We start from the raw sequence: 72,089 nt of genomic DNA, 5'->3' as shown, positions 1-72,089 counted from the left end.
TAAGTTGCCATATTCACACCCTTCTGCCATGTGGCAGAGATTATTCATGAAGGGATCGACAGGTTTCCCAGGCTGCTGGACCCTCCTGTAAATTTGCCATGTTCCAAGATTTTATTGGATCTCGGGTTGAATAAAGGTCAAAAAATTTTAAGACATCATCAAATTTAGCAGATGGCTCATCTGCCATTGGCCCAATGGAATAACGTAGTGTGCTAACTTGTTCTGCCTCTGATTTTTTTACTTTAATCCTGTGGCAGTGCTATACCTCAAGAATCTTTTTCTCTAATAGCTCCAATTCTGGGACTGATCAGGGCCATAGGTGAAGCCCATTGGAGGTGGGAGCGAAAAACTGTGATCGGTCTTTAAAATTCTTAAAGTGTAGGCGTAGCTTTAAAAGAGAAGAGGTTTTCAAAGATTTTCACGTGCTTCCCGGGTTTTGGCATGAATTTCAACATGGCAGTGGCGCTCTGATGTAGGAAGAGAACCCACGATGGCTGCAGAGTCGGAGGGCTGTTGAGGGATGTCTCGCTCCCCAATGGCGTGCTGTGGGTCGGGAACGCATCTGGAGGTTGTAATTCTCTCTGGCTGGGAGACCAAAGAATCACTAGGCACTTGACTTTATGAAAAGAAATTTCTCCATTGAGAAACTTCATCAGGAATATGTCAGCAAAAGCGCACAAACCTTCAAACAACTCGTCTACCCAACCCTTCAAGCACCACATGACCCACATGCGGCAGAGTTCACAGATCGCGCATTGGATTTATCAGCCATCTCAGAACCCAGAGTGGAAGCGAGTCATCCTCAATCCCAGGGGACTATCTGAGAAGGAGAGAAGATTTACAGGCTCTTGATGAATGCAAATTAATTGCCACGTTTCCTACATTGCAACAGAGACAATACCCAATTGGCTGCAAAGCATTTTGGAATGTCCTGGGGTCACGCAAGGCCTCAGGCCAACTCCTGCCTCTATTTCTTATGTTCTTATGTCTACACTACAGAAGTGATTTGTTATTGTAAGGAGTTTTGGAATGCCCTGAGGCCATTAAAGGCACTATATAAATACAACTCCGTTCTCATACGACAGCAGCCTTCCTTGAGGCTCCTGTGTCACTAGGACCATCGCTTCCCTCTTTCTGTGCAGCTTTAAGAATCACAGAATCACACAGTGCAGAAGAGGCCCTTCGACCCATCAAGTCTGCACCGACATGTGAGAAACACCTGACCTACCTACCTAATCCCATTTACCAGCACTTGGCCCATAGCCTTGAATGTTATGACGTGACCTCGGCTTTAGCCATTGTTACATCCAACCAATATTTAGGGTGGGATTTTCCACCCCTGCCGGCCGCTGGGATCATCTGCCAAATCTCCCGTGGTGGGGCCAGAAAATCCAGTCTTAGTCTCTCTGTGCTTAGCAACAGAACTCAGTCACCTCCAGCTTTACCTCATCGTTCAAGGTCTAATTTGCACTTGCTGATTGACTCATACTCTATTGCATTCTGCATCTTATCACTAGCTCAATTTTCAGGTTGCACAGAAACTCCTCCATGGTTTAAACACCCTTTAGACAATTATAATCCTTTATTTGACTTCTTTGTATTTAAATCTATATCGATAAACAACTTAATCTGCACACTCAATTCCACATTGTTCAATCTCAGATCATTTTTCTGCCAGCTCCTCTCTTTTCAGATTAAGTGCTGATTTGGTCAATGTATTTTCGATCCATTCATTTATCTCCTCAAATATCACCTGCAAATTGTATCTGTTGTCAGCTCTGGATCAGCATCCCTTCCCTTATTGATCTCCCAGGAAGCTTGAGACCAGCTCCTAAAGTCAATCCATGGGTCTGTCATCATGAACTCAGAATTCAATTTGAGAGGACTGGATGGTTTAACTTAAATCTCTTCTAATCTCTGTCCATTTTATTAGTTCATTGTCAGCTTCTGTCATTCCAAATTAAGGTCCCAATAGATCTCTTACCTCAAGGAACTTGAAATGCTAACTCTGTTTCTCCCTCCACAGATGCTGTCAGACCTGCTGAGTTTTTTCCAGCACTTTCTGTTTTTATTTCAGATCTCTTGCCTTTCCCATCAACTGTTTGAAGGGCATATCCTGTTCTTGATCCTGCTGAGAGTTCTCCCCTAATCTGGCCAATCATTTCTCTCCTTCCCTCTCCACCTACCACCTGATCATATGCCATTCTTCAAGATTCCCTCAGATGCTCCTTCCTGTAATTCTGAGGCCCAACGGTTCAAGACCCAACCCTTCCTAAACTATTTTTTAAATTAGTCACTGCCCATTCCTTAGATACCTTGTGGACAATCACACAGAACATCCCTGTCTGGCTTTGCAGGTGAAGGTAAAAGGTCCCATGACACTTTTCGAGGAAGAGTGAAGGTGTTCTCCCTCCATGTCCCTGTCAATATTTATCCTTCAACCAACATCACTAAAAACAGCTGATTTGCTTATTATTAGAGTCTTGTTTGCGGAACCTTGCAGTGTACAAAACTGGCTGCCGCATTTCCTGCATTACAACAGTGACTATATACAAGCAATTAGGAAGGCAAATAGTATGTGAGTCTTTATTGCAAGGGAGAATGGAGTCTAAGAGTAGGGAAGAATTGGCTCTGGGGAGATTACAGCTGGGGTCAGGTTTGGTCTCTGTACCCAAGGAAGGTTACATTTATTATAGAGTTGGTGCAATGAAGGTTCACTAGATTGATTTCTGGGATGAGAAGCTGGTCCTAAGAGGACGAATTGAGCAGAAGGGGCCCATATTCACTGGAGTTTAGGAGAATGAGAGGTGATCTCATTGAAATGTATAAAATTCAGGGAGGCTGTTTTCCACTTGCTGGAGACTCTAGCACCAGGGGTCACAATCTCAGGTCAGGATAAGGGGTTGGCCATTTAGGGCTAAGTAGAGGAGAAATTTCTTCACTTAGAAAGTTGTGGACCTTTGGAGTTCTCTACCCCTCACAGGGCTGGGGATGGTCAGTCGATGAGTATATTCAAGACTGAGATCAAGGGCTGAATTTTCCCCCCCTGTTGGGAGGGTTGTACGGGGGCTGGCGGGAGTGAGCGCGGACCTGATCGGTGCCCTGGATCGAGCGCGCACCGCCATTTTACATGGGCAGGCCAATTAAGGCCCGCCCAGCGTGACGCACAGTTGGAAGCACTGTGTGCTCCCTGTGTGGGCGGGGGGGTGGGGTGGGATTTTCTGAGTCGGGGCCTGCATTCTTTCACACACACGTGCGAAAGAGCGCAGAAATCTCCCTGAGGCACCTCCGTGCCTAGATTAGTTTAGGTCTGGAAAAATGTAATAAAGGTCAAAAATAATTTTAAGGACATGTCCTCTCATGTGAAACTGTCACATGAGCTGGGACATGTCCATTAATTTTTTCAAAAATTTTTATTTAATTAATGAACCCTTCATGAAACCTCATCCCACCTGTGGATGAGGTTTCATGAAAAACGCGAAGGCCGCATGAGTTCTTCGCCTGCTCCCCCCGCCAACCTTAAGGTCGGACAGGCAGCATTCTTAACAGCTTCAATGACTTTGTTAATTGCCTTAATAGGCCTTTCTTTGACAGTTCGGTGGGTGCGCAGCTGATGTGGCTACGCGCCCGCCGAACTGACAATCTAGATGACGCCTGGTGACGTCGGGACGTCCGCTCGCCGACGGGAAAATTCTTCCCCAATAGATTTTTGGGCTCTAAGGGAATCGAGGGATATGGAGATCGAGGAGGAAAGGGGTGTTGGGGTGGACGATCAGCCATGATATTATTGAATGGTGGAGCAGACATGAGGGGCTGTGGATGGCCGACTCCTGCTGCTATTTCTTATGCTCTTAAGTCTTCACTGCAGAAGTGATTCATTGTACTGTAGTAGGAGCTTTGGGATGTTCTGAGGTTGTGAAAGACAGTGCAGGTCGAGTATCCTTTACCCGAAACCCTTGGGGCCGATTGCATTTCAGATCTCAGATAGTTTCGTTTTTCAGATACCGCATATAAGCTTACATTACAATAGCCTAAGCCTAGGCCAGCTGTGGTCTAAAGTAAATAACATGGCTAGAAAAGTAAGATGTATCACTGAATAATAAATACAGGGTCCCTGTAATAAGTTTCTTTTTGACATGTTCACCGCAGAAATCGCAAGGTAAACAGTGCAGACAAACAACTAGGCTTGCCACGCTAAAGGTCAAAGGGGTTCAAAAAAGGTATGGTTTTTGGATGTGTTTGCTTTTCGGATTTACAGATAAAGGATACTCGACCTGTGTAGAAATGCAAGTCTGCCTTTCACTATTGTTAGACAATAAAGACCCAGGTCCATCTAGTTCATCTTCTACCATCCTGGTAGTGACATGATACAATGGAGTTGCTAACTAACAATAGCTTATCAATTTCTATCAATGAATCTCCAACAGAGCCAGACATGAGGCAAAACTGCCAGTGGTTGAGAGATTTGGGAACTATACAAGGTCACCTGATGCTCCCAAACTTGCTGCACTCACCACATGTCATGGCCCTCGTGCGGGACTGCAGTTACCTATGGGCCAGACACGGGAGGTAGTAGCCAGATTCCTTCACTTGGGGGACATGAATGAACCTATTGGATTTTTGCAACAATCATCTTTCAGGTTTACTGAATCCAATTTCTTGACCTGTTGAGGTGTGAGTTGAACACATGAGCTGTAACATCGATAGTCCTGCGTGTCAATGTTGACACTGATGCTCTGTTAACCCATCATTGGACAGATTAGAAATTATTTTCATTTCAAGGATCTAGGAAGGACCTGAAGGCAGAAGAGATTTATAAGAATGGTTCCAGGGAGGAGGGATTTCTGTTCCCTATATATTAGGGAAGCTAAGGCTATTCTTCTTAGCGAAGGGAAGGTTGAGAGGAGAATAGATGGAGGTGTTCAAAATCATTAGGGGCTCTGAAAAGAGAAGATAGAGAGAAACTGATCCCATTGGTGGAAAGATCAAGAGTTAGAGGACAGAGATTTAAGGTGATTGACAAAAGAAGCAACCATGACACGAGAAAAAAACTTTTTTGCACAGCGAGTGGCTACGATCAAGAATGCGCCGCCTGAGTGTGTAGTAGAGGCAGATTCAATTAAGGCCTTCAAAAGGGAATTGGATAATCAGCTGAAGAGAAAAGATTTGCAGGACTACGGGGAAAAGGCGGGGGAGTAGGATTGGCTGAGTTGCTCTTGCAGACAGCCAGCATGGGTACGATGGGCTGAATGGCCTCCTCCTGTGCTGTGGCCATTCTGTAATTCTGCAAATATCTTTGACCCTCAGAGGACCTCCCAGTGGCTCTTCTCCTGGGCCTGGCCAAGGTGACCACACAGACATCCAGACAGGGCCCAATCAATGGAAGTTAACATTTAACACAGAAAATTTACAGCACAGAAGGCCATTCAGCCTATCATGCCAATGCTGACTGAAAAAGAGTTATCCAGCCGAATCCCACTTTCCTGTTTTTGTAAGTTACTGGAAGTGCTTATCCCAAGTGTTTTTTTGAATGCAATGAATGTTTCTGCCTCTACCACTCTTTCAGGCAGTGAGTTCCAGACCCCTGCCACCCTCTGTGTGAAAACATTACTCCCCTATTCCCCTCCAACCTTCCACCAGTTACTTAAATCTATGGCCCTTGGTTATTGATTTCTCTGCTGAGAGAAATAGATCCTTCCCACACACTCTATCCAGGCACCTTATAATTTTATGCACCATTTTTTAATTCTTTCATGGGATGTGGTCGTCACTGGCAAGGCTGGCATTTGTTGCCCATCCCATTAAATCGCCCCTCAGCCTCCTCTGTACCAAAGAAAACACCTCCAGCCTATCTGATCTCTCCTCATTTCAGGCAACATCCTCATAAATCTCCTCTGTACCCTCTGTCAAGTGATCACTTCCTTCCTGTAATGTGGTGGCCAGAACTGTACGCAGTACTCCAGCTGTGATCTAACTAGTGTTTTGTGCAGTTCTCTGCTTTTATATTCCTTATCTCAGCTATAAAAGGAAAGTATTTTCTTCCCAAAAATATACTTTATTCATAAAATTTTTAAAACTACATGATATGACTGTTCAAATTTGACATTACATAAGGTGAAAACCAAATCAGTTCCTTACAGCACTGTATGTTACTCTCTACATTTACAATTACAGTTAATATTTTAAAAATTCATTACATGTCAAACATACAGCCCAAGGCATTTTACCCAATTCCCAGCCCCTCGGAGTACTATGGCTGAAAGGTCTTAGACAGCGACCTTCCCCATTGCACCCCTGCAGTGGCTGCCCCAAACTTTAGTGTGTCCCTCAGCACGTAGTCCTGGACCTTGGAATGTGCCAGTCTGCAACACTCGGTCGGGGACAACTCTGCGCTGGGAGGCCAGCAAGTTTCGGGGATAACAAAGGGCGTATTTCACCGAGTTGATGATCCTCCAGCAGCAGTTGATGTTTATCTCAGTGTGTGTCCCTGGGAACAGCCCGATAGAGTCCTGAGTCACGGAGCAGCTCAGGACAAACCTCAACAAAAACCACTGCACACTCCAGAAGGAGATGGATAACAAAAGTATCCCGTATGCCTTCTTCAACCACCTGTCCTGCTACCTTCTGTTCCTCTTCTCAATATCCATCCGCCTAAGGCTCTCTGGGATTGGTGGAACTGGAGAAAGAGGAACACAAACACTTCATTATAATTTGGAATCCATTGCTTAAACAAAACACAACAAAGTTTGCTGAAATGGAGGAGTTTCCGGGAGACCCATGACGACTGGAGAGGACAACAGGTTGTCTTGTGTCTGAAGTGACAGATGACAGCCTGTCCTTCGTTAAAAGTTTGAAAAGAAAACTCCAGCTCTATAATGAAGGAAAAGTGAAGCCTCCGCAGAATGACCTAATGGAAAACTCATTTTAATGAAATCTTTTGTGCCTGAGATTAAACACAACACTCGTTTACTAAAAGACACAAGAGGAGAAGCATCAGAAATCAGACCCACTGCCACCTTGTGGTATTTACATCAAACTGCAGAGGAGCTCTGACCCCTGGGATGACAGAGACACCTGGCGTTTCATAGCTTACCTAACAGAACAGAACTTCCAGCATAAAACATGATGTAGATTCGACCTGTTACACAACTGATACAGCAGCTGTGACCCACCTAAGAGTGCTTAATCCGAGTGAAAAAAAAAGGCCCATTCCCCAGTGGACATATCCTCTCACTGTACACTTCAAAAAATAGTAATTGAATTTCAGCTAAAAATGCTGCTTCCGCAGATTGATAAATTATAATAATAATGCTGCTTCTGCATTCACATAGTGCTTTGCACATCTCAAAGCTCTTTACAGCCAATGATGTAATTTTGAAATGTAGTCACTGTTGTAATGTAGGAAACGTGGCAGCCAATTTGCACACAGCAAGCTCCCACAAACAGCAATGTGATAATAACCAGATAAGAAGTTTTTGTGATGCTGGTTGATGGATAAATATTGTATAGACCAGGAGACCAGGGATAACTTCCTCAAAATTGTTGCACCTAATCTTTTAGGGGAAGATCGAGCCTCAGTTTAATGTCTCATCCAAAAGCTGGCACCTCCAATAATGTAGCACTCCTTCAGTGCCGCACTGAGTGTGCCAGCTTTGATTTGGAATATAATGTGAATAAATGTGAATTTACCCACTTTGATAGAAAAAAACAGAAAGGCAGAGTATTTCTTAAATGGTGAGAGGTTGGGAAGTGTTTTGATGTCCAAAGGGACCTGGGTGTCCTTGTTCATGAATCATGGAAAGCTAACATGCAGATACAGCAAGCAATTAGGAAGGCAAATGGTATGTTGGCCTTCATTTCAAGGGGATTTGAGTACAGGAGTAAAGATGTCTTGCTGCAATTGTATAGAGCCTTGGCGAGTATTGTGTACAGTTTTGGTCTCCTTATCTGAGGCAGGATGTACTTGCCACTGAGGGAGTGCAACGGAGGTTCACCAGACTAATCCCTGGGATGGCGGGATTGTTTTATGAGGAGAGATTGGGGAAAGTGGGTCAGTATTCACTAGAGTTTCGAAGAATGAGAGGTGATCTCATTGAAACTTACAAAATCCTCACAGGGTGTGACAGGGTAGATGTGGATAGGATGTTTCCCTTGGCTGAGGAGCCCAGAACCAGGGGACACAGTCTCAGAATAAGGCTGAGATTTAGGGCTGAGGTGAGGAGGAATTTTTTCACTCAGAGGGTAGTGTATCTATGGAATTCTCTACTGTGGAAGGTCATCATTGAGCATGTTCAAGACAGAAATCAATAGATTTCTGGGTACTAATGACATTAAGGGATATGGTGATAGTGCGGGAAAATGGTGTTGAGGTAGATGATCAGCCATGATCCAGTTGAATAGTGGAGATGAATGGCTTACTCCTGTTCCAATGTTTCTATTTTTTGTCATGCTGAGAAGGCGTGAAGTAAAAAAAATCTTTAAAATTTGTTTCTCTTCCATAGTCTCTTGTTTAAATTCTGTTTTTAAAAATGGGCGATGGCTAACTCATCAGCCTCCTGGAATGTGACACCCCTTCTTTTTATTCATTCATGGGATGTGGGCTTCGCTGGCTGGGCCAGCATTTATTGCCCATCCCTAGTTGCCCTTGAGAAGGTGGTGGTGAACGGCCTTCTTGAACTGCTACAGTGTGAACATTCTAACACAAGTCAACACAAAGGACTAGTAGATGAGACGTCTGCACCAGCCAGCTCTGGTTCCACACTTATCTGCTCAAAATACAACGGGTTTTAACGAGGATCCTTAAAGTACATTGTTAGCTGAATGGCTCGACCCAAAACCACCCCGTCACACGACCGAGACTCAAGCTGTTCGACTTGCTTTAATTATACAGCTTTTGGATTCTGTCTTCAGTTGCGGTTTAACCTCAGAGGAGAAAATTGGACTCCAGGCTAGCAGCCTGCCTCTGACCTCCATCTCTCTCAAAGTCGAATCTCCAGAAAGAATCATGTATTTCACCTACAGAGTGAACTAATTCCCGGGATACAAGAATACTTTGTTTCATCTTCAACCGCCTCAACCGAGTTTCCAGGACAAAGACGAGGAACTCTGCCAGATAAAGCTACCTGAAAGAACCTTCAATGGACATTAACCTACTGGACTCTATACACGTGAATTAATGCCAAAAGCTTTTGGGTTTTTTCGAAAGTAACTCGCAATTTGTAACTTCTTTCCCTTTCTTTCTCTGCCTTTCTACCTTGTACGCTCGTGAGTGTGAATGGGTATCGCGATCCAGTCCTCAGGGTTTGAATGTGTTAATAAATCCTAGTTTTGTTTCACCTTAAAGAATTTGCTGTGGGATTATTGTTAACATTGGACCTAATAAGCCGGGGATTTAGGAAACATACCACAGCCCATTTCAACAAGGGAAAGGATACTAAGGGAAACAATTATATTAGAAATTAAAACTACAGCTGTCACAGGCAGAAGAGGGGACCAGTAATAATAATTCAATTCACCTGGATGGTGTCAAGCTTCTTGAGTGTGCTGGACAAGCTTTGGGGAGTCAGGAGTAGAGTCATTCTCCGCAGAATTCCCAGCCTCTGACCTTCTCTTGCAGCCACAGTATTTATATGGCTGGTCCAATTTAGTTTCTGGTCAATGGTAACCACCAGGGTGTTGATGGTGGGGAATTCAACGATGGTAATGCTGTTAAATGTCTGGAAAAAATTGGTAAATTCTCTCTTGTAGGTGATGGTTATTCCCTGGCATTTAAGTGGTGCGAATGTTACTTGCCACTTATCAGTCCAAGCCTGAACGCTGTCCAGGTCTTGCTGCATATGGATGCGGACTCTTTTGGTATTTGAAGAGTTGCAAGTGGAACTGAACACTGTGCAATCATCAGTGAACATTCCAACTTTTGACTTTATGACGGAGGGAAGGTCTTTGATGAAGCAGCTGAAATTTCCTCAGTAACAATAAACATACAAATGTACCAGTCACTGGTTAGGGGTTTGGCACTTCCCATGTTGGTCACAAGGTGGTGACATTAACCACAAAACAATCAAAAGTGTATCTATAGTGTATACTATATGTACATGTATACATGCACTTTTTATCCCCATAAAACAATTTAAACAGCTCTACATTTAGCATTCTGTAGCAGAAGAACTACTTGCACAGATAAAGCTCCTTTCACAACCTCAGGGTGTCCCTAAGTGTTTTACAACCAGGGAAGTACTTATAATTATAGTGAAGTACTTGTCATTATAGAATAATACCTCACAGAAGGAAGCCTTTCAGTCCACTATGCTGGCTGTTAGTAGAGCTATCCAATTAATCCCAATTCCACTGCTCATTCCCCTAGTAATTATTCAAAACTCCTTTTAAAGTTACTATTGGATCTGCTTCCACTGTCCTTTCAGGCAGTGCATTCCTGATCGCAACAGCTCGCTGCGTTAAGAGTCCTCATGTCTCCTCTGGTTCTATAGCCAATCACCTTAAGTCTGTGTTCCTATGGTTACCGACCCTGCGCCAACTGCAAATAGTTTCTCCTTACTTACTCTATCAAAACTGTTCATGATTTTGAACGTCTCCGTCTCTATTAAATTTCCTCTGAATCTCCTCCACTATATAGGGAACAACCCCAGCTTCTCCAGTCTCTCCACATAACTGAAGTCCCACATCCCTGGTACGATTCTTGTAAATCCCTTCTGCAGGCTCTCCAAGGCCCTAACATCCTCCCTAATGCATGGCACAGAGAATTGAATACAACACTCTGAGCCCCAAAAATGTTGTATAAAGGTTTAACATCACTTTCTTGCTTTTGTACTGTATTCCTCTATTAGTAGAGCCAAGGATCCCTGTGCTTTCTTAACAGCCTTTCTTCATCTGCTCCCTCAATGTTGGCCTTCTTTCAAATTGGCTGTTCACAGAGAAGGGCAAATCAATAATCCTAACCACTAAACCTCAGCTACTCCCTCGGGCGATAACAGTTGAGTGAAGAAAGCATCCTTGCAGATGCTGTTAAGAGTCTCTTCTGCAGAAGTGGAGGGAGGGGGAAGGAGAGATAGAGCGGCCGTGAAGACTTTACAATGACACAGACAGGCTGGCGAAGCTGAGGTTATTCTAAGAGGGCGATTTAATAGAGGTGTTTGACATCATGAATGGTTTAAATGGAGGAGAGAAACTGTAGGAGGTCTTGTGGTCCAATGGTAATGCCCCTACTTCTGGGCCTGAAACTGTGGGTTCAAGTCCCATTTCAAGACTTGATAGCCATGGAAGGGCCAAACACCAGGCTGATTACCAGCCTGTAAATCCTACCACAACACTTGGTGGCAGGCACTAAGAGTGGGAGCATATCCTGGTCAGCCATACTGCAGAAGGCAACAGCAAACCACTGCAGTACTTTGCCAAGCATGATCATGGATGAAGTCCAAAGGTGTCAACATCTTCTTAGGGCCTGGTACCTGGAGGAGGAGCCCCCATCTGAGGGTTGGCAGGGCCAAGATTTAATGAAGCTGTTGCAAGAGCCAGAGGTGACAAGAGGATAAAGTTTTTAACTTAGCTGGCCGGAATTTGGAGTGCATTGATAGGGTGGTGGATACAGATTCAATAGAGGCTTCAAAAGGGAATTGCATAAATGTCAAAGGAGAAAAAATGGCGAGGGAGAGAAGGATGAACTGGATTGTTCTTCAGAAGAAATGCTGCAGGCTCAGAAGAATCCATCATCTGTCTCTCCCACTGGTGACATTAGTACCACCTACTGACAACTCGCTGTTACCACAGCTGTTGGAAAAAAGGATCAAGACCAACGTTAAAAACAAAAAACTGCAAATGCTGGAAATCCAAAACAAAAAATAAAAAATACCTGGAAAAACTCAGCAGGCCTGGCAGCATCGGCGGAGAAGAGTACAGTTGACGTTTCGAGTCCTCATGACCCTTCAAGTTCTGTTGAAGGGTCATGAGGACTCGAAACGTCAACTGTACTCTTCTCCGCCGATGCTGCTGAGTTTTTCCAGGTATTTTTTGTTCAAGACCAATGTTACTGCTGCTTAATCTTATACCAACAATAATTATAAAATCACTGTGAGGTGAGGGCCTAGTACTTTGCTTTTTATACGGGACACTCACTGCTGATGCTAGTTTGGAGGGGTAAAGGATTGCATTTGCATAGCATCTTTCACAACCTCAGGTCATCTCAAAGCATTTTACAGCCAATGAAGTACTTCTTGAAGTGTCGTCACTGTTGTGGTCTAGGGAATGCAGCAGCCAATTTGCACACAGCAAGCTCCCACAAAACAGCAATGGGCTAATGAGCAGATGCAACTTGGCTGGTGGCGAGAAGGGCCCTCCCTGTCAGATCCTTCTCACACACCCGGAGTCTCGTGCCGTCCGCCCTCATGGCAGCTGTAGTGGCTAAAGAGGTTGTTGTCCACCACCTTGTGGAATGTGTCTTGCAAGGAAGGTGTGGAGAAGTTCATCCCGCGCGGCTCTGTGACACAGAACCCTGTGTTCTATGGGCTGCTCTAAAGGACGCACATCCAGATGAACATCAACTGCAGCTGGAAGACTATCAACTTGGTGAAAGATGCTCTTTGGTCTGCCCGAAACCTTTTGATCTTCCAGTGCAAAGAGTTGTCCCCAACTGAGTGTTGCAGACTGGCACATTCCCAGATCCAGAACTACGTGCTGATGGATACACTAAAGCTTGGGGCCGCTGCAGAAGTGCAATTTGTTAAAGCCACTAAGGCCTTTCAGCCAAAGTACACCAAGGGGTTGGAACCCAAATAAAACCCTTTGGGCTGTAGGCTTAATATGTAATGAACATTGTAAATTTTATCTTTAATTGTAAATGTAACATACGCTATTGGAAGAAACTGATTTGGCTTGCACTTTATGTCACCTTTCCACAGTTCTGTAATGTACTTTTATAAACTTATGAATAAAGTAAATTCTTGGAAAAAACCCTCTCCTCACTGGAGGTGAATATATTTCTGCAGGTGTCGGTTACATACCAGCTGACCAATCTGTTAGTGCCTTCCAAACAGATATAACTGCTGGAGTTAATAACAAACAAAATTTAAAATTACATTGCACAGGGTTCGGTTAAGTCATCTTGGCGTCGTTCTAATATCAAGGGCAGATTGATAAAGGCTGAGGGGTACTGGGATTGGAGAGGGGTGGACTATGAAGTTTGGGATGGGGTCTTGCCTTTTAAGATTCTCCTCGCAAATGTCAGTCCATTCACTTCTCCGTGTTCCCCTGTCTGAGCTGCTGTGGGATAATAGGGGTAAGAGAGAGGGGAGCAAGGGTCATTAAACTACCTGCATCTTCTACCAGCTGATACACAGTGCCATCTAAAAGGATACAACATCTGGAGCTTAGAGTTTCTAGTGTGGGCCCAATCGTCTGTTCAGCTCCCGCTTCAAGACTCCACTAAAATTAATTTACATAATCATGAGCATACAGCCTTCCATGCCAGCACAATCGGGCAATAGAATATCATTTTCTCATTTCTCTGTCTCCATTTAAAAGCATTCCTTAATGTATGCGTGGGTGCAGTTTTATTAATACAACTGGAAATGGGTTTAGCACCAAAAATAAAGCATTGCTAATAACGGTCAAAGTCCTGGAACTCTCTCCCTAACAGCATTGCGGGGGTACCTACACAATATGGACTGCAGCTGTTCAAGGCAGCTCACCACCACCTTCTCAAGGGCAATAAGGGATGATTAATAAATGCTGGACTAGCCAGTAACGCCCACATCCCATGAATGAATAAAAAAAAACAAGGAAAACACCTGATTTAAAATAATTGTAAATTACTTATAAAAAAAGTTTTGAACCATTTAAGTTTTATTTTCTTTAAGTCCTAACCATGGCTTTATTTAATTTGAAATATTATTCATTCATTTACAATGGAATGCTGGTCCAACACAGGGTAGATTTCAGACATTACATCCAATCAGGCTTCTTCGGCCATTGACCACGTCACAATTTCCGTGGCCACAAAGCGTGTTCCCCAGGCCATCCTTCACAGTTATTCGTTTGTAACTCCCGGCCTTAAATGGTGCCACGAGGCCCTTGAAGCTTTCAACAGCCACTGGGGTTTCTCCAGGAGCTTTCCAGAAGGTAGCCAAACGAGGTTTGGAGTAATTAGCAGCAGCAGCAGCAGCCAGGGTGAGCTTGGGGTCGCCGTTCTACCTCTGCCATCTTCACAACATCAGCTCCGGGAAAGACACCCCCCCCCCCCCCAACCAAGTTGGTGCACAACAGTCCGTTTCTTAGCAAATTAATTTAGTTGCCAATAGGAACAATTTTTAAAACATGCCGGCAAGTGCCTCAGAGAATGAACGCAGTTTGCAGAGACTTGCTGGAAGAGTGCAAATTGGTGGAATCCCATAATGGTCAACTGGAGGGGGGAGAGATGCTTTCTGGGCAGGACCCAATCCAGGTAAACAGAATCTTAAACCAATGGAAAAGGCCATGTAAAATCTTGAGGGCAAAGGGTTTGGGGCATAGCTCACTTGCATTTAGAAGTCTTTGGCTAGTAATCCAGAGGCCCAGGGTAATGCCCACGGCAGATGGTGGAATTTGAATTCAATAAAAATCTGGATTTAAAAGTCTGATGATGACCATGAAACCATTGTCAACTGTTGTAAAAACCCATCTGGTTCACTAATGTCCTTTAGAGAAGGAAATCTGCCATCCTTACCCGGTCTGACCTATGTGCGACTCCAGACCCATAGGAATATGGTTGACTCCTTAATGCCCTCTGAAATGGCCAAGCAAGTCACTCAGTTGTATCAAGCCGCTACAAAGTCTCAAAAAAGGAATGAAATCGGACGACCACCCAGCATCAACCTAGGCACCGGAAACGACAATGGCAAATTCCGCTCTGTCCTTCTTACTAATGGTCTGGGGGATAGTGCCAAAATTGGGAGAGCTGTCTCATGGACAAGTCAAGCAATAGCCTGACATTGTCTGTAAGATATGATTGCATGAGGATGATTATGCCCCAGGCACCACTGTCACCATCCCTGGGTGCATCCTGTCCCAGCGGCAGGACAGACCCAGAAGGTGGTGGCACAGTGGTATACAGTCAGGAGGGAGTGGCCCTGGGAGTCCTCAACATCGACTCCAGACCCCATGAAGACTCTTGGCATCAGTTCAAACATTGACCTCATCCTCACTAACCTGCCTGGCGCAGATGCATCTGTCCATGACAGTATCGGTAGGATTAACTGCCACACGGTCATCGTGGAGACGAAGTCCTGCCTTCACATTGAGGATACCCTCCCTCGTGTTGTGTAACACTACCAGTGTGCTAAATGGGATTGATTTCGAACAGATCTAACAACTCAAGACTGGGCATCCATGAGGTGCTGTGGGCCGTCAGCAGCAGCAGGGTTGTACTAGAACAAAATTTGTAACCTCACAGCCCAGCGTATCCCCCACACTATCATAATCATCAAGCCAGGGGATCAACCCTGGTTCAATGAAGAGTGCAGGAGGGCATGCCAGGAGCAGCACCAGGCATATCTAAAAATGAGGTGTCAACCTGGTGAAGTTATAACACAGGACTACTTGCACACCAAACAGCATAAGCAGCAAGTGATAGATAGAGCTAAGCGATCCCACAACCAACAGGTCAGATCTAAGCTCTGCAGTCCTGCCACCTCCAGTAATGACTGGTGGTGGATAATTAAATAACTCACTGGAGAAGGAGGTTCCACAACTATCCCCATCCTCAATGATGGAGGAGCCCAGCACATCGGTGCAAAAGATAAGGCTGAAGCATTTGCTATAATCTTCAGCCAGATGTGCCGAGTGGGTGATCCATCTTGGCCCCCTCCAGAGGGCCCCAGCATCACAGAATCCAGTCTTCAGCCAATTTGATTCACTCCACATGATATCAAGAAATGGCTGAAGTCACTGGATAGTGCAAAGGCTATGGGCCCTGACAATGTTCCAGAAATGGTACTAAAGACTTATGCTCCAGAACTTGCCATGCCCCTAGCCAAGCTGTTCCAGTACAGTTACAACACTGGCATCTACCTGGCTATGTGGAAAATTGCCCAGGTATGTCCTGTCCACAAAAAGCAGGGCAAATCCAACCAGGCCAATTACTGCCCCATCAGTCTGCTCTCAATCATCAGTAAAGTAATGGAAGGGGCCATCAGCAGTGCTATCAAGCAGCACTTGCTTAGCAATAACCTGCTCACTGGCACCCAGTTTGGGTTCCACCAAGGCCACTCAGCTCCTGACCTCTTTACAGCCTTGGGTCAAACATGGACAAAAGAGCTGAACTCCAGAGGTGAAGTGAGAGTGACTGCCCTTGACATCAAGGCAGCATTTGACCAAGTGTGGCATCAAGGAACCCTAGCAAAACTGGAGTCAATGGGAAACAGGGGGTAAACTCTCTGCTGGTTAGCGTCATACCTAGCACAGAGGAAGATGGTTGTGGTTGCAGGAGGTCAGTCATCTCAGCTCCAGGACATCGCTGCAGGAGTTCCTCAGGGTAATGTCCTCGGCCCAACCATCTTCAGCTGCTTCATCAATGACCTTCTTTCCATCATAAGGTCAGAAGTGGGGATGTTCGCTGATGATTGCACAATGTTCAGCACCATTCATGATTCCTCAGATACTGAAACAGTCCATGTCCAAATGCAGCAAGACCTGGACAATACCCAGGCTTGGGCTGATAAGTGGTAAGTAACATTCATGCCACATAAGTGTCAGGCAATGACCATCTCCAGAAGGAGAGTATCTAACCATCGTCCCTTGACATTCAATGGCATTACCATCACTGAATCCCTCACTATCAGCATTCTGGGGGTTACCATTAACTGAACTGGACTAGCCATATAAATACAGTGGCTACAAGAGGAGGTCAGAGACTAGGAATCCTGCAACGAGTATCCTACCTCCTGACTCCCCAAAGCCTGTCCACCATCTACATGGCACAAGTCAGGAGTGTGTTGGAATACTTACCACTTGCCTGGATGAGTGCAGCTCCCACAACACTCAAGGAGCTTGACACCATCCAGGACAAAGCAGCCCACTTGATTGGCACCACATCCACAAACATTCATTCCCTCCACCACCAACACACAGTAGCAGCAGTGTGTACCATCTACAAGATGCACTGCAGGAATTCACCAAGGCTCCTTCAACAGCACCTTCCAAACCCATGATCACTACCATCTGGAAGGACAAGGGCAGCAGACACATGAGAACACCACCACCTGGAAGTTCCCCTCCAAGTCACTCACCATCCTGACTTGGAAATATATCGCTGTTCCTTCACTGTCGCTGGGTCAAAATCCTGGAACTCCCTTCCTAACAGCACTGTGGGTGTACCTACACCACATGGACTGCAATGGTTCAAGAAGGCAGCTCCCCACCGCCTTCTCAAGGGCAACTACAGATGGGAAATAAATGCTGGCCTAACCAGCAAAGCCCACATCCTATAAAAGAATATATAAAAATAACTTTTTTGCGCAGATTTGGTCGATTATGCCCAGATTGCATGAATGGTAACTTGACCATCTTGACTGCCAAATGTCTCAAGTCTGTGGATGAATCAGGAAAGGGTCCAGACAGACAAGAAAGTGGTATTATAAATTGGGGGGGGGGGGGGGGGGTGTGTGTGTGTGTGTGTTAAAAAAAAGGAGCAATTTACACCTTCACAAAGAAATCACAGACACCAAACAGCCAGTAAAGTATATTAAGACTTTTTAAAAAAGAACATTTAAACACTCATAAATCACAACATTTTAATCACATTAATGATAGTTAACTTACGCTCAGCGTTAAGACTGACACAAAATACATTAAAGTTGAATCATTACAGAGGGGAAAACCCTGTTTTGTCCATGAATCCATTTCAGCAGCAGGTAGGATGTTTAAAAAGCTAAAAACAAAACATAGGAACATTTGATGACCAGCAAATGTTAACGGATCATAAAAAGCTAAAATAAAAAAATAAAACAAGACAAATATCAATCCCAACATTGCACTCGGTTGAAGAGAGGTCAGTTCTTTTCCTTGAAGCAGAGTGTGTCTGGTTATGAAGGTCTGGTTTCAGGCCCGAGGCTTTGGAGAGTGCAGTCGGTGAAACTGGTCTGGACAGAGAGCGACACCATCCTGTGCAAGACCCCTGTGGAGACAGTGTCACTAAAGGCAAGTGGGTTTCCTTCCTGTCTTCAGAGGTGGCGTTTAGTACGCTCTCAGTCTCCAATACAAAACACCAGTTCAATGGTATTTTGAGGAGAGGACTGGGCATACAGTGACATAGTGGTACAGTCACTGGACTCGTAATCCAAAGAAGCAGGCTAATGCTGGGAGGGACACAGGTTCGCATTTCACCATGGCAGATAGTGGAATATAAATTCAATTAATAAATCTGGAATTGAAAGCTAGTCTCAGTGATGGTGACCATGACGATTGTTGTAAAATCCCATCTGGTTCACGAATGCCCTTTAGGGAAGTAAATCTGCCAGTCTTACCCAGTCTGGCCAAATGTGACTCCAGACCCATAGCCGTGTGGGTGACTCTTAACTGCCCTAGCAAGCCACTCAGTTGGGCCTTGCCAGTGACGCCCACATCCCAATCCCACAAAATAATAAAGGAGAAAATGGTGCCGCATTTACCGTTCCCGATAAACAATACGGCTCTCAGTGGGTCGTAGCTCTCCCAATCCATTCTGTAGGGGCAGCGTGATGGGAGATTGCTATCGAGAGCCTGGGCAGCCTAACCCAAAACATTGGAAGTGCAAAGCAATGAGATGCAGACAGTACTGCCCCCTGGTGGCTCAGTGAGCCAGAACATCAGCCAAGGACAGTGATTGGGATTAAATTATTCCCTGGAATATCAAAAAGGGGATTTCATTGTGGTTCTTATGATTTTGGAAGGAATTGATGGGAGAGAGAGAGAGAGAGAGAGAGACCTTGTCTGCTGGTGGGGCAGTCTAGGACAAAGGGGGGAGGGGCATTACCTCAAAATCAGAGCCAGGCTTTTCAGGAGAAATGTCAGGAAACACTTCACACAAAGGGTGGCAGAAGGGGGAAACTCTCTCCCACCAAAAGCAGTGGATGCCAGCTCAATTAATTTTAAATCTGAGATTGATATATTTTTTGCTAGATAAGGGATTTGATCGGAGTCAGAATACAGATCTCACTGAATGAAAGAACAGGCGGGCTGAATGGCCTCTTCCTGCTCTTATGATTCTAGAGCAGATTCTCGGCAAGGCTGCACTAGATGGTGTTGAGCTCGGATACAATGGTCAAATAGCTCAACAGCATTCATCATGAAGTATAGTCATTTAGGTGGGGGGTGACTGTTGTGTGCCCTGTGTCTGTAATCTCATACCCCAGTGACAGTCAGCATCTGAGGGTGGCAAAAGGTAAGAAATCAGTCAGAAAATCTTCTTACAAGTAGATGCTCTCCTGACAGGCCTCCCTCCTTGCAACCTCCATAAACCTAAATTCATCCAAAACCCTGCTGCTGCCTATTCTAACTCACATGTCCTATTCACCCACCACGCATTGTGCTCACTGACCTACACTGGCTCGCAGTCAAGCAACCTTAAAACTCTCACACTGGGTTTTCAGATCCCTCCGTGGTCTCATGCCCTCCCAATCTCTGTAACCTCCTCCTCCTGCCCTACAACCCTCTGAGATATCAGCGTTCCTCCAATTCCAGCCTCTTGAGCACCCCCGATTTCCACTGCTCCACCATTGATGTCTGTGCCTTTAGCTGCCTGGGCCCAAAGCTCTGGAATCCTTCCCTAAACCCTCCCTCTCTGCCTCTCTTTCCTCCAAGACATTTCTTAAAACCTACCTCGTAGAGCAAGCTTTTGCTCACCTGTTCTAATATTCCTTGATGTGGCTGCGTAGGAAGCAGTTCAGAGAAGGTTTACCAGACTAATGCCCGGAATGGGCAGGTTGCCTTATGAGGAACAGGTTGGACAGGTTAGGCTTGTATCCACTGAAGTTCAGAGGAGTAAGAAGCAACTTGATTGAAACATATAAGATCCTGAGGGGTCTTGATAGGGTGGACGTGGAGAGGATGTTTCCTCTTGTGGGAGAATCTAGAACTAGGGGGGGGGTCACTGTTTAAAAATAAGGGGTCGCCCATTTAAGACAGAGATGAGGCGAAACTTTTTCTCTCAGAGGGTCGTGAGTCTTTGGAACTGTCTTCCTGAAAAGGCGGAGGAAGCAGAGTCTTTGAATATTTTTAAGGCAGAGGCAGATAGATTCTTGGTGAGCAAGGGGGTGATAGGTTATCGGGGGTAGGTGGGATGCAGATTTCAGGTTACTATCAGATCAGCCATGATCTTATTAAATGGCGGAGCAGACTCGGTGGGGGCGAATGGCCTACGCCTGCTCCTTATTCGTAGGTTGGCATCAAATTTTGTCTGGCAATATCCCTATGAAGCGCCTTGGAACATTTTATGAGGTTAAAAATGTTATATAAATGCAAGCTGTTGTTACAACTCAACAAGCTGGGAGGATTCATAAACCACAAGAATACATCATTTATTACCTTGTGATTAAATCTTGGCCACCTCTTGGACTTAATTCAATGGGGTACATCTTTCATTATCCACTGATGTCTGGTTTAATGAGTAAGATTTCTTTCAACCACCCTCCCACCTTGGGGATGCTCTTCATTAACTTCCCAAAGCCACAAGAAGCATTTTCTTCCACCACCCCCGGCCGTTTCCCTCTCCCACAGCACACCTCCTCCAAGATGGTGTTTTTCTTAGCGCTAAGTGCTAAGTTTTACATTTCAATACTGAGCCGCAGCAAATCCCGATCGCCCTCCCTAGCTAAATAAAAAAATCCCCTTCTCTTCCAATCCTGTAAAACAAACAACCAACTTCCTTTTACTGCTTCTTACATTTAAGGAAGCAGCAAATCATGGCAGCGCAGGCCTCCATCGTTGGACACAGTTAACGTTTCAGATCCTGTTGAAGCAGCAGCTCAATAAACCTTCTCTGCCATAAAAGCTTCTCCTCCTTATCCTCCCTTAAAGAGACCACGTGCAAAGCTACCCTCTGACAACACGTAAAATGCTGACTTTCCACTTGTTGCTGGGCTAGTCATTTCCAGAGTGTTCTTATCATACTCCAGGTTTTGTTTTTAAAACATTGTGATCTGGAAGGCACTGTCTGAAAGGGTGGCAGGAGCAGATTCAGTGGTAACGTTCAAAAAGGGAACTGTGTAAATACTCGAAAATGAAGGTAAAAAGTTTGCAAGGCATTTGGGGAAAGAGCAGGGGAGTGGGACTCATTGGATTACCTCTTTCAAAGAGCCGGTCCATGATGGACTGAATGACCTCCTTCCGTGCTGTAAGATTCTGTGATTCAGTGGTTTCAACAATTGCAGTTTAACAAAAATCCAGTTTGTTTTTTTATATATAAACCTGCACCGAGTCAGTCACATGAGGACAAGGTTTCCAATAAACCACCAGGCCAAGGAAGAGAACCTTGGCCTCAAACAACTAGACATAAAATCCTCAAAGATGCTTCAAACAAAGTTATTAACTTTAAAAGAGAACATTTTCTGTGACCATAAATTATACAGTTAACTGACAGTGAATAAGCCTGAATGATCCTGAACCATTCTTTTCCTGCTGCAGTAAACGTGGTGGGTGCTTGTGGTACAAAAAATACTGAATCGACCGGCCAAAGCTCGTGCCAGGAGTCAAAGGGTGTTTTTGGCCTCTTTCCCCTCTCCCCACCCTCTTTCAGCAGCCCCCCCCACCCACCCACCCCCACCCCCACAATCTCTGTTCCTACTGCTCTTTGCAGGGATAGTGTTCCAGAAACTCCTTCAGCTGAACCGGGTAGTCTGTCATGACCCCGGTCGCTCCCAGATCAAAGGCTCTCTCGAAGTCTTCCTTGTCATTTAGGACCCAGATGTAAACCTACAGAGAATAAGAACAAGGCAGCTGATTACAGGCGACAAGGAGCAGGCCACAGACAGCCAAATCTTGTTTTTGTTTTCAATTTCCAGCATCCGCAGTTTTATTTGCTTTTATCCTGCTGAGTTTTTTCCCAGGTATTTTTGTTTGTGTAGCCAATCTTAATCCCCGCACCCCCCCGCCCCTCATTTCCTCTGGGGGTGGGGGCAACAATGCAAACAAACAGGCAGCCCTGCTGAAAGGAGGCCGGGGTTGTTCTCGGAGCAGAGAATGTTAAGTGGAGATTTGATTGAATAAATATTTAAAGGAGAAATAAACTGCAGGGGTGGGGGGGAGGAGGGGCAGTGGGGGGAAGGGCGGGTGAGAAGGGCTAATTGGATTGCTCTTCGAAAGAGGCAGCACAGACTCGATGGGCTAAATGGCCTCCTTCTGTTCCTATACTGTCAATGGTTCCATATGTTCAAAATCATGAGCTGTTGTGACAGTGTCAATAAGGAGGAGCTGAATCCACTGGTAGGAAGGTCAGTGACCAGGGAACCCAAATTGAAGAGAATTAGGAAAAGAACCAAGGAAGAATTTATTTATTTATTTATTTATACAGACTGAGTTGTGATCTGGGATGCACTTCCCAAAAGAGCAGCGGAAGCAGATTCAATCATAACGTTCAAAAAGGGAACTGGAGATAATGGAGAAATTTGCAGGGGTATGGGGAAAGAGCAGGGTGGGTGGGGCTGATTGGATAGCTCCTTCAAAAGGGCCAGCACAGGCTCAATGGGCTGAGCAGCCTCCCTTCTACACTGTTTTTCTTAAAAAAAATATTCATTTGTAGGATGTGGACTTCGCAGGCTAGGCCAGCATTTGTTGCCCATCCCCAATTGCCCTTGAGAAGGTGGTGGTGAGCTGCCTTCTTGAGCCGCTGCAGTCCCTGTGGTGTAGGTACACCCACAGTGCTGTTAGGAAGGGAGTTCCAGGATTTTGTCCCAGCGACAGTGAAGGAACGGCAATATATTTCCAAGTCAGGATGGTGAGTGACTTGGAGGGGAACTTCCAGGTGGTGGTGTTCCCATCAATCTGCTGCCCTTGTCCTTCTAGATGGTAGCAGTCGTGGGTTTGGAAGGTGCTGCCTCAGGAGCCTTGGTGAGTTGCTGCAGTGCATCTTGTAGATGGTACACACTGCTGCTACTGTGTGTCGGTGGTGAAGGGAGTGTATGTTTGTGGATGTGGTGCCAATCAAGCGGGCTGCTTTGTCCTGGACGGTGTCGAGCTTGAGGGTTGTGGGAGCTGCACTCATCCAGGCAAGTGGGGAGTATTCCATCACACTCCTGACTTGTGCCTTGTGGACAGGCTTTGGGGAATCAGGAGGTGAGTTAGTCTCAACAGACTTCCCAGCTTCTGACCTAATCTTGTAGCCACAGTATTTATATGGCTAGTCCAGTCCAGTTCAGTTTCTGGTCAACGTAATCCCCAGGGTCTTGATAGTGGGGTATATCTCACAATAATTCACAGTGTGATTGTGTACACAGGATTCAGAATATCAGAGTGAGTACCCTGCACTGTCAACATTGGGTCAGTGCTGGGAAGTGAGACGCCTGTTATCAAAGGAAAGACTGAATTTATATATCACCTTGCGTAGGAGTACTTAAAGCAGCTGCATTATAAAGCTTAGTGGCTAATGACTTATAAGCAAGGCAGCCATTTTCAGCACAGAAAGATCCCACATAGAGCGAGACAACTGATTGGCAGTGACTGACCAATGAAATTTTGCCTTTGATCTTTTAGTGTTGAGATCTGTTACATCCAGCCAAATGGGTCCTCAGTTTAACATTCTCACCCGAAGGACGGCACCTCTGACAGTGCAACACTCCCTCCATACTGCATTGGGATGTCAGCCTGGATTTCGGAGTTCAAATTAACTCAGACGCAAGTTGAGGAACCGTTGCTAGATTCTGATCAGTGATCAGGTGCAAAATGTAAAACAAAAAAATCTGGTCTCATTCTGCAGACGTCAGACCTGAAGTTACAAAGGCATCACAGGATAAAAGTGCATGTTTCACCTGAATTCCTCGTGCTTTGAGGTGCTCGAACAGAGATTTCCTCATCAGTAAACTGGATGGGTAGAAATGAGAAACACCACAATTAACTTTGAGAGTTCTTCAGCCGAAGTGTGCAATCCCAGTGGGGCCGAGTTAACTTGTGCAGTTTGACGGATTTCACAGTTTGAAAAGGCCAGTCCCACTAAGCACTAAGCTACGCACAGCTTCTCCTCACACTGACTCACTAAAGGAGCTGCCTCATCATACCCCACCCACAGCGCGGACGCACGTACTCCCCAGGTCGTGTAAGCCGTGGGTGGCACATCCCTCCACCTCCATTAGTGATCAATGGCAATCCCCACAGAGCCCATGAGCACACTGCACCCCGTGTGCGATGCAGGTAACCAGCAATTTCCCTAAAGGTGAGCTCCCCTAATCTTAGCCCGCTGTCACAGCGGAGTTGAAAAGAAAATTTAACTAAAAGAGTACACGACAGGGACACAGATAAATATAGATAGGGAAGTATAGAGATGAGGAAGACATAGACAGAGGAACGAGCAATGCAGTTTCAAGATAATTGCAACTACTCACGTGTCAGTAAGCCAGATCATAAACCGTTGTGTTCTGGATATCTTACTCGGGTCTCTTAATCTGGATATGAAACAAAAACACACTCTTGGAAAGAGGATATGGCATCAAATTCCTGTCAATGTTTGCCAGTGTCCTCAGTAACAGATGGACTCTGATATTTCCAATACCGTGTCCATATTAACTGAAAGGAGCCAGCGTCATGATTATAGACCGTGTACTCCGGGGTGTACAACGCTCAGTGAAGTATCGGTGAGTATAGTCTGTCACAAAGGTGGTGTGGGGGTAGAAATTGGAGCTGATGGCACTCAAGCTCAGGAAAGACATGGTGACCTTTAAAAAAGTAAAGGTTAAATTTTAGGTTGCATTAAATTAGGCGTGAAATCAGGGAGTACTACTTCGTACAGAGGTTACTAACAATCTGGAACTCTTACCCAAGGGACTCTGGGAGCTGGGAGTCAATCAAAATTTTCATGACTGAAATTAATAGACTTTTTCGTTGGGTATCGAGGGAGATGCAACAATGACAGGGAAAATAAAACTACAGAATAGGCTGGATGGGCTGAATGGTCTGGTCCCATTTCCAAATTCCTACAGCTTTTTTCCTATGGTTTAAGAGCATGGCGCATCAAGCGTACTGTCAATGGCGTGATTCTGCCATTAGGGTAATGGTACTGATGGGCTCAAGAAACTGAGGGGCAACACTCCTCATTCTATTCTTTTCCCTTCAGACCATTCGGCCCATTATGCCTCTGCCAGCTCTTTGAAGGAGCAATCCAATTGGTCCCACTCCCCTGCTCTTTCCCCAAAGCAAGGCGTAACCTTTCCTGCTTCCATTCTTTCAGACAGTGCCTTCCAGGTCATGCATATCACCCCCCAAACCCCGGTTCTTTAACCGATTCTCTTAAATTCTGGTTACTGTCCCACCCGCTACAAAGCTGAGCTGTTGGAGATGGGAAAGAGAGAAATGGGACCAATTGATTTTGTGATAACTGACCAACAGCTCCAAAGAAAAATTAGCAAGTCCGCTATCAAAATCAGATCTAACCAGAGCGGCTGTGGGGGAGGCACGAGCACTGGCCCAATGCTACTTCAAGATGGTGATATTCAGGCAGGATCCCAGTCCATGGCACTATCAAGGCCTGCTGGAAGCCCACATGTGGGTGTGGGCTAAGGACAGGGTCAGACATGACCATAATACCCAACTCCTGGTAGCTGAACAGGCAGCCGATACAACCCCATTATTTTTATTTAGTGAATGTGAATCCCTGGAGCCGGCTGACTGCCGCCTCATTAGCTGAATTTAAGGTGATTAGTCCGTCACTTAGTCTGTAGAGGGGACACTACTCGGTAACGTGCAGCATTGTTTGTGTCTCTCCACCAGTGCATAGGAGTTTGTATTGAGGCCCCAGGTGGAGATTGGCTACACAGGGTCCCTGACGTGTCACCCCCATCAATGCTCAGGATGGTACCAGGCATGGAGAGCTCCAATGTGTGAGAGAAACCGTAGCCCAATGAGGGGCGAATGCCGGCAGCCGGAGAGAAGATAACAGAGGAGATTACAGGAATCAGCCACACTGCTAATGAAAAGGAATGACCTCTCCCTTCATGGCAATGCCAATCCTCCTAATGGGTTTACTGTGGCAATGCCAAAGGTGCTCCTTGCAGCAAATGCAGCTTAATGGTACTGGACAGAGTAAATCCACCTCCATCCCACTGACCCACACTTGATAATGCCAATCCACCCCAATGGGATTGCTATGGCAACAGCAATCTACCCAATGGCACTGCACACGGCCTCTGGTTAAGAGTTGATTGAAGACTCCCATTCAGAGTTCACTTACTTCAGGTTAATGGAAGGCATAGGGATCTCCAGGAACTGTTCCCGTAAAGGATAGAACGGCAGAAGCCCCGAGTAAAACAGCCCTATCAGTAGAAACACTCGCTGCTTACTGAACAGGATCGGAATTCTTGGGTTCTGTCAACAACAAAAGAAAACAAAGCACTTCACACGAGGGCCAGGAACCTGTCGACAAGAAGCCTGTGTGTAAATAGCACATCCATTACTTACTTGGCTGTGTTGTCACTGTCATGCAACCAAAAACCACCAGCCGTTTTGCACAGAAATAGCAATGACCTAAAATGACCAGTTAATTAGTATTCGGTGGCAGTGTTTAAGGGTGGACATATTGGCCAGGACACCAGGAGGACTTCCCATTCTCCCAATTGTGCTGTGAGTCTTCAAAGTCCATCCAGAGCCTTGGTTCAATGTTTCATCAAAGTACAGCACCTCCAACTGAGCTGCACCCCTTCAGAACGGCACTGGAGAGTCAGCCTTGCTAAAGTGTTCTAACCATGGAGTGGGACTTAATCCCCCTTGACTCAGAGGTGAACGTGTCAATAACTGAGTGTCTTGTATCATTCATGTTCCCCTCCAAGTCACTCACCATCCTGACTTGGAAATATATCACCATTCCATCACTGTCGCTGGATCAAAATCCTGGAACTCCCTCCCTAACAGCACTGTGGGTGTACCTACACCACATGGACTGCAGCGGTTCAAGGCGGCGGCTGACCAACACCTTCTTAAGGGCAGTTAGGGATGGACAATAAATACTGGCCTAGCCAGCGGCACCCACATCCCGTGGACAAATAAAAAGCGTCTGCCTCTAGTAACCCTCCAGCGAGATTGTAGGATTGTGATTTTCTTAAACTGGCATGTGAAAACAAAGATGCTCACACAGAGAGCGATGAAGGAGCAGAAAGGAACACGTGTTCCTCATCTGACTCATCTGAGCACTCACTGTGGTGGCTGCACAGTACAGCGAGTGAAAACCAGTGACCTATTTCCTCTGGTGGGAATCCCAAACATAAATTTTGACAAAACTTTAAATCGGGACCAATATAAAATAAAAATGCTGGAAAAACTCAACAGGTCTGGCAGCAACTGTGGAGAGAGGAACAGAGTTAACGTTTTGAGCCCAATATGACTTAAAATTGGAGCTGGTCCATTCAGGAGTAAATCGGATCTAATACAAAATGAGAGCAAAAAATACCGACTGGAAAAGCTCAGCAGGTCTGGCAGCATCTGTGGAGAGAGAAAGAGAGTTAACGTTTCGAGTCCAATATGACTTAAAATTGGAACTGATTCATTCAGGAGTGAATCGGGGAGCAGTGGTGTACATGATTCAATTCCAATTTCATTTTATTATCTACATGGAAATTCATCCATTTGTTTGTTCATTAAAAAAATTACATGAATAAAGGAAAGAAAATTACCCTATCACAGAGGTCTAACTTTAATTAAAGTGTGTATTGAAAACTATTCCAATGCATTAAAATATTCAGTGATTCCCACCCTGAGTGCGTATCCTTGGCTGTACATCAAACGCTTGTTAAATGTTCTTATTGAGAATGGCACACAAACGAGTTCAGGAACTGATTTGTCCACCGTCTGAGGGATTGTATCCTTTTCCCCGAACACATTCAACAGTTATACTGAAACAAGGGGTGATTCTCATTGCTCATGACACTCTTCACTTGAGTCAAAATTCTTCGAGAGCAGATTTCATCAAGCAAGATCTGGTCATCAAATACCCTTCCTGCATGGTTCAACAATCCCTGTACCCTTAAAGACCCAACAAGGTTGCCAGGACAACAGGACCTGGAGAGACATCTGAAAAGGATAGCACTCTCAACTACAGCTGTAAAAGCAGCAAGAATGTGGAACTCACTCCTCAAAAGGCTGTGGATGCTGTGGGTCAACTGCAATGGTTAAGAATGAGGTTGGGTTTTCCCAATCTCATTAGGAATGAGATTAGATTTGACAGGTAACATTATCAAGGGATATGGAGCCAAAGCAGATAAAATGTTGGGGTATGGATCAGGCATGATCGAATTGAACGGTGGACCAGACTACAGGGGCTGGATGGCCTACTCCTACCGCTTTCCAATAATATTTCAGCATCTACTTTGTTCAGGTCAGATATGTTTGCACTGTGCAAGATCTCTCATACAGTGCAACTCTTGTGGAACACTTGCCCCAGGGTATCTGTCCTCCGTTCTGTGAAGGTGGAACTTGATTTAGTGTCTGTGGCACTGACAACAAACATTATGCTCATGGCCCTTCCACTGCCACTCAAAAGATACCACGTGACCGAGGGCAGAGTCGTCTTCAAGGAGATTGGGGAAAAGTCCTGCAGTTATCCCAATCCAAGCTTCCCAAATAAAAACGTGCCCAAACCCTTGGGACACAAGTGGGGATTACATAGGATACATGGCACAGAAATAGGCCATTCAGCCCAACCAGTCCATGCTGGTGTTTATGCTCCACTTGAGCCGCCTCCCATTTTTTCTGATCTAAATCGACCATTGTAACCATCTCTCCCCTTCTCTCTCAAATGTTTGTCTAGCTTTCCCTTAAATATATTTATACTATTCACTTCAACCAGTTCCACTTTCCTCACTATTCTTTGGGTAAAGAAGTTTCTTCTGAATTCCCTACTGGATTTCTTGGTAACTGTCTTATGTTGATGCTGCATCTTAGATTGATGTAGCAAGGCTTACCGCACTGTAACATTTCTTCACGATGTGATCACTGGCGTTGCCCCAGACAGTGATGTCCTGTCGATTAAACTCCTGCACCAAATCCGATACCTGCCGGACAACAGACACACTGAACCAGGTGAAGGTGAGATATTTAGAATAGCCAGACAGGTTAGCCAGTCTCATTACATCAGCTTTCTACTTTGTTACACAAAGCGGAACCAGGCTCTTCGCCACTTTGAAGTGAGCTTCCAATTACATATCCATGTTATCACCAAGATTGCCTATTCCCATCTCCAAAAGATGGCTCAGCCCCATCTCATTTGGTGCTGATTCATGCCTTTGTTTCCTCTAGACTTGACTAATTTAACACGCTCCTGGCTGGTCTCCGACATTCTGCCCTCCATAAACTTGAGCTCATCCAAAACTCTGCTGCCTGTGTTCTAACTCGCACTAAGTCCCATTCACCCTGTGCTTGCTGAGTTGCGCTGGCTCCTGGTTGAGGAACACCTCGATTTTAAAATTCACATCCTTGTTTTCAAATCCCTCCATGACCTCACTCCTCCCTACCTCTGCAATCTCCTCCAGCCTCATGACCCTCAGAGATCCCCGTGTTCCTCTAATTCCGGCCTCTTGTGCATCCCCGATTTTAATTGCTCCACCACTGGTGGCCGTGCCTTCAGCTGGCTAGGCCCTAAGCTGTGGAATTCCCTTCCCAAGCCTCTCCGACTCTCCAACTCATCCCCCTCCTTTACGATGCTCCTTGGATCTGACTTCTTTGACCAAATTTCCTTATGTGGCTTGGTGTGAAATTTTGCTTCATAACGCTCCTGTGAAGTGCTTTATGACATTTGATTATGTTAAAGACGCTATATAAATACACGTTGTTATTGTTATAATATTCTCCCTGGCTCTCCAGGCAGTGGACATGAGACAAGTGATGCCTGGTCACGCCTGCTCTCTTCAGTGAATCAGATTCCACCACCATTTTCCGGCAGTGCATTCCAGGTCATCACAACTCGCTGCATGAAACAGATGTTCATCTCCGGCCCCACACCCACCATCTTTTTCTCATTATCTTTATGAAGGTAGAGCAACATTTGTTGCCCATCCCTAACTGCCCTTGAACTGAGTGGCTTGCTAGGCCATTTCAGAGGAGAGTTAAGAGTCAACCACATTGCTGTGGGTCTGGAGTCACATGTAGGCTAGACTGGGTAAGGACGGCAGATTTCCTTCCCTAAAAGGCAATAGTGAACCAGATGGGTTTTTACAGCAATCGATGATAGTTGATTACTGAGATTAGCTTTATGTTTATTAATTGAATTTAAGTTCCACCAGCTGCATGGTGGGATTCGAACGTCTGTCCCCAGAGCCTCTGGATGCCAGTCCAGTGGCATTACCACAATGCCACTGTCTCCCCCACTGTGGCTCCTGGGTATTAGTAACTTAAAATGAGAAGCAGGTTTCCAGGATAGAAGTTGGGATCGTGGGAGTAAACTGGGCTGTACTTTCCAAAGATGGGCTGAATGGCTACTCGCGTGCTCTAAGATTCTGTGCTGGAAACACTCAGAAGGTCAGGCAGCAGCTGTGGAGAAAGAGAAAAGAGAGTAAACATTGCCGGTCGATGATCTTTCACCAAAACATCAGAAGCAAGTCTGATAAAAGATAATCGACCTGAAACGCAAGCTCTATTTCTCTCCCTCCAAATGCAGCCTGAGCTGCTGAGTGTTTCTCGATCTCTTTTTATTTCAATAGAAAAAAAAATTATTTTCCCCTTTTGGTACCTTTTGAATGAGGATGTCATTGTCGACCTTGATGTCAATGTTGATGGGTGTGCCTGGAAAGGTTTCAAATACTTCCCGCAGCAATGGAATCTTTCTGTCTTCTCCTCCCACACAGAAGCAGTCTAAATCAAAGGGGCAAGCAATCAGCTGCAGATTGAACTGATGGACCAGCAATGCACAAAGACATACCAAAGCGCTCACAGATCAAATGATTACTTAAGGGATGTCATCCGATGAGTGACCACCTTCGGGACTGTCCCAGAATCTGTTCTGCATCGGGGTTTCCCGGGACACCATTTCTCCTGTGTCTTCATCTTTTGCGTCTGCCCGGAGTGCAGAGTGCCCGCTGCTGCGGGTGCAAAGTAGGCACTGGTAGTCTTGAGCCCGAGTCTGAACACCCACCTGCATCCCCCTCCCCCATCCCGAGCCCCTTACACCTGTTCCCAAGGTCTCACAAGCACCTCCCTTCCCCGCAGCCCAGTTCTCGCTAGCGCTTCCCCACGGCGGTTTCCTCCCCCCACAGTTGGCCACCCTTCTATTGCACATCCCCCGATTCCTTTCGCTCCACCACTGGCGGCTGTGCCTTCAGCTGTCTGGGCCCTAAGCTATGGAATTCCCACCCTAAACCCCTCTCACCACCATTAAGTCTCTCCTTAAACCTACCTCTTTGACCAAGCTTTTGGGCACCTGCCACAATATGTGACTCGGTGTAAGACTTTGTCTGATAATCACCTCGGTGAAGCACCATGGGATGTTTTAAAATGACCATGGTGCTTTACAAATACAAGTTATTGTTGAGTCAACATGCTCATGGGAAAATGGTGCAGGAGGGAAAAAACTGGGACTAAAAGATCCAAACTCGCTGTACAGGCTTAATTTTCCCACCACCACCCCCCACCCCTCATTCGGGAGTAGCAATATTTTATGGTACTGGGCTAAAATCCCAGAGGATGAGTGTTGAAAGCCAGCATGACAAAGTGTCATGGTGAACTCAGTAAATTGAGTAAGTTCTGAGCCATCATTAAAACTCAACTGCTTATTTGATGCTTCTCGCATCTGGCCTGCTTCTAGAGTGGAGCAACAATCTCTCCAGTTGCATGAACGATCACTATGAAGCAGCATGATAGGACTCAGGCATCTAAAATTATTTTGTCCCAAGCAATATTGAACAAGCTGTGTGGCCTCTTTCCTCAGGTAAAGTGAAGGCTGTGTGGGGGCAGGTTGTGGTGAACTGATGGAGGTTTTTAAAATCATGAAGTGATATGCTAGGGTGGACGTAGACAAAAGGTTTCCACTCATGAAGAAGTCTAAAACCAGGGATCATAAATCTAGGGTAGTCACTAATAAATTCAACAGGGAATTCAGGAGAAATTCGTTATTCAAATTCTCACCTGTCTCTGGGTAATCGCAGCACACGGAGTACTTGGGGCAAATAACATAAATGCATTTCAGGGGAAACTGGATAAACATGAGGGAGAAAGGAATAGAAGGATACGTTGATAAGGTGAGAGATGGCTTGTGTGGAGCATAAAGGCCAGCATGGACCTGGTGGGTTGAATGGCCTGTTTCTGGCCTGCGTCGCTGGCTAGGCCAGCGTTTATTGCCTGTCCCTAATTGCCCTTGAGAAGGTGGTGGTGAGCTGCCTTCTTGAACTGCTGCATTCCATGTATTGTAGAAACACCCACAGTGCTGTTAGGAAGGGAGTTTCAGGATTCTGACCCAGTGACAGTGAAGGAACGGCGATATATTTCCAAGTCAGGATGGTGAGTGGCTTGGAGGGGACCTTCCAGGTGGTGGTGTTCCCATGCACTTGCTGCCCTTGTCCTTCTAGGTAGTAGAGGTTGTGGGTTTGGAAGGTGCTGCCCAAGGAGACTTGGTGAGATGCTGTGGTGCATCTCGTACTTGGTACACACTGCTGCTACTGTGTATTGGTGGTGGAGGGAGTGAATGTTGAAGGTGGTGGTTTAGTAAGCTATACTAGGAAAATGTGCTCCCATTAGCTGATGGTGCAAGGACCGGGGGTGGGGGGGGGATGTGCACAGAATTATGATTTTGGGCAAGAGATGAAGGAGGGATGTGAGGAAGAACAGCAAGTGGTAACGACCTGGAAGTTGCAGCCCACCAGGGTGGAGGAAGCAGAGATGATCTAAGATTTCAAAAGTTTCAAAACTACAGGCCAGTTAGCTTAACATGTGTCTTGGGCAAAATGTTAGAAGCTACTATTAAACACATTATAGTGGGGCACTTAGATAAATTCAAGGCAATCAGGCAGAGTCAACAGTTTTGGGAGAAGGAAATCATGTTTAACCAATTTATTGGAGTTCTTTGAAGCAGTTACGTGCTGTGGAAAGGGGAACCAGTGGAAAGAGGAACCAGTGGATGTGCTGCATTTAGATCTTCAGAAGGCATTTGATAAGGTGCCACATCAAAGGTTACTGCATAAAACAAACACTCGGCTTGGGGGCGGGTAACACATTGGCACGGATAGAAGATTGGCTAGCTAACAGGAAACAGTAGGCATAAATGGATCATTTTCTGGTTGGCAAGATGTAACGAGTGGTGTGCCACAGGGATCAGGGCTGGGGCCTCAGTTTTTATAATTTTATATAAATGACTTGGATGAAGGGAATGAAGGAATGGTTGCTAAATTTGCTGATGATACAAAGATAGGTGGGAAAGTGAAGAGGACATAAGAAGGTTACAAAGAGATATAGATAGGTTAAGTGAGTGGGCAAAGATCTGTTAAATGGAGTATAATGGGGGAAAATGAGAAATTATCCATTTTGGCAGGAAGAATAAAGAAGCATATTATCTAAATAGTGAGAGATTGCAGAGCCCTGAGATGCAGAGGGATCTGGGTGTCCTAGTGCATGAATCCCAAAAGGTCAGTGTGCAGGTGCAGCAAAGCTAATAGAATGTTACTGTTTATTTCAAGGGAAATTGAAAATAAAAGTAGAGAGGTTATGCTTTAGTTATACAGGATGTTGGTGAGACTACATCTGGAGTACTGTGTAGAGTATTGGTCTCCTTAGTTAAGGAAGGATGTAAATGCATTGCGAGCAGTTCAGACAAGGTTTACCAGACTAATACCTGGAATGGGTGGGTTGCCTTATGAGGAAAGGTTGGACAGGCTAGGCTTGTATCCTCTGGAGTTTAGAAGAGTAAGAGGCGACTTAATTGAAATATAAGATCCTGAGGGGTCTTGACAAGGTGGGTGTGGAAAGGATGTTTCTTCTTGGGGGAGAATCTAGAACTAGGGGTCACTGTTTAAAAAGGGGTCGCCCATTTAAGGCAGAGATGAGACATCTTTTCGCTCAGAGGGTCGTGAGTCTTTGGAACTCTTCCTCAAAAGGCAGTGGAAGCAGAGTCCTTGAAGGCAGAGCTGGGTAGATGTGTGATAAGCAAGGGGGTGAAAGGTTATTGGAGGTAGGAAGGAATGTGGAGTTGTAGAATGTTACAACAGAGATTCCTAGCCTAAATGACTCCAGCAGTCAGTGAAGTGGTGCATTTGTACCACAATTATCCCTTTAAAAAAAACCCCATTACTTTGCAATGGGACACATTGCAACATTACGTTGCTTCAGTGCCTCAAGTGATTTTCAGATCTTACCTTTCTTGAAAGAGACGTGTAGTGTACAATGGTAAGGCGGGAGCTCCTGAGAGAGGTAAGGCAGGGAAGGAAAGGAAACAAGAGAACAGATTACATTCATACACTGATTACCCATGTATTGATGTGTACATGGACGATGTCACCGTCTTCTGCTTGGATCTGCTGTTGTTGCGCAGACTGATCAACATCTGCAACCAGTTCAAACTGGCCTCAGGAGCTGAGATAAATCATGGCAAGAGCGAGGCCATGTTCTTTGGGGACTGGGCTGTCTGATCCTTTACCCCCTTCACCGTCAGGTCAGACTGCCTGAAGGTGCTGGGGATATGGTTCGGAGGGACCACGACACGCGTTAGAAACTGGAAGGAGCAAGTGGCTCTGGTGAAAAGAAAACTGGGCATGTGGGAGCTACAGTCCCTCTCCATTGTGGGTAAGAACCTGGTCATCAGATGTGAGACGCTCTTGGCAGATGGTCTGGCCGATTTCTCACTCCGGCACAAAGGCATATTGGGGAAATGTCGCTGTCTAAGACCTTTCAGACATAGTGCACCCAGGCGCTGGGCATTGTATAGACCCAAGGAGTCTATACAATGACTCACATTGAATGTATGCAGTGAGTACTACACGTATCCCAATTGTAATGTGCAACACTATCTGTGTAGATAGTGCATCCATTGCACTGTCTGACTGTAATGACCATGTTGAAATGTCTGTAATGTTCATTGAGTGTAATGAAGCACCTCATGATCTATGTGGAAAGCTTGAATAGGAATACACTTTTTATGATGGCCATTTTGAAATGTTTTGTAATGTTCTTTCAGACACTTTATGAATGAAGTATATTTTTCACAAAAAAAATTGATGTAGGGTAGCCACCTCATACCTCAGCAATGCTTGTTCCTAAAATAGAAGAAACAGTTACAGAAGTCACAACTGTGCAATAGAGGCAAACGTCCAATCTGCAAACACAGGGTGACTCACTCAATAAAGCCACAGTTCATTCAACAGAGGAAGGGTTGGCAGAATGGAGGAAAGTTCCTAGAGAACCTCTTTGGACAAACAGCCATCATCCCTCCTGTTGCACTTTTGTTCTGCAACTTATAATCACAGCTGTTGATATGTTTTAAAGCCTTTTACGTGGCCTTGGCCAGCTTCGATTAAGATCACAAATTAGATGGATTGGTTCTGTTGTAATATGCCTTTAAGGGATAGCGGCATGCCATCAATTTAAGAGAAGTGTGTCATGTGATCCAGCCTCAGTTTCACTTCAGCCTGAAGCAGGACACAGCACACACATTCCTTCAGTTTTCTGCCCATGCATAACTGTTCACATGTGCGTAGAATTGATAAATGAATCCACCACATGATTGCACAATCCCTCATGAGCGATTGGTGCCTTTATATCATTATTACACACATGGCAGGTTCAGACAATGGTGCCTCACTAACCCATTTGATCTCATCCTTTGAAAACCTAGTGTCTTTTTTTGCAAAAATATTCTTTATTCGTAAAATATCTGAAAGAACATTACAAAACATTTCAATGTAATAAAAGCAAAATACAGCAGGTGCTGAAAATCTGAAACAAAAACAGAAAACGCTGGAAAAAGTCAGCACGTATAACAGCATCTGTGGAGAGAAAGACAATAGTTAACATTTCGAGTCTGTATGAAGAGTTCGCTCTGAAGAGCCATGTGGACTCAAAACGTTAACTCTGTCTTTCTCTCCACAAAATATTTCAAAATGGCCGTCACAAAAGGTGAAATAATATTTATGTTTTCCACATTGATCGTGTTGCACCCTGAGGTGCTTCAATTCAGCTGTGATACATGTAACATTCACTGCATATACTCAATGTGAGTCACACAGCTCAAGAGGTGTAAACAATTCCCAGCCCCTCGGTGCACTATGGCAGAAAGATCTTAGACAACGATCTTTCCCCATTGCGCCTTTGTGGTGGCTGCCCCAAGCTTTAATGCGTCCCTCAGCATGTAGTCCTGGACCTTGGAATGTGCCAGTCTGCAACACACGGTCAAAGACAACTCTTTGCGCTGGAAGACCAACAGGTTTCAGGCAGACCAAAGAGCGTCTTTCACTGAGTTGATGATCCTCCAGCAGCAGTTGATGTTTGTCTCAGTGTGTGTCCCTGGGAACAGCCCGGAGAGCACAGAGCCCTGTGTCACAGAACTGCTCGGGATGAACCTCGACAAAAACCACTGCATCTCTCTCCAGACCTCCTTTGTGCACCTCTGCACAAGGAGGTGAACAACACAATCTCTTCCCCACCACAGACTCCTCGAGGGCAACGTGCAGAGGGGATGAGACCCCTGGCGTGTAGGTAGGGTCTGACGGGAGGGCCTTTCTTACCACCAGCCAAGCTACATCTTGGTGCTTGTTGGAAAGTTCTGGCAATGAGGCATTCTGCCAAATGACTGACAGTCTGCTCGGGGTACCATCTGACAGGATCCACCATCTCCTTTTCCCGCAGGGCCTCTAAGACGTTACGGGCCAACCACTGCCTGATGGACTTGTGGTCAAAGGTGTTTCTCTGCAGGGTTGCAAACCCTCTCGGATTGTCCTGGAGTCTCCAAGGCAACCTGGGACGCAAAATACACACTAGGGTACAATCTAGTCCTGGTGCATCTAATCAATAAAGCCAACCAACAGATAGAGCAGTTCCCAGGGCAGGGAGGATTCTGGGGATTGTAGCTGCAATTACTAATTGCCACAATGGATGATGCATCAGGGAAACAATATCAGGAGCGGGGTCATAGGTCATGTGATAAAACCTTCCAGAATACAGTCCAACCAGAGTTGGTAACATGACAGCTTCCCTATTGCAGCCTGTACTTCATTGGCTTTAAGCATTTTGGGATGTCCTGAGATTGTGAACGTTCTTATAGAGATGCAGGTGCTTCTTGCCTCCAAATGCAGAGGGGACCTCACTGCAACTTCTCTTCTGAAGTCACCTAACAATGTAGCACTCCCCCAATACTGTACTGCTAATAGTGCCAGCTTTGGATTATGAGTTCAAGTCCTGGAGCAGAGCTTGAACTTTCTGACTCAGAGGTGGTCCGCTACTAACTGAGACATGCTGAGACTTGGCTGCTGATAGCAGACAAGACTGACTTGGACATTATCCAACCCAAACTGAATGTCGTCACAAGAATTTCAGCTGCCGTATGACTGTGCCAGGAATCATTTTGACAGGACAAGCCCTTCAGCCTATCTGATCTGACCTCATCACTGATATGGCTGGTTCCTGCTCGAGCACCGCACTCCTTAAATGAATCCAGTCTCCTTGCCTCAACCATTCCATTCTGGCACGCATGGAACAATCCCAGCCAACACCCTCCCTCTCTATATCTGTAATAAATTTGCCCTTTGCACTTATGAACCAGTGGCCTTTAGCTCCCTGTCGCACCCAAGTTATCCAGATGTTGAACTCTTAATCCAAGCCTTCACTCAATGATATGCGACTTGATCATTAAATATTATACAATAGTCCAAAATAGAAACATTTTGAGCAGCATCTGCATTGCTGCATTTTAGAAGTGCATTTCTTAAGTATCCAGTTTCAAAATAGCTGCTAGACACATTCCTGTCCTGGTTATTATTCATTCTGCATTAGGACAAGTCAAGAAAGGAAAACAAGACTTGCATTTCTATAGTGCCTTTCACCATGTTCCAAAGCATTCCACAGCCCATTAAATACTTTAGAAACGCAGTTATTGTTATAATGTAGGTCAGCCCATTGTTCAAGGTGGAATCTATCTGGAGACATTTGGCACCTTCTTCAGTTTTCTTTGCTGCGTGAGGATTTCATAGCACTGGGCAAACATCACAAACAGCAGGGTCCCTGCTTCAGTCTAGTAATTGAGGATGATGGGTTCGAGACTCACTCCAGAACATGAACAAGTAATCCAGGCAGTCGAATACAATGCACCGCCAAGGGAGCGCCGTGCTGTTGGAGGAATGGTGCTAAGGGAGTGCATGGCACTGATGGAGGAGCGTTGCTGAGGGAGCGCACGGCACTGATGGAGGAGCAGTGCTGAGGGAGCGCACGGCACTGATGGAGGAGCAGCGCCGAGGGAGTGCTGAACTGTCGGAGGAGCAGTACTGAGGGAGAGCACTATACTGTTGGAGGAGCAGTACTGAGGGAGGGCACTACACTGTTGGAGGAGCAGTACTAAGGGAAAACTGCACTGTTGGAGGAGCAGTGCTGTGGGAGCGCTGCACTGATGGAGGTGCCGCCCTTTATGTGAGATATTGAATAATGGCTGCCTGTGCCAATTATTCATGTTGATCTGACTGGTCCTGTGCCACTGTTCAGACAGGAACAAAAAGTTCACCTTGTGCCACATTCCTTCCTCAACCAATGCAGGTCTTTCCTCTCATTTGTCATTCCTGGGATCTTGCTGTGCACAAAATGGCTGTCATGTTTGCCAACATAACAATTCATTGCATATTTGAGACACACTGACCCGTGAAGCTGTATTCTGTGTCAGGTTGTACAACGGGACAGGCTGTTTCAGGGAAAATACAACAGCTGCTTAAAATAGCTTTCAGAAGAAGTTTACCACTTACTGCGAACACGAGGTTGGCTATATCCACATTCACCCCTGTGGTTCTTTTCAAATTGCTGTCATGTGACACAACCACCTGTTCATCTTTGGTCAGGTGACAGTCCAGCTCCAGCATCTCCGTTCCCAACTGCACGGCGCTGAAATAGTTAAACGGTAAACAGTATTTCTCTTACAAATACCAAGGAACCAGTTCCAATTGTTAAGTTTTGATTTTAATGGAAATTAAAATGTCAGTGTTGTTTAAAAAGGCAGCTTTTCCAATCCTAGCTTCCTACACAGCTTCAGTCAAACTGATATGTTTATCAGTCACCCTGATAAAATCCAGAATGTTAAACGTCAAATGTACAAGAACTGGAGACAAAGTTAAAAGAAAAACTTAAACTTCTCCTTGCAACATCTCATACAAGTTCCTATTGACAGGAGAGAACTGAAGAGTTTACAACACAACAGGTGCCATTTGGCCCACTGACTGCACCCATTCTCTGCTAGCCCACTGTCCTACACTTCCCCCAAAGCCCCTAATCTGGCTCTACCCAAAATATTTATCCATTTTTCCCTTAAAAGGTGTCTTACCTACTCCGTGGGCGAAGCATTTTTCAATGCTCCAGCAATCCTCAAACTTCTCCTAATCTCTCTCCATACTCATGTGGTGTCATGTTTTTTTTTGACTTGATAGTCTCTTGTACCAGGTTCTCCAACAGAAGGAGTATGTTATAGGATCATAATGGTACAGGAGGAGGCCATTCAGCCCATCAAGTACATGCCTGGTGTCTATCAAAACTCTTCATAATTAAAAAAAAACTCTGCTAAACTTCTTCAGCCTCCTCTATCCCCAGGAAAGTGGATCCCTTCATCCACAGCAAAGAGTCTAAGATGAAAGAAATCTTGCTTAATTGCATAGGGCTTGGGGGAAACTACACCTGGGAGTACTGTCTGCTGTTTTGGTCTCTGTATTTAAGGAAGGATATATTTGCATGAGAGAAGATGCAACAAAGGTTCACTAGATCCCTGGGATGCGAGGGTTGTCACATGAGGAGTGATCGGATAGAATGGGTTAGTGATCTCTGGAGTTTAGATGAATGGAAAGTGACCTCGTTGAAACACAAGATTTGTCCGGGAGATCTCCCTAAATGGATTACCTGGCCAGTCGGGTGAAAAGGTGCCAATCAGGCCAGCATCCTGGGAAGCGCACAAACTGATCCCAGTTCCAGGCCAGCTCGTTTGTTTTTTAAAGAAAAATCCTTGAGATCATATTCATCAACCACTAGCTGTTCCCAGGTTCATTTCCTACACAGTCTCCTGTTACTCTGGTGGTTGGATTGCAGGTAACCCCAACGATTTATAACACACTGAACCGGGCTGCCAAGGGCCTTGAGTGGGTCAGTGTCAATTCTTGTCCAATAGCGTTCCTGTGGAATGCCTTGGGACATTATACTACGTTAAAGGTGCTATGTGAATACAAGTTGTTGCGGTTATCTAACATGAAGGATGGAAATGCCATCAACAGCTTAGAATTCTGTTATCTGAATCCACAGCTCACATTACAGCCTTCAAGTAACTGTTCCATATCGTTAATTATTTATGTGGTTCCTATCTGGCCCATTGTTATTTTTAAACCGCGGTCAACAAATGCCGGCTCGAGCCTGCTTCATGCTGTCATCAATCAGAGCATCGTCATCAGCCTGCATCACTGGAGCACCTTTGGTGTAAAAAATAATAAGCTCCCAATTACGGTGCTTTGTAAGTATCATCCGTAGCTCAATGCATAGCACTCTTGCCTCTGAGTCAGGCGGTTGTGGTTCAAGTCCCACTCTAGGACTTGAGCACAAAAATCAAGGCTAACATCTCCAGTGAAGCAATGAGAGAGTGCTGCACTGTTGGAGGCAACAAATTTCAGAAGGAGAGGTGAAAGAGAGGCCCAATCTGCCCTCTCAGATGGATGTAAAAGATCCCCCGGCCATTGCTTCCGAAGAGGGGTATTATTCCCAGAGTACTGGCTAATATTTAATATCTCAACCAACTGATGACCTGGTCGTTTATCTGTTTTGTGGGATCTTGCTGTCCATAACTTAGCTGCCGCACTTCTCTATGTTACAGCCATGACTGCCTCACTATAACTAGGAGGAAACGGGGAAAGAAAGAAAGAGAGCTCACAATAATCAATTTCACCTCCATTAAATTCCCACTTAACCGTCCCTGTTCTTGGGGCAACGGCCTCAGCATCTCTCGTTTCTTCATTGAAAAGTCACTAATCCATGGTACCATTCTAGTCAACCTCCTCTGCACCCTCTCCAAAAGTCTTGACATCCTAATTCCTAAAGTGTGATGCCCAGAACTGAACACAATTCCCCAGCTGAGGCCTGACCAGTGATTTAAAGTTGCCTGCCAGTATAGAACTGAAAAGACAGGTGCGTTCTCAAGGCCTTTTGGCTTGCGACCAACCCAAGAATGCCAAATTTCAAACGACCACAAGAATTTATACTACAGGAGAAGGGACTGCCGACTGGTTGGTCAGTCAACTCTGATTTGGCCGAGGGTTTGCCACGAAGAAAGCAATGGGGAACTATAGGCTCCCCACGCCCCCGGATAATTCAAAAAAAGGTGCAAGGATTGAACATGAATCAGAGTTGACTTGCCAACCAGTCAGCACCCTTTTCTCCTGCAGTATAAATTGTTGTGATTGTTTGAAATTTGATATTCTTGTGTCTGTCCCGATTTAGAAAGGTTGAGGACTGCCTCGCTACGTTTTAGCTCTTAGACCTGGTGTGAAAGGGTGAACAAAAGAAAAGGGAGCGTGCATCTCATTGTTCTCTGATGCAATCAACATTAAACATTAAGCTGTTCCTCCTGAGCATCAAGCTTTATTTGAGTTTCTTCATTTCACTCCCTCTTGTTGATGGAAACGGTCTGTGCTTCTCACTTTTAGAAGCCAAAGTGATGATTAGGACATTATGTTAATTATACAGCTCATTTCACTAGTTATTTGTTCCTACATTCCTGGCCAAATTCCTCCCTCGTCATCCTCTCCTGACAGCGGTGACTCATCCAGCAGCACATCTTCCCACCCCTCCTGTACTTCGCGAGAGGGACTTCAACTAGGCAGCAGGTTAATTGCCCACAGTGTGGTACTGGGGACAGTCACAAAGGGCTTGAAGTCAATCTGTGAGCACTTCCTTTAAAGATGGGGTGGGGGTGGAGCATCACTGGAATGCAATCAATTAGAAACTGACACTTATTGGGATTGTGTGACCATTTTCTCCACCTCCCCCCCCACCCACCAAAGAGAAGAGAGGGTGATGAAGAAAAGGTGCATGTTTAAATGTTGGGTTTTAAGGTCAAGTGCATTCACATAAGCTTTATTTCTTACCAAAACACAAATAAAAAGGTGTTAAAAATGTGTTAACCTCCAGACTTGACTATTTCAATACATTCCTGGCTGGTCCCCTACATTCTACCCTCTGTTAACTTGAGGTCATCCAAAGCTCTGCTGCCCATGTCTTACCTTGCACCCAGTCCTGTTCCCCTATTACCCCCACGCTCACTGACATGGATTGATTCCTGGTTAAACAATGACCCGATTTTAAAATTCTCATCCTCGTGTCCCTCCATGGCCCCGCCCCATTCTATTGTTGCAATCTCCTCCAGCCACACAACCTTAACGATCTCTGTGCTCCTCTAACTCTGCCCTCTTAAATATTCCTGGTTTTAAATCACCCCAATGGGGCTGTACTTTCAACTGCCTAGGCCCTAAACTCTCAGAGTCCCTCCCCAAATCTGTCTGCCCCGCTCTCCTCCATTAAGACACTCTTTGGTCTTAAATTGCCTTATATGTCTGACTCAGGGTCAAAGTTTGTTTGATAATTGCTCCTGTCACTTTGGGGCGTTTTACAACCTAAAAAGGTGCTTTTTAAATGCAAGTTGATGTTCAATAGGTTTTTGAGGAACAGCAAGGGGACAATCCAGAATCTAATCATTTTGTCATGCCCTCTGCAAACACTTATGAAACAGGAACAAGGGGGTGCTAATACGACATCAGCAGCAAATCCCAACCTGCATCCTTAATCGAGTGGGAATTTCACGGACACCACCCTGAAGTAGATGTACACTGACCATTCTTTCATCATCAAATTCCTGGAATCAACTGATCGGCTGGCCTGTCATTTTCGCGAGGCAACAATTAAATATGGCCTTGACTGCATCATTCGCATCCCGGGAAGAGATTAAGAAAAGAGATAGAGCAGTTTATTGGAGGTACAGAGTGCTGCTGTCCAAATAGCTGGCTTGCGGCCAGATTAATGATTCACTAAATGGCTGGGTTCCAGCTCCTGAATGCTTGTAGTCATCAGGAAAGATTGAACAGGCTGGCGTGCTCGTCTCAACAGTTAAGGGTGACCTGGCAGAGGTCTTTAAGACCATGGGCTTGCATCGATACACCTTTCACAAACACCAGATGTCCCAAAGCGCTTTACAGACAATTAAGTACTTCTTGAAGTGTAATGTAGGAAATGTGGCAACCAATTTACACACAGCAAGCTCCCACAAACACCAATGCTATGATGATCAGATAAGGCTGAAGCATTTGCTACAATCTTCAGCCAGAAGTGCCAAGTGGATGATCCATCTGGGCCTCTTCCGGGGGTCTCCAGCATCACAGATGCCAGTCTTCAGCCAATTCAATTCACTCCATGTGATATCAAGAAACGGGTGAAGGCACTGGAAACTGCAAAAGCTATGGGCCCTGACAATATTCCAGCAATAGTATTGAAGGCTCCAGGATTTGCCGTGCCCCTAGCCAAGCTGTTCCAGTACAGCTACAACACTGGCATCTACCCAGTTATGTGGAAAATTGCCCTGGTATGTCCTGTCCATAAAAGCAGGACAAATCCAACACGGCCAACTGCCGCCCAGTCTACTGTCCAAATAAAGTTGAGGAGGAGATAGACAGATTTTTAATTAGTAACAGGCTGAGGCCGAAATGAGATCAGCCATGATCATATTGAATGGCGGGGCAGGCTTGAGGGGCTGAATTGCCTGCTCCTAGTTCTTATGCTCTTATCATCAATAAAGTAATGGAAGGGGTCATCAACAGTGCTATCAAGCTGCACTTGCTGGGCAATAACCTGCTCACTGACGCCCAGTTTGGGTTCTGCCAGGGTCACTCAGCTCCTGACCTCATTACAGCCTTGGTTCAGACATGGACAAAAGGGCTGAACTCCTGAAGTGAGGTGAGAGTGACTACCCTTGATATCAAGGCAGCATTTGACCGAGTGTGGCATCAAGGAGCCCTAGCAAAACTGGAGTCAATGGGAATCAGGGGGAAAACTGTCCACTAGTTGCAGTCATACCTAGCACAAAGGAAGATGGTTGTAGTTGTTGGAGGTCAGTCACCTCAGCTCCAGGACATCACTGCAGGAGTTCCTCAGGGCACTGTCCTAGGCCCAACCATCTGGAGCTGCTTCATCAATGATCTTCCTTCCATCATAAGGTCAGAAGGGGATGTTTGCTGATGATTGCACAATGTTCAGCACCACTCACGAATCAGATACTGAAGCAGTCCATGCCCAAACGCAGCAAGACCCGGACAATATCCAGGCTTGGGCTGACAAGTGGCAAGTAACATTCGCGCCACACAAGTGTCAGGCAATGACCATGTCCAATCCAACAAGAGAGAATCCAACCATCGCCCCTTGATGTTCAATGGCATTACCATCACTGAATCCCCCACTATCAACATCCTGGCGGTTACCATTGACCTGGAACTGAACTGGACTATGGCCACAAGAGGTCAGAGGCTAGGAATTGTGCGATGAGTAACTCACCTCCTGACTCCCCAAAGCCTGTCCACCATCTACAAGGCACAAGTCAGGAGTGTGATGGAATACTCCCCACTTGCCTGGATGAGTGCAGCTCCCACAACACTCAAGAAGCTTGACACCGTCCAGGACAAAGCAGCCCACTTGATTGGCACCACATCCACAGACATTCACTCCCTCCACCACTGACGCACATTAACAGCAGTGTGTACCATCTACAAGATGCACTGCAGGAATTCACCAAGGCTCCTTCCACAGCACCTTCCAAACTCATGACTACTACCACCTAGAAGGGCAAGGGCAGCAGATTCATGGGAACAAAATCCTGCAACTCCCTCCCTTAACAGCACTGTGGGTATACCTACACTACATGGACTGCAGCGGTTCAAGAAGACAGCTCACCACCGCCTTCTCAAGGGCAATTAGGGATGGGCAATAAATGTTGGCCCAGCCAGCGAAGCCCACATCCCACAAATGAATAAAAAAAAGATAATCTGTTTTCATAATGTTGACCGAGGCATAAATGTTATCCGGGGCACCTGGGAGAATGTCCTTGCTCTTCTTCAAAATAATGCAGTGGGATCTTTTACATTCACTTGAGTGGTAGACAGAACCTGGGCATGATGTCTCATCTGAAAAACGGCACCTCTGACAGTGCAGCACTCCCTCAGTACTGCACTGAAAAGTCAGCCTAGATATTTGTGCTCAAGCCCTGGAATGGGACTTGAACCCACAACCTTGTCACTCAGAGGCAATAGCGCTATCAACTGAGCCATGCACGATATGTAGCACAGATGTGTTTAAGGGGAAGTTAGACAAGCACATCAGGGAGCAAGGAATAGAGGGATACGTAGATAGGCTGGGAAGAGGTTTATATGGTGTATAACCTCCATGGGCCCAATTGGGCCAATGGCTTGTTTTCTGCGCTGTATGTTCTATGTAAACAGGTTTCAGACTCAATCACATGGGTCACATATAGCATCACATTGTATGTAGTCAGGACCACCCAGGAGGAAAAACCGGTAAAACTTGGGAAATGATTGGTACTGGTCTGAACTGGAGTTCCATTTTAAGCTATACAAGACCAATTCAGACCAGTGCCAGTCATTTCCCAAGTTTTACTGGTTTTCCCTTCTGGGCATGGAGAAAACGGTCCTGTTCTTCGAAATAGTACCATGGGATCTTTTACATCCACCAGACGGGGCAGATAGGATCTCAGTTTAACCTCTTGTCACAAAGACAGCATGTCAGACTGTGCAGCATTCCCTCAGAACTGCACTGAAGTGTCAGCCTAGATCATGTGCTCAAGCCTCCGGGATGGCACTTGAACCCAGAATCCAATGAGCCACAGCTGAAACCATGGCGCCCATATATTGTGCTAAGGCCTGAGCCAACGAATAGCTTCCCAAAGCATGGATCTCACACAACTGGCGACAAACTGATAATAGGATTTCCCCTGAGATGTATTTAAGCCGATGGTCAGGAAACACAACTCTTCAAGACTCTGGGTGAGAACAGGAACAAGGAGTGGCTGCAAGGTCCAGTACCCCACCCTAAAAATCTAACCCCACTGAGTTGACAATGTTTTCAACTCACATAGAACAAGGAAATTCAGGGTTAAATCATAACCCAGCACGAGTCAGCTCTACAGGGCCAAATTAGAAGGGGGTGCGGGGGGGGGGGAAAGAACATTTATTAAACGAGAGACACAATTAGTTCCTAAGAAACCCACCATTGTAAATAATTGCTGTGCTGATTTTATTCTGTGTCTAATCCCATCATGTGGGCCCTTTATCCCATGCCATACATTCCTCCAGGTTTAAGGTACTTAACTGAAAGTGTTTCAGTAACCTCTGCAATGGTGCTTGATGTTTAAAGGCAGATTTTGGGAGAGCAATACCAAACAGACAACAGGGGTCCTTCCCACAGCCTTTGTACAGTCCTGCGCTCCCAGTCTTCTGTTCCAAGCCGATTACAGGAGAGACACCTAGTTTGTGCAGCAGTGGTGGAAACACAAAATGGTCCACTGATAACAGATCACACGGCTTCAAACGAGTGAGAACCTGCCCTAGATTATATTATTATATTAGATAAATGGATTACTTCTTTGGGTCAGAGATCTCCTTTTATCTCTTAAAACTTGTGTGTCAGATCTTTTTTATCCCCCAGACAGGTGTGACAATGTTCAGGCATGAAGCTCACAGTTAGCCCCAGCGACGTGCAGAGTGTTTAAACATAAATTCTCATCCTAGCATTGCCAAACAGATGGATTTATTCTGAAATTGGCTCTGCCTTGAATATTTTCAAAAACACCCCTCAAGACAGAGGACACAGAAAATAATATTTTTTTCTTCTTTAATTCTCTTCATCGCTGTCCCTTTAGCCAGACATACCCTGACCAATCACCACCTGAGAGGTACTGGAGGTCCATTTCTGTCAAGGGAAATTTGAAAATAAAATTTGCAACAATCAATGATATTTTTATTCTTTCATGGAATGTTGGCATCATGGGCAAACCCAATATTTGTTGCCCGTCGCCAATTGCCTTTGAAGGCGGTGGTGAACCACCTTCTTGAACCGCTGCAGTCCGTCTGGTTTGACTTTTCTGCAGTGATTGGGTACAACTGGAGTAGCTTTCTATAAAAGCAAAGTACTGCGGACGCTGGAAATCTGAAACAAAAACAGAAAATGCTGGAAAAACTCAGCAGGCCTAACAGCATCTGTGAGGAAAAGAACAGAGTTAACATTTCGAGCCCTTATGACTCTTAAGTCATAAGGACTCGAAACATTAACGGTCTTTTTTCCCCCACAGATGCTGTTAGGCCTGCTGAGTTTTTCCAGCATTTTCTGTTTCTGTTTGAGTAGCTTTCTAGGCCATTTCAGAGGGCAGCTATGAGTCAACCGCATTGCCGTGGGTCTGGAGTCACAGGCAGGACGACAGATTCCCTTACCGACAGGACATTAGAGAACCAGATGGGTTTTTATGACAATCCACGATAGTTTCATGATCACTATTACTGTGACTAGCTTTCAATTCCAGCTCTATTAAATTTCCCCTAATGATGATACAACTGTTTATCCACAAAGCAATGATCAAAAGAGGGACAATTATAGACCAGTCAGCTTGGCTCAGTCGGTAGCTCTTTCACCTCTAAGACAGAAGGTTGTGGGTTCAAGTCCCACTCCCAGTGCATGGTCTCAGCTGATAGTCAGGGAGACGGTGGCGTAGTGGTAAGTAATCCAGAGGCCCAGGCTAGTGGTCTGGGGACGTGGATTCAAATTGCAACGTAGCAGCTGGTGGGGTTTAAATTCAATCAATTAATAATAAATAATACCTGGAATCGAAACCTAATCGCAGTTATGGTGACCCTGAAGCTATCATCAGCTGTTGTAAAAACCCATCTGGCTCACTGATGCAGACTTGAGGGAAGGAAACCTGCCATCCTTACCCAGTCTGGCCCACAAAACTCTTAGCTGACCTCTGAAATGGCCTCCCAGCAACCCACTCAGTTCAAGGGCAATTAGGGATGGCAAACAAATGCTGGCCTTGCCAGCAAAGCCCACATCCCATGAAAGAATAAAGAACATAAACAAAGTCGCAGGGCTGTTCTGAGCAATTTTTCACCTTTCAGATGAGACGTTAAACTGAGGCTCTGTCTTCCTTCTCAGAGGGATGCAAAATATCTCGTGGCACCCTTTTTTTTTGAAGAGGAGCAGGAGAGTTCTATTAGCTTGGCATCATTACATCTTTAAAACCAGGTTATCTGATCACGTCTCACTAGGGTTTCTGGGATCTTGCCGTGCATAAGTTGGTTGCTGCGAACGCTTCTAAAGAATGTCACTGGCTGTGAAGCACTTTGGGATGTTCAGAGGATGTGAAAAAAAATTTATAAAAGTGCAAGTTCTATTTTTAATAAGTGGGGCTTTTGGATTTTTGATGAAGTCTTAAACGGTTTGACAGCGAAAAAGAAAGAGCATTATAATCGACTCTGGGTGTAGATGAATGAACAAAAGGAGTTTTTAATATCACAAGGGGCTAAACTGGAATTACTCAAGATTCAAACACCATTAACCGCGTCTCCAGAAACAATGTAGGACTTTGAAGTCAATCCTTAGCATGAAAAAGAAGGGAGCACAGTGTTGCCATGGAAATGTGGAAGGCCTGCCTTAGAATCTCATTCACATTTGTAGTTGAGAAAGATTTTGTTAAAGACGGACGAGGGTTTGCAGTTTGGGGAGTGAGGGGAGGGGTGCATAGAAAAGCAAAGGAACTGCCAAATCTCCAAGGTACCACATACATTTGTTCAAGACCCTGCTGCTCTTGGTAGCAGATGTCAGAGTTCACAAGCTGTCATGTGACCAATTTGACAGTCCCGTCTCCACCCACAGTTTTCCTTCTTGGAAAGTGCTACCTTGTGGGGGATCTTTGTTACAAGTAAATAACCCAAAGCGTCCAGCTTTTATTGTTGGATCAGTGGGAGGTGAAGTTTTCCTGCAGAACAAGGAAGCAGGAGCTCAAAGTTGAGCAAAAGCTCCCATGAGACTCTGAATTTAGTTTCTGAGGCACCCCTATTCACACAGGCAATTCTTTTAAAGGTGGCAGGATAAGTTAATAAAGCTGTAGAAAAGCATTGGGAAAATTTTGCTTCAACAATAAAGGCAGAGAGAGTGCAAACGGAGGGAAATTATGTTAAATCTTTATAACATTGCTGGCTGGGCCTTAGTTGGAGTTCAAGTGTCCAATTCTGAGCACCCCTCTTTAGAAAGGATATCAAGGCCTTCGATATTTCCTTCCCTAAAGGACATTATTGAATGACAATCCATGATAATTTCATGGTCACCATTACTGAGTCTAGCTTTCAATTTCAACTCTACTCAATTGCCCAATTATGATACAACTGCTTATCCACAAAGTAATTATCGAAAGAGAGACAATTATAGACTAGTCAGCTTGGCTCAGTCGGTAGCTCTTTCACCTCAGACAGAAGGCTGTGGGTTCAAGTCTCACTCCAAAGCATGATCTCAGCCGATAGTTGGGGAGACGGTGGTGTAGTGCTAAATAGTCCAGAGGCCTTACAGAAGAGATTTACCAGAATGGTGTCAGAGATGGGGGATTTCAGTTTTGTGGCGTGACTACAGAAGCTGAGATTGTTCTCCTTGAAGCAGAGAAGGTTAAGGGAGATTTAATAGAGTCGTATAATAGTACAGCACAAAAGGGGGCCATTCAGCCCATCAGGTATGCACCAGCTCTTTTGAAGAGCAATCCAATTAATCCCACTCCCCCCCCCCCCTGCACTTACCCCACATTCCGACAATTTTTGCTCCTTCCAATATTTATGCAATTCTTTTTGAATGCTGCCACTGAATTCCTAATCACCACCCTATTCGGCAACGCATTCCAAATCCTAACTACTATTGTGTGAAAAGGCTTTTCCCTTATGTCGCCTCTGGCTCTTTTACAGTCACCTTATCTCTGGTGATCTCTCGTCCCATCAGCTATTGGAAACAGCCTTGGTTATTTAATTCATCCAAACCTTTTAAAAGCCTCTATAAAATCTCCTCTTAGCCTCGTCTGCTTGAAGGACATGGGTTTTCAAAATAATGAGGGGTTTTGACAGAGGAGAGAGCGAGGGACTGTTTCCACTGGTAGGAGAGTCAGTAACCCGAGGGCACAAATAAGAGAATTGGTAAAAGAACCAGGTGAAGAAGGGGAGAATTTCTTTTTTGTAAACGCAGCGAGTTATGATGTGGAATGAACAGCCTGCTAAGGGGGTGGAAGCAAATTTAATTGCAGCTTTTAATTGAATAAATATTTGAAGAGAAAAAGAATTTGCAGAGTTATGGGGAAAGAGCGGGGAGGGTGGGGGAGTGAGACTAATTGGATAGCTCTTTAAAAGAACCAGCACAGGTCTGATGGGCTGAATGGTCTCCTTTCCCTATGCTTTCTAATTCTGAACAAAACTTTCTGATAAAGAGCACTTATAGCTTGAAGCCCTTTGTACAGCATTAACATAAGACTGAAAAATATTACAACTTAAACAGCCGGTAGTAATGAAACATAGAACAATGCTGCTCAAGGGGACTGGCGCTCTCTCCCTCTCCCGCTGTGAGCAAACGTTATGACTGAACAAATCCATCAACTGAACCCTGCATCAAACTATTCTGCTCTTCAAGTTAATCCCGAGGGGCGAGAGAGAAGCATCAATCCACACAATTCAGGGCATCTAAAGTCAGAATGTTCTGAGACTCTAATTTCACTTGCTTTCAATGATGGACCCAATTTATGTTTCATTCTAAAGATTAGAATCTCGCAGTTTTGTGAGGGCAGGGTATTCAGAGACACTACAACCCTAGACTAAGATTTCATGCGCTTTTACTGGGACACACTATAAAGCCAGCCAGCGCCACAGTACACTGGTGTGTTAACTCATTCACTTGCGGCTGCTGACTTCAAGAGGCCCCGATCAGCGCCCAGCACCTCCTCTCCCACCAGGAGGATCTGTTTGAAAGGACGGAGAGAGTTGAGTAGAGAATTCAAGAGTTGAATTTGGTCAGTCCCCATCAATGATGGGACTGGGACTAGATGGATGGTGAGAAAGGGGTCTTAATTTAAAAAAAAATCTTTTTGTAAAAATGTAATTTTGTTTGTGGTTAGCATTTAACTGAAATCTACAGTTTGAATTCTCAAGCTCCCAGCCTTAAGCTGGGTTTTAACAAGGGTCTTCACTGGATGAGCAGTTGGGCTCAGTTAATTAAAGAAGCAGTTGAAACTGATTCCTCTGTGACTGGGTCAGCTAGCCTTTGTCCTTAAGAGCATATAAAACCAACTAACTTAGTGCAACTTAGAATAGAGTGCTGGAAGTTGGGTGATTAAGGGAGTTAGAGGAAGAAGGGAAAGAGGTGCTCCTTTACTTTGCGCATTTGATAACTCGAGAAGAGCAGCGGCATTAAAAGAGCGAGGGGAACCAGGCCCGAGACCAGAGCGGGGTCAGGAGCCAGCGGGTAGGAGCGGTGGCCTTGGTAAGTAGGACCTGGTGAGTATATCCACTATAGTCTTCAAAGTAAAAGTTGGTCTTTAGTTTAGATTAAGTAGTGTTTAGAGTATAAGAAGTAAGGTCCCTAGTACATATTTAATATTCCTTAAACTAGAGGAAGTAAAAGTGAAGGGAGTAATTTAAGGGTAAGTCTTTTTCAGAGTGGCACAGTAGTGGGGTACCGCAGGGGTCAGTGCTTGGGCCCCAGCTATTCACAATATATATCATGGAGTTGGATGAGGGAACCAAAATTTGCTGGCAGCACAGAGCTAGGTGGGAATGTGAGTGGTGAGGAGGATGTAAAGAGGCTTCAAGGTGATTTAGACAAATTGAGTGGGCAAATACATGGCAGATGCAGTATAATGTGGATAAGTGTGAAGTTATCCACTTCGGTAGGAAAAACAGAATGGCAAAGTATTATTTAAATGGCGACAGATCGGGAAATGTTGATGTACAAAGGGACCTGGGTGTCCTTGTGCACCAATCACTGAAAACAAGCATGCAGGTGCAGCAAGCAGTTAGGAAGGCAAATAGTATGTTGGCCTTCATTGTGAGAGGATTTGAGTACAGGAGCAAGGATGTCTTACTGCTGCTGTATAGGGCCTTGGTGAGACCACACCTGGAGTATTATGTGCAGTTTTGGTCTCTCACCCTAAAAAAGGGTATACTTGCCATAGAGGGAGTGCAGCGAAGGTTCACCAGACTGATCCCTGGGATGGCAGGACTGTCGCATGAGGAGAGATTAGGTCGACTAGGCCTTTATTCGCTGGAGTTTAAAAGAATGAGAGGGGATCCCATTGAAATGTATAAAATTCTGACAGGGTGGGTCAGACTGGATGCAGGGACGATATTTCCTCTGGCTGGGGGCGGGTGGGCAGGTCTAGAACAAGATGTCAGGATTCAGGGTAGACCGTTTAGGACTGAGATGAGGAGAAACTTCTTCACTCAGGAGGGTGGTGAAGCTGTCGAATTTTCTACCACAGAAGGCTGTGGAGACTAAGTCACTGAATATATTTGAGGAGGAAATAGATAGATTTCTAGACTCTAAAGGCGTCAAGGGGAATGGAGAGAAAGCATCAAGGACTATGGGGAGAAAGTGAGTATGGCGTTGAGATAAGAGGATCAGCCATGATTATATTGGATGGTAGAGTGGGCTCGAAGGGCTGAATGACCTACTCCTGCTCCTATTCTCTATGGTGAATCTGGATGAATTAGGAGTAGGAGCAGAGGAAGAAAATGGATGGAGAGGTTGGGTGGACAGGGAAGGAAGAGAAGGTTTTTTTTAAAAAAAAATTATTTTAAAATAAAACAATCAAGTGGTCAAAAGAGTGACAACACATTGGGGTTGAGGGATCTTCAAAATACTTGTTAGTTTGTCACCTCTAAGCTCAACTTCTCAAACACCCGATCTTACCAGGATGCAGTTATCTAGCATGCACCTGTACGGTACTAATTCCTGACCTGACACCAATATCTTTCCCACGGTCACTGGCCCCCGAGCCCTCAAGCATATCAAAGACCAACCCTTCGCTCCAGAATCCCTTCACCGCCTCAACCCACCCAGCAACCAGCTCCAGCCCTGTCAACCCCACTCAAATGATTTTTACAACTCCAACCCTGGCCTCCCTCTACACTTCTCACGCTGGTGAAAGCCTGTAACTAAACACCCCCCAACCCCCCTCCCCAACCCCTCAACTACCCAGCACCAGATGTTGGACGGAAGTCACTTCAGTGTCCCGTTACACACGCTATTCAAGTTACAGAATGAAAGTCCCAGCGTGGAGCTGGTGCTGCTTACTGCCTGAAAGCTGTCATCGTGTTTTCCAGGTTCTCTCCCGCACCTGTTAAAAGGGAAAACAGAGAGACTTCAACATTCCGATTAGTTTTCATTGATGAAGATAGTTTTGCCAACTCGTGTGGGTACACTGATGTGGTACAGCTCTTCAGTATCACATGGCCAGGTCATTCCCACCCAACGAGCTGCTACCCTCCAAAACTGGAATATTAAAAAAAAGTTTTAACCGAATTTATTGCACTCTCGCCCAGAGTCAGATTCAATCCGCAGTCCAGAGACTTGAGCATACAATTGAGTCTCCGACACTCCAGTGCAGTACTAAGGGAGTGCTGCACTGTTAGAGATGATGCCTTTCAGGACCAATGTAAAAATCAAGGCCCCTGTCTGCCCTCTCAGGTGAACTTAAAAGATCCCAAGCCACTGTTTTGAAGAGCAGGGGAGTTATCCCTGGTGCCCTGGCCAATACTTATCCCTCAAATCAATATCACAATATCATTTATCTCATGGCTGTTCAGGGGAGCTTGCAGTGGGTAAATTGGTTGCTGTTGTCTCCTACATTATAACAATGACCACACTTCAAAAGTATTTTGTTGCCTGTAAAGCATTTTGGAATATCCTGAGGCTATGAAAGATGCTACACAAATGCAAATTCTTTCTTTCTTTCTTGCACAGGTACCAGCACAGATGTAGCTGAAGAATCTAGAACTTTGGGATTCAGCTTCTTTGGGATTTACCTATGGAGTCCGACCAGTCAAGGTTAGTAATGCAGCTTGTATTGTGGATTTCTTGCCAGTTTTTCTTTGGGGGGTGGGGGTGGGGGGTACGGGTACTGTCCAAACAAATTTTTGAGGGGTAAGGAGAAGGGATGAAGCTCTGGGAATGAGAGCGTGTGCGCGCCTCTATTCAGCTTTTTCAGGGAAGGGAGCTGAAAAACAATGAGAGAAATTGAAGATTGTATGCACACGGGTTCCTCTGCACCCGGGTTATGGGCCCAGGTACAATGGAGCTTGAAAAAAATCCCACCCTGCAATCTTGGGAACATATTAAAAACAACTCCCTTGCAACATGATTGAAAAGGTTACAAAACAGTTTGCAATTCTGCTCACTGGTCATGAACACTCGAATTCCATACCAGAGTGTCATATTTCTAACAATGTCTGTTTGGTTCTTGAACAGAAACCATTTCACCATAAAGATACTCACGGCTACAGTGCCCAAACCACAAAACAAGCAGTTACATGTTCACTGGCTGTGTAGGGAACGGGCAACAGCAAACAAAAACTAAAGCTGTAACAAGTTCCAAGAAGCTGGGCAGAAATCAGCATCTTAAGAATTAAGAAATCACCTGGATGTTTCAAAGCACTCGCCGTGGCTCTGCAGACCCAAGTTGCTAGCTGATTCGGACCAGTAGCCACTCTCTACAATCGTGTTTGGGCTAATTGGGGAATCTGGAAGCTGCAAAGTACTTTTTTAAAAATTCGTTCTTGGGATGTGTCCGTCCCTTATTGCCTTTGAGAAAGTCTTGGTGAGCCACATTCCTGAACTGCTGCAGTCCTTTTTCTGCAGCAGGTTTTTTTTTTATTCATCCACAGAATGTGGGTGTCACTGGCTGAGCCAGCATTTATTGCCCATCCCTAATTGCCCTTGAGAAGGCAGCAGTGAGCTGCCTTCTTGAACCACTGCAGTCCATGTGGTGTAGATACACCCACAGTGTTGTTAGGAAGGGAGTTCCAGGATTTTGGCCCAGCGACAGTGAAGGAACGGCGATATATTTCCAAGTCAGGATGGCGCGTGACTTGGAGGGGAACTTCCAGGTGGTGGTGTTCCTGCCCTTGTCCTTCTAGATGGTACTTTGATACAACTGAGTGGTTTGCTTGGCCATTTCAGAGGGCAGTTATATTGCTGTGGATCTAGAGTCCCTGCAAGACATTGGGTAGGTTTTTACGACAATCCAGTAGTTTCATGATCATTATTTAATGACACTAGCACTTAGTCCAGATTTATTTATTGACAAGGGCAACAGATACATGGGAACACCATCATCTGCAAGTTCCCCTCCAAGTCACTCACCTTCCTGACTTGGAAATATATCGCCGTCCCTTCACTGTCACTGGGTCAAAATCCTGGAACTCCCTCCCTAACAGCACTGTGGGTGTACCTACACCCCAATGAACTGCAGCAGTTCAAGTCAGCTCACCACCACCTTCTCAAGGGCAATTAGGCATTGGGCAATAAATGCTGGCCCAGCCAGCGACGCCCACATCCCATGAATTGAAAAAAATTAAAATTCCCCTCAGCCGCCATGGGATTTGAACTTGTGTCCAGAGCATTCGCCCAGGCCTCTGGGTTATTAGCCCAGCAACATTGCTATTCTGCTACTGTGCCCTGCACAAGGGGAGAAAAAATTCAGCTGGTGTTTGCAGCATATTCACACTTTTCCTCCCTGCCCTTGTCTCCAGTTTTCCTTCTCTTACCAGTTTATTTTTGTATCTCCTGCAGACTTATTCCTGTGAGCTTTGGAGGGGTGGCAACTGGTTAAAGACTCTTCCTCAGAGCCCTCAGAGCAATAATGGTGAATTTAAACTTTTTAAATCGCAAGGGAGAGTTTCTCCCACCTCGCACACACCCACCACCATTCTGGTGTCCTGGCCAATATTTCTCCCTCAATTGACAGCATCGAAACAGATTATCTGGCTGTGCGCAAATTGACTGCCACATTTCCTGCATTACAACAGTGACTACACTTCAAAAAGTGCTTCATTGGCTGTAAAGAGCTTCAAGAGCTCAGCAAAGAGGCTATATAAATGCAAATTCTCTCTCTTCTCCCTGGAGCTCCCACTGCTTCTCCTGAGCTAAGGTAATTAATTCTGTGATTGAAGTTGGGGACATTCACAGTTTGCAGTTTTTATTTAAGCGTTTGAGAGATTTTTTTTCTTTTTAGGAAAGTTATAATAAAATGCCATCGACCAAATGTTTTTTTTTTGCATCTCAGTGGAGCTTTGCTAGGAGTCTTCACCTAGCCACATCCTGCCGATTTGCCTGAAGAGTAAGGATTCAAGTGCTGTGGTGAACCTTGAACTGCTGACCCGTTCTTATGATCAGAAGCCACAGCTATTGTGCACACACGTGCACACACACTCTATTCCTACTTCCCCCCACCTTCCCATAACTGGACGCAATCTGCTAGCTGAACTCAGCCACAGTCAGAGTTGGGAGTTACAGCTGCCCTCAAGGGTAACTCGGCAGGGGGGGCGCTAGGGTGGGAAGTAAGACAAACTGGGTTCTTGCTGCTGAACACTGCCCAATGCTATGACTGGGGCTGTATGATGGGGGAGGGATCCTAGGGCTTTTCTTGACGGGCATTCTGAAATGGCCATCTTCACTCACCTTTCTTGGGCTCATGACTATACCTCAGCATAGGCTTTCATACAAGGATTCACATTTTTGTTTTCAAATCCCTTCACCGGCCTCACCTCCTCCCTCTAATCTGTAATCACCGCCAGTCCCACAACCCTCAGATCTCTGCGCTCTTCCAATTCTGGCTTCTTCCAATCCCCGATTTCCATCGCTCCAGCAACGGTGGCCATGTCTTAGCTGTCCAGACTCCACCCTCTGGAATTCCCTCAAAAACCTCTCCATCTCTCTCTCCTCCTTTAAAGATACCTCTTAAAAAAGTCTCTCTTTAACCAAACTTTTGGCCACTTGCACAAATATCGCTTGATATGGCTTGGTGTCAAACTTTGCTTTGTAGGCTCCTGTGAGGCACCTCGAGACGTTTTGCCGCACTATACGAACGTAGGTTGCTGTTGTTGGACATTCCTCCCCTCCCCAGTCAAATAAACCGATGGTCACTGGTCAGTCTCCCAATTGAAGAATGGTCATTTAGACCAGGTTAACAGAGCTTTTCGATTGTACCTCAGTGCCTTCGGGAGTTGGGGGAGCAGACCCTGGGGGTGAATTTTATTTTAAAGAGCAACTGACTGATACAGCTCTGGCTTGGTTTGAAATGTTAAATAATTTTACTGGTGCAACTTTCCCAGGAGATCAACTCCAACCAAGCTCTGCTGATCTATAGAGGCTTAAGCATCCACCCCTGTGGTAGACCTGGAACTGCTGACTGGTCCGTGTGATCAGAACCCACAGTCACAGTTATCACGGATCATTGTGAAATTTTCATGGAATCAAATCCTCTTTCCCACCCATCACACTCACAATGACTGGTTGCTGGTCAGGTGCTGAGTTAGCAGAGCCTGTTACGTCTGTTGAAGTATAGGGGACGCTACAATTGACCGGGATAATTGACCCAGTGTCAGGGTTAGCGACACTCCCACTGCAGAGCAAAAACCAACTGCAGAAGGGGGCAGGTTTTGGGAAGAAAGCAAGGGGAGAGTAAAAATCAGCCTGGGTTCCCACCCACCTAGTCCCCAGCAGAGATCAGGATTAGAAAAAACAATCAAGAGGGCAGAAGTCAGTGGTGCATGACACCAGAACCTAAAAGGGTTAAGTTATACAGACAGGTTGCTTAGAGTAGGCTTGTATTCCTAAACCCGTGGCCTCTACCATCTAGAAGGACAAGGGCAGCAGATGCATGGGAAGTGCACCACCTGCAAGTTCCTCTCCAAGCCACTCACCATCCTGACTTGGAACTATATCGCTGGGTCAAAATCCTGGCACTCCCTCCCTAACAGCACATGGACGGCAGTGGGGGTCGTCGTGGTTTCTACATACGAGGCTGCACCTTGGCTTGATGATTGATGAGCTTTATGATCTTCGTGGAGAAATGGGAAGGGACAGCCATCTGGTGCTGAGGGTGCTGTTTACAGAGAATTGTGCTCCTGTGCCCTGTCTCCAATTTTCTCTGTTGTTTCCTGGTATCTTACTGGAACGCTGCCTAGCTTGTGTTGGCCATAGGTGGAAAGCTCAACTGTACAGCTTCACTTTTCATACGTTCCAAAGTATTGGAAAGCCAGCCAGAGTCAGTATAAATCAACAGGCCGGAGAAAATGGGAGGAAAAATATACCTTGAAAGAAAACTAAGATGCTATGAAGTGACATTAGCCTCATCTCTTTTAAATGCTTCATTTACCCTGTCCTCATTGATCTACAGGGGAGGTTTTGTGGTGTGGTTTAGTATCCCTGCCTCCGAGACAGAAGCTCCGGGTTCAAGTCCCACTCCAGGACTTGATACCAAGGAAGGCGCTTGAGGGAACGCACACACCTCCCCCCCACACTACCCCCCCCAACCCCTTCTCAAGATATAGCATCTGGTGAAAGGCTGGTGACCCAGTTCCAGGGAAAATTAGCCACAGAAACAGGAGGTCTCGTGGAGCAGTGGGTAACATTCTGCTTCAGAACGGGTTCAGGTCCCACCCCAGCACTCGATGGCCAAGGAAGGTGCGTTTATAATACGGCCAAACAGGTTGTGCATCAACCTGCAAATCCTTCCAACACACGCCAATGGCAGGTAGTAACAGTGGGAGAGATTTCTGGTCGGCCACGCGATGGCCTCTACCATCACTATCCATAGCTCCAGACTACAACATGCATGTAAAAAGAGCATGTTGCCACAGCAACTCAGGCTCTGAACTGTAACACACCACCAGCAAATCCGTATTGAGGCATTTTGTTCAACATTAAAAAGGTGCTTTATAAATACAAGTTGTTGTTTCGCTTGTGCAATTTTCCCAGGTGACCTCCCCCTGACCACATTCTGCTGATTGAGCAGATAGATCAAGGACACACTACAATCACGACTTCTGACTGATCCTTCCGTCTCCAGTGTCTGCAATCACGACTATCAAATGCTGTGAAAATTGCACCACAATAAGGAAAGAAGAACTACCCTTATCAGACACCAAATGACTAATACTGAGTACACACGGAGCCTCATCAGAGAGCACCCAGATGTCACAACTGACCTCAAATAACGTGAGTTAGCAAGAAGTGGAAGACAGACCACATAAGGAGTAAGAGAAAGAGTCTGTCACATGCTGCCTCAACCTGCTCCGTCATTCAATAAGGTCATGACAGATTTTTCACTTCAACTCCACTTTCTCACCCTATCCCCACATCCCTTGATTTCCTTAGCATCCTAAAATGTATCAATCTCAGTCTTGAATAAATTCAATGACTGGGCATCCACAGCCCTCTGGGGTAGAGAGTTCCAAAGGTTCGCCACCCTAAATGAAGAAATTTCTCGTCTCATAGACCCTCCAGATAGGGGGAAATGGGGCCTCTCAGCATCCATCCTGACAAGCCTTCTCAGATTCAAATGTTTCAGCGAGACTACCTCTCATTCTTCTAAATGTCACAAAATACAGACACATTCTTTCCAACCTGTAATCATAGGGCAACCCTGCCATTCCAGGAGCTGAGGGAACAGTGGGGGGTGGAGGAGGAAAGAGGGAGAACAGGAATGAGCCCCAGTTCCTGCTCTCGATTGACCAGATGTGATGCCCTCAATTTATTCTTTCCTGGGAGGTTGACATTGCTAGCATTGCTCATCCCTAATTGCCTTGAACTAAGTGGCTTACTCGGCCATTTCAGAGGATAGTTGAGAGTCAACTGCATCACATATAGGCCAGGTAAGGGAACTATTTCTACTTTTTAAAAAATCCATTGAATTTTAATTCCATCAGCTACTGTGGTGGGATTTGAACCCATGTCCCCAGAGCATTAGCCTGGGCCTCTAGCTTACTAGTCCAGTGGACATTACCGCTAGGCCACCATCTCCCCCTGCTGAATGTTGCAAAACCTACCCATACTCACCGCCTAAGGTCACCCATGAGTAAAGGGCACTTGTTTGAGGTGCTGGGGAGTGGCCTCCTTATCCCACTTTAAAAGTCAGTGGCCTCCAGGGGGACAGAGAGAAAGAGAGAGAGAGAGAGCTGGGTGCAAGAAAAGAAATTCCTCTTGGATGAGAGTCAAACAACCAGCAACACATTCTCCTGATTTCAACAGGGCTGTCCCAGCAGAGGAGGGGAAAATTGAAATCAGGAAGGAAATGAATCAGAGCTGCTGATTTCTTGGGGATTTTTGGGAGGGGGCCGAAAGTAGACCCTCTGCCTGTCTTTTAAACCAGGGAGTGGGAGAGAGGGGCAGGGGCATGGATCTAACTGAACACTGGAGCTTTCAGCAGTCAAAGATTCCCCCCGCAATGCAGACTACGAAGCAGGTTTCTCAAAATGCTTTTGTTAGAATTTTATCATAAGGGACACTCGAGTCCACAGGGCCAGAAAGCAGCAGCTTTGGGAACAAGGCAGGAAACAGGGCAGTTGGCTGCAACACAATGCCATATATATTGTAGGGAAGGACTTGGCCAGAAGCATGGAATACAAGCCAGCGGAGATCATGATCAAACCGCATTGCGTTCTAGTCAGATTGCACCGTACGATATTGCACCCAGTTCTCATGTCCAAGAGGAGAGTATATATGGGGAGGCGGTGGTGTAATGGAATTGTCACTGGACTGCTAATCCAGAGACCCGGGGTAATGCTCTGGGGACCTGGGTTCGAAGCCCACCACAGCAGATGATGGGATTTGAATTCAATACAAATTTAGAATTAAAAGTCAAATGATGACCACAAAACCATTGTCGATTGTTATAAAAACCCATCTGGTTCACTAATGTCCTTTAGGGAAGGAAATCTGCTGTCCTTACCTGGTCTGACCTACACGTGACTCCAGGCCCACAGCAATGTGGTTGATTCTTAAATGCCCTCTGAACAAGGGCAATTAGGGTTGGGCAATAAATGCTGGCCACATCCCACAAACGGATTTTAAAAAAAAGAAACATTTAAATGCTGGTGGCAGCGCAGACTAGAACTGCTCCTGGTATCAGAGGTCCGACTATTGAGAAAAGACTGGAGAAACCTAGATATCTCAGCCTGTGAAAGGAGACGATGAGATGCTGTTATAGACGGATGCAAGATTATTAATGCTGTAGAAAAGGATTGACCCGGAATATTACTTTTAATTAAGCTGAGATTAGAAGAGGATACAAGTTCAAACAAGAAGTTGGCGAGGCTGTAAAATGAATAATCTTAGACCCGATGCCTGTGATATGTCCCACACAATATTCAGTCCCATTGTCTTCCACGGAACTGATTATCAGACAGGCTGCATAACTGGCGACAAGGGTGAAATGGTTGATTTTTTAACCTTGCCCAAATCCAACAGCACCCCTAGGTTCTATTGGGACTGATTAAAAAATTATTCTTCACATGAAGAGTGTGAACCCCCACCTCCGTTGGAGTAGTGCGGCAAAAAAAAAAAAGAGGAATCATTTGTGATAAATGGATGCTACAATGGCAGGGGGAAGGTGGGTGCCGGGATTTCTGTGAATGAATGGACAAGGTGGAGTAAATGGACTTCCTTCATCTGTAACTATCTCACCTGTCCCACCCTGTGCATTAAATCCATGTGCGCATGGGGGAAAAGCTGTTCAGATACTTCCCACCTTGCAAGCCAACAGGTTTTTAAAAATGTATTAATTCACAGGGTGTGGGCATCACTGTATGAGCCAGTATTTATTACCCATCCCTAATTGTCCTTGAAAGGGTGGCGATGAACTACCTTTATGTTAAACTGCAATGGTTCACCGTGGTTTTCATACCACCGAGTGGCCATTTCAGAGGGCAGTTAAGAGTCAACCACAATTCTGTGGATCTAGAGTCACATACAGACCAGAACAGATTATGGAGACCAGCTTTTTATTCCAGATTTATTTAATTAAATTTAAATTCCACCAACTACCATGGTGGGATTTGAACTCTCATCTCTGGATTATTTGTCTAGATCTCATATTTACTAGTCCAACAACCTAACCACTATGCTACCCACAACTGGAGATACAAATGAGATACCACAATCTATTGCCAGCTAATTCATTGTATAAATCAACCAGTTACTAATTCTAGTATTTTAATTCTTTTCTGTCCCTGCTACATCTATCCCTTCCATCTGATATCACCCACACAGAAACGCACAACTTCACTCACTGCATGTCATTCAGCTGAGTTGCTGATTAGGCCACTGCAATCGTATGTTGCACCTCACAGCTGAGGCTGGCAGGAATATGGAATCAGCAAATAATCCTCCAAGATACTGATGATTATACAGGGAAGTTTATACAGCAGGAGCTATCATTGCAAGCAGAGTGCAGATAATCATGTCCCAGGTTCATTATTTGACTGCAACTGATGAGGGATCACTATGGGTTTGTGAGGGGAGATGGCCTCATGATAATTAAGACTGGCTACCATCTTGACCCACGATATTTAGTAGGCTGAGACTTCACTGCTCCCCACTCAGCAAGATATGGATTACAGCTAAGCTCCCAACAGAACAAAGCTACATTCTCCCCAAGAAACTGGATATATTTCAAAGGGATAAACTGCACACACTCTGTCAGCAGTTAAACCAGACCTAGGGCAATGCTTGATTTGCTCCCCCATATTCCTCATCTTCTAATGTAAGCACTGACTTGACTGCAGCCACTTGGGCAGTGACTTGTTGGCAGATGAGGTGGGAGAGGCCATTGGAACAGCTGGGCTTGGAGATGACAACGTGATCCTGGCTGGCCTCCCATCCTCAAATTTCAGCTCATGACCCTATTGCACACCAAGTCCTGCTCACTTCCCTTCAGTGGTGGGGAAGCTTCTAGAAACAATTATTTGGGATAGAATTAGTCGTCACATGGAAAAATAAGGGTTGATTAGGAAGAGCCAGCATCGATTTCTAAAAGGGAAATCGTGTTCAACTAACTTGGAGTTTTTTTGAAGAGAGGGTTGATATGGGTAATGCTGTTGATGCAGTGGTGTACATGGACTTTCAAAAGGTATTCAGTACGGTGTCACACAACAGATTTGTGAGAAAAGTTATAGCTCATGGAATAAAAGGGACAGTAGCAATGTGGATATGAAATTGGCTGAGTAATAGGAAACAGTACTGGTGAATGGATATCTTTCAGGCTGGAGGAGGGTTTATAGTGGAGTCCCCCAGGGGTCAGTATTGAGACCCTTGCTTTTCTGGATATATAGTAATGATCGAGATCTTGGTGTGCCGGGGACAATTATAAAGTTTGCGGATGATGCGAAACTTGGAAGCATTGTAAACTGTGAGGAGGATAGTGTAGAACTTCAAAAAGACATAGACAAGTTGGAGTGGGCAGATAGGTGGTAGATGAGGTTTAATGCAGAGAAGTGTGAGGTGATGCACTTTGGTAGGAAGAACATGGAGAGACAATATAAAATAAGGGGTACAATTCTTAAGGAGGTGTAGGAGCAGAGGGACCTGGGTGTATATGTGCATAGATCATTCAAGGTGGCCGGACAGGTGGAGAGATCAGTTAAAGTATACAGTATCTTATGCTTTATTAATAGGAGCATAGAGTACAAAAGCAAGGAGTTTATGCTGAGTTTATATAAGGCACTAGTTAGACCTCAGCTGGAGTAGTGTACACAATTCTGGGCGCCACACTATAGGAAGACTGTGAACACATTGGAGAGAGTGCAGATGAGTTTTACAAGAATGGTTCCAGGGATGAGAAACTTCAGTTATGAAGATAGATTGGAAAGGTTGGGACTGTTCTCCTTGGAGAGGAGAAGACTAAGAGGAGATTTGATAGAGGTGTTTAAAAATCACAAGGAGGCTGGATGTGGTGGATAGGGAGAAATGGTTCTTGCTCGTAAAAGGATCAAGAACAATAGGGCACAGACTTAAAGTAATTTTCAAAAGAAGCAAATGTGATGTGAGAAAAAACTTTTTCGCACAGTGAGTGGCTCGGGTCTGGAATGCTTTGCCTGGAAGTGTGGTGGAGGCAGGTTCAATTGAGGCATTCAAGAGGGCATTAGATGATTATTTAAATAGAAACAATGTGCAGGGATACAGGGAAAAGGCAGGAGGAATGGCACTAAGTCATAATGCTCATTTGGAGAGCTGGTGCAGACATGATGGGCTGAATGGCCTCCTCCTGCATCATAACTATTCTGTGATTCTGTCCTGCTGACTGACGTTGGCTCTCAGCTCGCCAACCTCCAATTTAAAATGGTAATCCTCATGTCAAAAAAACCCTTCACTGTCCCACTCCTCGCAATCTCTAAATCTCACCCATGCAGTGCAGAGAGGGTTTACTAGATTAATACTTGGAATGGGCGGGTTATCTTATGAGGAAAGGTTGGACTGGCTAGGCTTGTATGAGCGTAGAAGAATAAGAGGCGACTTGATTGAAACATAAGGTCCTGAGGGGACTTGACAGGGTGGATGTGGAGAGGATATTTCCTCTTGTGGGAGAATCTAGAACCAGGAGTCACTGTTTAAAAATAAGAGGTCGCTCATTTAAGACAGAGATGAGGAAAAATTCTCTGAGGGTCCAGAGACTTTGGAATTCTCTTCCTCAAAAAGTGGTTGAGGCAGAGTCTTTGAATATCTTTAAGGCAGAAGTAGATAGATTCTTGATAAGGGGATGAAAGGTTATTGGGGGTAGGCAGGGATGTGGATTAGAGGATAAAATTAGATCAGCCATGATCTTGTTGAATGGCGGAGCAGGCTCGAGGGGCGAGTGGCTCCTCCTGCTCCTAATTCATATGTTTGTACTCTTCCAAACTCTCTGCTGGTCTTTCGTGCATTCCCCCCAACCCTAACTCCTGGCAGTCATATCCATCTGCTTGGGTCCTCACTCTGGAATTTCATGCCTGGACCCCAAGGCCTTCCAAACCTCTCTTTGCCTTCACGATCTTCTTTGACAAAGCCTTTCATTACCCCTCTTAATATTTCTTACTTTAACTCGGCATCTATGTATTCCTGATGACGCGTTTGCAATTTACTGTTGCTGACTCCTTGCCCTGCCCAGAGAGCCCCTCAGTCCATACAGCAAGTACAGCCAGAGCATTAAACACATGGGACATCATTGTCAAGCCTTATCCTTTCTGGATGCGCTCAGTTGAGATTGGGGCAGGGTGGTGGAGAGTCTTTGATGCTCCCTTCTGGCCAATTCTTCCCACCCAACGACCCCAGCCTAGCCAAGGGGTACTGAGGCTAACTAAGACACCAGTTCAGCCAAACCAGGGGAGAGGGTCTAATGGAGCACAAACCTGGGACAGTCGCAGTCTGTGGCTCCGCTGCTTCCTGGCTAATCTGACCGGAAGCCATCAGGAGGAGAGCAGCATTAAATATGTCAACTACAACCTCAGATTATTCTGAAGTTTTCCTGGGTGCAGGGACCTGAGAGAAATCTCACAAGTTCCCTCTCATGGGAAGTATTGTTTCTGATGACTGACTCATCAAACTCGGATTATATTTGGATGCAGATCGTGACGGTGCAAACTGTGCGCATGGTATGGTGACAGGTTGAATGGGTTTTACCGCCTCTTATCATGTTCTCCTCTATAGACACCGCTGACTTGTGTCCTGGAGTGGAATTGGGGGGGGGGGGGGGGGAAGAAACAAAGGGATCAAACAATATTCCAATTTCCATAAAGAGGGAAGGGGTGATTGTTTTAAAACAGTCTGAGTGCTGGGGGGAGAGACAGACAGCAAAAAGCTGCAGCCTCAGGAGAGCCGCCAGGTGACTGACTGACTGACAGCCTCAGTTTGCACCCTACCGGGGGGTGGGGGGGAAGAGAAGGGGCTCCTCATTCCCACTAGGAGCAGTGTGTGTCTGAGAGTATATGTTGTGTGTGTGTGTGTGTCTGAGAGTATACGTTGTGTGTGTCTGAGAGTATACGTTGTGTGTGTGTGTGTGTCTGAGAGTATATGTTGTGTGTGTGTGTGTGTCTGAGAGTATATGTTGTGTGTGTGTGTGTGTCTGAGAGTATATGTTGTGTGTGTGTGTGTGTCTGAGAGTATATGTTGTGTGTGTGTGTGTGTCTGAGAGTATATGTTGTGTGTGTGTGTGTGTCTGAGAGTATATGTTGTGTGTGTGTGTGTGTGTGTGTCTGAGAGTATATGTTGTGTGTGTGTGTGTGTCTGAGAGTATATGTTGTGTGTGTGTGTGTGTGTGTCTGAGAGTATATGTTGTGTGTGTGTGTGTGTGTGTCTGAGAGTATATGTTGTGTGTGTGTGTGTGTGTGTCTGAGAGTATATGTTATGTGTGTGTGTGTGTGTGTGGGGGGGGGGGGGGGTGACTGTAGGGGCCACCAGAGCCTTTTGGAAAAGGCTTTCACCAGCCTGACACTACACAAAAAAAAAATAAACAAGGCTTGTCATTTAAAAGTCACACCGTATAGACTGAGGAGCGATAACAAATCATTGAATAAACCCTTTTAAGTAAAGACCTTCCCCGCAGATATGAATCTACTGTTAAAAAAAGCGCCACAGTAACCTCCCTTCTTTATCAAGATATACTCAGGTGATAGAGAGAGAGGGAGGTAGCTTCACTCACCCCCGCGGTGTGAGATATGCCGACTCCTGAAGCTCTGTTTCTTCTTGCTGTGCAGCAGACTCGGGCACTTGAGCAGCAAAACCGAGGAGAACACGAAGCCACCCAGAGTGGAGAGAATATACATCGCGGCTGACATTTCTTCCTCAGTGACAGCCTTTCCACTCACCTCCCCCTAAATAGATTTATATAAATAATTCTAAAAACGATAGACAGTTATAAGTGGGAGTCCTTAATGAATGAGGGGAGGAGGACACTAACTGCGCCTCTCAGCTTTTCTGTGTCTCTGCCTCCCCGGGCTAGTGCCGGCCAGGACAAGCGCCGGCACCCGCGCCTGCGCGCAGGTGCGCCACAAGTGCGCTTCGATTGGTCGGTTGTTTTTGTTACAATCTGATTGTGGCGCAGCCAGTGATCTGCGCGCGCAGCCTGTGTGGTCCCGCCCCCCCGAATGTTGCAACAAAAAGGACAATCTACGCGTGCGCACCAACCCCTCATATACAATCCATCTGCTGTCAGTTATTGTCGAGAGAGGGACTCCTTATCTTTGTCTCAACTGACAATTTAGCTGGAGCTGAAGGGGAGGAAATCTTACATAATTCCCAAAACAGTTTATGCAGAATGGAAAATAAACAAAAGTGCTACTCCGCTTTCAGCGAATGCTTGAGAGGAGAAAGTATCCTGGAGTGTATTTCCAATCGTCACCGACAAAAGAAAAGTAGTTGAGATTAGGTTACCCCACACTTCGCAGGAAAATAATCTTATACCACGCAGGCAGTATCAAAAAGTTACCAGTTACATGTGGTAATACTAAATACAAGTACTGTTTAAAGAAAAAAAAGTGTTGCCTATAAGCTCAGCAACAAAAATAAAATGCAATTTGTATGAAACTAGATTAAACAGGTCGCCCGGCAGCTGACTTATGGGCTGTGGCACATCTCCCAAGTATTCCAGTCATTTTTTCTTTTATTTCACATTTCCAACATTTGCACTTTTTTTTTGTTTGACACTATGACTTTGTGCATTGTATTATGTTTATAATGAACTTATTAGATTGTACTTTAAATTTAAACAATGGAAAATAATAACCAAAAAAAACTGACCAAGTCGAACATCTAAGCACGTCTTCAGTAAAAATCTAAAGGCAGAAATTTAATGCTGGGCTCCTCTGACCCCGAGACAAAACAATGTAAGCACTTTGCAATATACTAATTTCCTTCTGCAAACATAAATTAAATAGTTTGATCACAAGCTTCTAATTACTTACAGCAAGTAAACCCTGTGGCTTTACAAAAATACTAAGGTTTAAAAATTGCTCCAGATCAGCAGCAGTGTATTACTTAGTGTAACAATACAAAATGCCTTTCCTCCAACATTAATGTGAGGAATTCCAAAGAGATTCATACGTATGTTAATTATTTTGAAAACAGGCTATGGATCCCCCGCTCATCCAGAAAAAAAACAAAATGTGAGGTAACGACCTCAACATTCTTTCCCTGTGAATAACTGGCATGAACTCACACTCCACCTTAAGTAAAAATACAAAAGCAAAATACTGCGGCTATGGAAGTCCGAAATAAAACCAGAAAAAGCTGGAAATACGCAGCTGAACTCTGCTGAAAGGTCACAGACCTGAAACGTTAACTCTCCACAGATGCTGCCTGACCTGCTCAGCATTTTCTGCAGTAAATATTCCGAGATATGTGTGCAAAAATCTCCTTGGACCCATGAAAACATCATAAGCCACTTGCCATTAAATTATCCATCTTCAGATGCTGACTCGCCCCACTGTGCATTCCCAGCAATTTTCTGTTTTTACTGTAAATTGGGAGCATTTAATACCGGGGTGTGAACGGACCTGTTATTAATACTCCAGTAGGATTAGCAGCCAATCAGGCAACTCTTGCTGTCCCCAGACTGTTTCCAGGTGCAGTTTCCACATTCAACGACCTGGAGGTCACTGAGCTGAAAACCTCAGAGATGCAACTGTAGCAAAATGTCTCTTCTTCACAGTGGAGGGAGAAAAAAAAAATCAATGGCCTTTCTGGGTACTGACATGCAAAAAGTCATCCAACCTCTTACCTTAAAGTGGTACAGAAAGAAAGACTTGCATTTATATAGGGCTTTTTGCAACCACCAGAAGTCTCAAAGAGGCTCATTGCCAGAACTATTGCCAGCGGTGCGATAGCGATAGCAATCGCAATCCGAATTCATACCGTGGGTTACCTATCACCGTCCGAGTCACGGTGAACCACAGCGACGAAGGAGGATCACCTATGGATCGGGGCTTCTTCACCAGGAGGATCCTGTTGAAGGCGTGCGGCTTCCAAGCTACGGAGATCTTCACCCTGCACGACTCCCGCAAAGGTGGTTATTTTGACGTCACGTTCAAGCAAGTGGCAGACTGCGTCCGGCTCCTGAGGGTGTTCGAGGAGAAGAGAGACCTGCCGGAGATGAAGATCCTGACGGCGGAGCCGCACTTTTCTCTGCCGTTGCAACGGGAACGTGAGGTGATGGTGCATGTGTACAACCCCTTCGTCCCTGTCGCCGATGTGGTCACCTTCCTCACCAGGTACTTCGATAAGGTGGGGAGCGGCACTGAGATTCGAGACGACTTGGGGATCTGGACAGGCAAACGCCTGTTTAAGGTCACGCTAAAGACCGATGGTAAGGGAGCCATTTTCCACCCTCCTTCCAGTTTCGCAATCGGGGGAAACCGTGGCTACCTGGTCTACGCTGGGCAACCCAAGCATTGTCGCTCATGCGGCAAGGCTGGTCATGTGGCGGCCAACTGCAGCGCCTCCCTCTGCAAGATCTGCAAACAGGAAGGGCACCAGACAAAAGACTGCAAACAGGCCAAGTGCTGCAACCTGTGTGGCGAGGCAAGTCACCTCTACAGGACCTGCCCCAAACGCTGCCGTACTTACGCACAGGCAGCCAAAGCCGACCACGGGGAAGCAGAAGAAATGTTCCGTGTCACTCCAACCACCAAGGCCCCCAGGGAGCTCAACGGGACAAAGGAGGACACAGAGAGAGACAAGGTGGAGAAAGAGATTGAGGCAACAGAGAGCCAATCAACAGCACCACCCCCTGAACCTTCCAGTCCTCAGGACAGCGAATCAATGGAGGAGGAGGCAGCAGTGGGAAAGCAGCAGGGGGAGTGGCGGACGGTGAAGAACAAGAAAAGTAAGAGGGAGCGAAGAAGAAGCAAAGGCGTTTCCCAGAGAAGCGGCAAGAGGCGTCTCCCATCCGACACGGACGACAAGGGCAGCAGCTCTTCGGATGAGGAAGTGCCAGAGCGGCACCGACAGAAGAGGCGGCAAAGCTCCAGGGCGTTGGAGGACGAGACACCCGAGCTCCAGAAAATTGGAGACAACAAGGAGACCAACGCACCCCAACTTTGCCTGCAACCTGAGGAGGCCAGTGCACCACAGCCCCTGGAATCTGGGAGCAGTGAGGCAATCATCGCACCCCAGCTCCAGGAAGCCGGGAACAGCAACCCCCCAGAGGGGGTGAGTTTTGGAGAAGCTTCTCCAGCAAAGGTCATCTCAAAATCCGCTCACTACGTGAACCTCCAGATGCCACTGGAGCAGAACACGGCCAAGGAGATCTACCTCAGCCCATCCAAAGTGAAGGAATTTGAGCTCACTACGGGTATGAAGGAGCAGACTAAAGGTCTGGGACTCTCAGAGACAGTGGGTTTGGTAGGAGAATAAATGCTTTAATATGGGTTTAAAGATTGTATCCATAAATGTGCGTAGCATTAAATCTACTACGCGATGTGTTGCGACCTTGGACTACCTAGCCAAGGTCAAAGCTGACCTGTTGTTTCTGCAGGAGTGTGCGATACCGCACCTCAGCTCCTACAGGCAATGGTCACGATGGTGGTCCCACGGGCCATCGATCTGGTCGGGCGGAAACGACTCTCGTTCCTCCGGCCTGGGTATTCTGCTGCGGGGAGGCAACTTCACCGTCTCCGAGGTCAAGGAGGTGGTGGGCGGGCGACTCCTGGTAGCAGACGTAATGTACAAGAACGCTCCACTCCGGTTAATTAACGTGTACGGCCCGGCACAAGGGGCTGAGCGGCTGGAGGTTTTTCAGCAGCTCCCACTGCTGCTGGCGACCTCCAGGCCGGTCATTCTGGGCGGGGACTTCAACTGCATCATCGATGCGGCTGGACGATCCGGCAGGGCCGGAAGCAGATTGGACGCTACGTCCAGATCCCTGATGGAAACAGTTAAGGATGCCAAGCTGCACGACGTCTTCAGCAACCCTGCAGACGGAGCGCAGCGTAGATACACCTGGTCGCGGCCAGACGGGTCCATTCGTTCCAGGATAGACTTCCTGTTTGTGTCCCGTGCATTCACAGTCAGATCCACCGAGGTCAAGCCGGTGTTCTTCTCTGACCACTGCCTCCTACTGGCGGACTGCCACTTGGAGGAAGACCTGAGGGTGGGCAGGGGGGCATGGAAGCTAAATGTGCAACTGCTGACCCCAGAGAACATTGAGGAGCTCAAGAGGGATTACAAAGGTTGGAGAACCGTGAAACCCCTCTTTGAGTCCCTGACACACTGGTGGGAAGTGATCAAGGGAAGCATCAAGAGGTTTTTCATCCTCAAAGGCACCCAGAAAGCTAGAAAGGAACAGAGGGAAATGTCCCGACTCCAGGAAAAGATGCAGAATCTGCTCCGGCTGCGGTCGATGGGGGTCGATGTCAAGGAGGAGCTCCAAGAGGTGAAGGGCCAGCAAGCCTCGCACTTTGCCTCGGAGGCCTCCAAGATCATCTTCCGTTCCAGAGTCCGCTCCGTGGAGCAGGATGAGACGTGCTCACGTTTCTTCTTCCAAAAGGTACACAGAGAGCGCTCTGTGATCAGCAGCCTGAAGGAAGAAGACGGCTCAGTAAAGTCATCACGGTCCGACATTCTGAGGATCAGCAAATCCTTTTATGCCGGACTGTATGACGTGAAGCCCACGGACAGCACGGCCTCCCAGTCCTTCC

General features: G+C 45.7%; 1 protein-coding gene across 1 annotated transcript; it reads right to left on the bottom strand.

Annotated features, from left to right (window-relative positions):
• Positions 1–21,793: 21,793 nt before the first annotated feature.
• gdpd1 (glycerophosphodiester phosphodiesterase domain containing 1) lies at positions 21,794–67,387 on the bottom strand. The gene is made up of 10 exons (XM_078536856.1): positions 67,097–67,387; positions 53,719–53,761; positions 39,075–39,210; positions 34,491–34,536; positions 30,881–31,002; positions 29,118–29,207; positions 26,396–26,529; positions 24,555–24,614; positions 23,985–24,036; positions 21,794–21,933 (listed from the first exon to the last, which is right to left on the bottom strand). The coding sequence occupies exons 1-10, from the start codon at positions 67,230–67,232 to the stop codon at positions 21,802–21,804; spliced, it is 951 nt and encodes a 316-aa protein (XP_078392982.1). The 5' UTR covers positions 67,233–67,387; the 3' UTR covers positions 21,794–21,801.
• Between the last annotated feature and the right edge of the window lie 4,702 nt (positions 67,388–72,089).

This window comes from Cetorhinus maximus, unplaced genomic scaffold, assembly GCF_964194155.1.
Source record: "Cetorhinus maximus unplaced genomic scaffold, sCetMax3.hap1.1 HAP1_SCAFFOLD_1609, whole genome shotgun sequence".
NCBI lineage: Eukaryota > Metazoa > Chordata > Chondrichthyes > Lamniformes > Cetorhinidae > Cetorhinus > Cetorhinus maximus.
This window is presented reverse-complemented; position numbering and strand designations above follow the sequence as displayed.

Coding starts and splice junctions, on each gene's coding strand:
- gdpd1 (XM_078536856.1), bottom strand. CDS start 67,232: ATGTCAGCCGCGATGTATATTCTCTCCACTCTGGGTGGCTTCGTGTTC. Junction 31,003..34,490: donor ACACGTCTCTTTCAAGAAAG/GTAAGATCTGAA, acceptor CCTTTGATTTAG/ACTGCTTCTGTGTGGGAGGA. Junction 29,208..30,880: donor ATGACATCCTCATTCAAAAG/GTACCAAAAGGG, acceptor GTTGTCCGGCAG/GTATCGGATTTGGTGCAGGA.